The following is a 71,215-nucleotide window of genomic DNA, read 5'->3' on the forward strand; positions in this document are numbered from 1 at the left end:
TCGCAGTCGCGGTCATTGTTATAGCCAGAGGGGTTCAATGGGGTCGGCGTGGTCTTCAGATTTGAATTCCATGCCTTAGGTTAGAATTTTACCTGAAAGTCGGCGACGGTATGTTGAATATGGAGGATGTGGACGGTTCACTTGTCCATGAAGAGGTTTTTCCCCCACCCTCCTGACGTATCTGGTTGCCCTTCTATCCATGGGATCCCGGTATACCATCAAGGGTCGAACCACCGGAGTTAACACACCGTCAATGCCCCAGGAGGAGCTTAAACCCGAGAGTTTTAGATTATCAGATGTAATAAGATAACGTTTTTTTCACTTCAATTACCATTTGGCAAGTTCATGATCCTATGGAAATGAAAAGCAATTTAACTGAATTTTTGTTCGTTGATTCTCACGAGCTATTCCCATAGTACATCTCCCACCAGTGCTTGTTCAACAAAATCGTCATTGTCTCTTGATTAATGAATCGGAAAAATGGACAAGTTTGGTAGCCTCACCGTCTTCACTGAAGATAAAGGAGTTAGTTAATAGATATATTTCTTATTTTCATATATTGTTCAGATTTCTGGAATATTTCTGTCCCCACCTATCTTAATTCTATTGAGGCGTAAGAGAGAGAATTCGGTCATATTTAGCTGAAATGTTTAGATAAATTTTCACTATCCTTAGTTTTCTAGATCCACTGATTTTCAAACACCAGCAGAGGATATCTTCCTCTGGTACCTTTACCAGTAACCAGTACCTTTAAAGGTACTGGTTATCTTTTTGGTATAACCTTTTGGCAGAAAAAGCACGAATTGCTGTGAAGCGTTTTAATGCCTTCAGATCGTGAAGGTTCCACAAGAAAGACGAGCGTTGAATATCAGTAATTTTTCCTTTTTTCCCATTTACCCCTAGAAATAATGATTGGTGTACCCGTGTTCTCGATATCATCAGCATTTCCAAGTAAAATAAACGTATAGATATATATTTCTCATTTAATATACATAAATTATTTTTTTAACAAGTTCTCATACTTTAGTTAATATAGTTAGTAGTTCTGATGAAGTTATCTGTTTCACTCTCCCATCATCCTGGGATGAAAATGCGGTGATGCATAGGTAGGTGGTGGTAATCATGAAAAAATAAGATTCTTCCATTTTTTGACGTGAATCCACCCGGAATGACGGGTATTTTCTAGAAATAAGTTTTGAAATCGAAGGACCGGTGACCGAGTCGAATTTCCCACGTTGGTCCTTAGGTCCTTATCTGATGGGACCGGTTCGGTCGTGGCGCCGTGATATGTTATTGTTCTGTCACCGCTGCATATCGTGTCTCCCCTGCAGGACGCATGTACTTGACCCACTGGTGGGACGAGAGCGGTGAATCCGCGGGAGAGTGGGTGGGGCAGGGGGGACGCGCTACCTACCTCCCTGCACGTTCCCGCCAAGCTCAATTGGATGCTAAATATAGACAGAGCGCCATCCGAACGGCGAGGGATAGTGCGTGTGTGGCCATTGCTAAAGTCAACCCGTCCACCCACTCTCCCCCCCCCCTCAACTCCTTTGGGGTCATCAGTTAGCCGTCGGCTATTCGGTTCGTATGGAATGAAGGGTACTGTATTTTCCCATTGCTGGAGATGTGTTGAATTTTCATGCAGTAGTGCAAGCAAGACAAATGTTCTTCACTTAGTTTCATTTCGGTTTAGGAAATGTTAAAAAAAAGTCTGATCCTATGACATCTTAGGGCACCTACTCCCATTTACTTGTTTCCTACGTACTGCCCGTGCTTGGGCTCATATTTATTTCGCCCCTGTCACATTCATACATTGTTTCATATGCGGTCCTCTGTTCCTGTGACTCATTGAAGTCCCACTCTTTTGAGTTTCTACCTCCACATTCTTTTAAGACTTTTTTCTTTCACCTCCCTGTTAACATCTGTTCGGTAATTTGACTCTAATTCTTTACATCTGCTTTATGTTATCGTTATTCGCACGCCTATTAATCTATCCTACTGTTTTAATGGATATGGCATAGGTAAAATTAGAAATAGGAGTTGGAGTCGATCTGGAATACGCAAAATCATGTTTGCCGATGATCGAGCTTTAGTTAGCCAGTCAGCCAACGGGTTACAAGCATTGTCGAGCGCATTAAAAAATCATTGTGATAGGAATGGGATGAGAATAATTGTTAACGAGGCAAGAGTTATGAAGTTTTCGAGAAAAAGGAAAGCGAAGCTTAAACTAGGGGGTAAAAATCTAGGGCCGGTGAAATACTTAAGCTATCTCGGAAGCGTTTTGGAACAAGATGGATAAAGTAGTGGTAGCAAAAGAGGGATAATTGCATCAAACAAAAAGCATTCCCAAGGAGGAGGGAATTGATTATGGCAGAGCCTGTTGAGTGATGATGTTAAGAAAAGGCTCGTGAAAACTGGGTGTTGAATGTGGTTCGTGCAGCGTTGAAACATGGTCATTGATGATAGGCGTAGATTCAAGAGATGTGACTGTTGAGAAGGATGGAAAAGGTGAAATGGGCCGAAAGTAAAACGAATGAGGAAGTGCTGATCATGGTGTGGGAGGATAGTGGATTATTGGGTGAAATCCAAAGGAGGCAGGAAAGGTGGTTTTGGAGCACTTTGACTGACAACGTGATGTTGAAGTCGGTGACGGAGGAAGAACGTCAGGCAACCAATGAAGGGAGGGGGTTGATAAGGATAGGCATATGGGACGGTATGAAGGGAGGTAGAATGTGTGCGGAATCGGAGAGAAGGGTTTGTTGTAGTGTGGGTGTCAGGTTGTGTTTTGCTAAGAAAGGTAAGAAACTTTAATGTTCTTTAGCTCGTGTCTGTAAAAAACCTACCTAAAACGATAGGCTAGGTAATAATAATATCATCAATCGTTCTGCTTAAGTATTACAAATCAGTAATTTCGGTATATGTGCTAATGTGTTTCAGTAATTGTCTGATTCCTTCATATGAACAGTATTTCACTCAGGATTAGGAAATATCTCTCTACATGTTCCACATTGACACTTAATGTAAATTATTTTCGAAAGATTCGTCAAGTTTTATGCAATTGAGCGAGTTAGATATTTTTTAGTTCATCTTATTGCCAAACCTAATTATTAAACCGGAAAACATGAGTCTATCCGTTTTAAAATGTCGAGTTTGGTGAAAACGGCATTTTTAATTGCACTTTTTACTGTTCTTTGGGAAGTGGCAATTACCCGTGGAAGTATTTGTAAAATTTGTTGTAAAATATTTTTTTATCATTGCCACCACGTGGGGATAAGTTATGGACGATCTGTTAAAAAACGTTCGCATTTGTTGAATTTTGAACTTTGGAAGTGATCTCATCCGTCATTTACAAATTTTTCCTTCCCAAACGTTCTCATTTTTTCCATGCTATCTGGCGGTTCTTCTCTCGTCCTTTCTAGTCGAAAAGCTACAAGTGTGGTTGACAGAGCTTCACCGTGTTAAAAGGCTTGACCAAACTTGCATTTAGTTAGGAGGAAAAGAGGCAAATTTAACAAGAATTGAGTGTGTGGAAAGAAAAATGATTCTTCTTTTTGGAAGTTTTGACCTTAGTGTGATGATATAGAACCGCCGCCTCGCCGACGCGTGATTCATTTTGGTACATGACGTAATGTTTGCTACTAAATATAGCATTTATTTTTGGGCATTAAACGATCCATCCATCAATCCATCTCCAAAAGGCATAGGATGCAATTCTAACGGAGCTGTTATTTGTTCTTATTAAATGTTTTTGTCGCCCTGTCGTGAGCTCCCACGGTTGCCGAGTGCTTGCCCTTATCCTCCCTATTGTTTGAGCCAACCGCCGCGCCGCGTCGAGTCTTTATTGGAAACAATAAGCAGTCGATTTAATGATTGTATTGCTGCGTCAACTTCTGACTGAAAAGAAAATTAATACACATGCATGTTGTTTATACCGTGCTCGTCTCTTTAGGTTTCTCATAAACTCAAGTAAGTGTCTAAGATATCACCTTATCCTGTAGTTATGTCCACGCTGCATTGGGGGTTAGAAATCATTAAGAGAGAACGTTTGAGATGAAATGATAGAGTGAAACAAGGTCTTAAGATTAACTAATTCCAAAGGCTTCCTTCATTCGGGTCACTAAAGCAAAATTAAAAGGTAAATCTCTTGTTTACCATCCTAGTTATTCATTATAACGCCCGCCTCACTTCGCCGTAGCTCCGTGAATTATGTACGTATTATTTTAAATTATTCGAGAGCCTTCGATGAGCAAACCATAGGCATTTATTAGATGATGCCTAACTACCTACCTAACTCAAGATTTCCAATCGAAAGTTCGGCTAAAACAGTGACGTATTTCCGTTCCCTGATCAACACAAGACCGACTGTTTAATTGAAGTCGCGAAAGACCGATTATTTCGCCCGGGTATTGGAATATGGAAGTGAAAAACAAGATAGCGTGTAATGAAGGCAGAGGAAGTCGGGGATGTGTGCACTGCTAGTTGTTTCGACACACAAGCGGGAACATTTTCCACGTAACACGTTCAGGCGACAGTGTCGGGACCATTGGAATCAGTTCATTGTGCGAGGAAATGAAAAATCATGGGCATTTTTGTGTATTTCTCGGTTGTGGGTCGAATTTCATAGAGTTTTACGTAACAGAAGATAATGCGTTTTTATCAGTTTACTTGACATTCTACGAAGGATACCGTATAATATGGATTATTGCTTTTGAATGAAAAATTGTCACGGGTGCGAAACTTCTCTCGAGTTTACGACCTTTTTCCTGCGAGGGCACACATTTGAATCGTGCGTAAATGGAAGGAATAAAATTCGTACGATTATTTTTTATGTTCGATTTCTGGCACTGCCCGATTCTCGAGCAACCTTTGGCTTTATTTTGATCGCATTGTCGTGGTTCCATAGCCGCGAGCATCGTGCGTCGGAAATGGCACAATTATTTGTGCGTGGCATATCGACAGCGGAAACTGGGTTTATAACCGCCTGTGTTCAGGGATCTATTTTTTCGACCAAATGATGGCGTGGGCCATTACTTTATTGACTGCGAGTCGGTGCGAAAACAGTGTGGTCCGCGTGAACAAAACAACAATCGAAGATTAACGTAACAGTAATGCTCCATGTTTTGAACGTTTGTACACGTATCGATTGTTGAAGAGCATTTTCAGTCCTGACACGATGTGAACTTATTTCCGCGTTTTAAGCGTAGAATATTTTTTTTAACGTTGTTACTTGGGCCCAGGACGTATATTTCCTCGCAAGAACGCGCATTCCGACTGATTCCCAACCATCTCTCGGGGCGTTCAATTGGTTTTAATCGAGGCTGTGTATTAATTTCGAAGTGCTCTGATTCGAGTGGAACATTCGTTGACCATCAGTGGTCCACCTCTTCGCGCAGCGGTACTTACTCTGCACCGCGAAGCTGTCTCGCTCTCTTTGCCAATCATCTCCGAGAGTTCCCCAGTGCGTCGTGAATTAATAATAGAGCCGGTATTGCGGTGAGGAGGCAGCGTTGCCAACTCTTCGCCGGAATGCACCCAATTGAGCTCAGCCGATGGCCGAGCAGCGATCGAGTCCCGCAACGTTGTTTTTAGAGCGGCTTGCCGTTCGTTCCCATTCACATTTTTCTGCTTCGCTTTTGTTACTGTTCACCCGCTAGTTCTTTCTTCCTCCGGTGCGGGGGGAGGTTGGGAGTACGGGATGTAGAGTGAGGGGGGGGGGGGGTGGAGGAGGGGTGCTATCGCGTATTTTAATTGACCGCCAAGCTGGCAATTGCCAATTATAATGAGTTGCGAAACGCAGGGTGAGTCGTGATCGGGGATTGGCGATTCGTTCCCTCTCGCATTATCCGCTTAAAAAAATTCCTCGTCTTGCCTAAATCAATTAAAAAGATAACATGACTTTCTTGTAAAGCTAATTGCGAGGCAATATTTTCGGCACTTTTGTGGTGTTGGCAATATCAAATAGTGATCTGAAATTTATCTCAATGCCATTTCTTTTACTTTCTACTGTGAAACATTTTTGTAGCATAAAAGAAAGCTGCAGAATCTGGTAACCTGTTTGGTATTGAAGAGATCTATATGTACACACGTATATTATTGTTTTTATTTAAAAATACAATAATGTTAACTTGATAAAATGGAAGCCAATCAGCTTCGAGATTGCTAATTTGTTTGCTTGGAATGATAGCTGCTCAACAAAGTCGAAATCAGAAGGAAAATAACCATTTTTGAAAAATGTGTATTTGGGTTTGTCAACTCCCAAAAATAATTACTAGGTGTGAATGATATCAATGAATTTACCCTCACTAAGTTGTATTAATGGCATGGAAAGGTAGAAAAACACAAGGAACCCGGTGAAACAATTCTTTCTCCTCAGACCTGTGCTTTTGTGAACTGTCATTCTAAATGTGATTTGTCAATTGTCTGCAGCACCCAATCTCCCCATGACTTGTAATTCATGTGAAATTCCTCCCTTTGTTGATGTAACCAGCACATTGCTTGGCCCAGTGGCTAATATTAACTTGTTGATTGACAGCAATTAGTCATGTAATGGTAAATTGGAGTGTTTCCTGTTATACATATTTTATAGCATTCTCTGTTAAGTTTGTATAATCATTGATGTAATTCTTTGGAATCAGTGTCTTTAGTCCACCCAATGGATGTGTTGGCAAAAGTAAAAATGTTTACACTTCCAATAGGATAGGTAGTGATTATAGGCTTTTGAGGCATGTGTAGGTACTGCAAAAAGTCTTTTATGAATTAGGTGTATTTAGCCCACTAATACACATCGGCATGCAGTAATGCAATTGCTTGTCCATTGCACCAATATCTGTAACGTTTTGCTTTCATAGTAGCGTGTGTGTGTGTGTATGTGAACTAGGATGTACCTATGGGATGTTTGTTCCTCATGAAAATTTTCATTATTCAGGTGCTGTCAATGAGCGAAGAGCTTCGCCGAGCTCTGTATGCTGCCAGCAGTGCGGCTAGCCTTGAATCATCGGCTTCATCAGAAGTTTTTCTACCGGAGTTGGCTGGTACAACCGAGATATTATCAGAGGAGCACAGGAGGAAGCTGTGTTGCCGTCTGCCTGCCCGTGCCGAAGGTTATGCTTGGTCATTGGCCTTCTCAACATCTCAGCATGGCTTTTCACTCAATTCCATGTACAGGAAGATGGCGCGAGTCGAAAGTCCTATCCTTTTGGTTGTACAGGACACTGAAAATAATGTAAGTATAGTCGTTTGAAAGTCGAGATATGATTGATAATAATTGATGCTCTTTTTTGCTCATAATATGGATTGACTTCTGTTTTATTAAAGTTATTATTGAAGCAGATTCAGTCAGACATCACATGTGAATCAGACAATTAAACAACTTTAAGTTTCTTTTGTAATGAGTGAACTTCTTCATTGAAATATATCTCACAGAAAAGTTTATTTAACTGTGATAACAATTGCAATTTGTAGATTCAGTTATTTTAGAAAGCTCTCTGTGAGTACAATAATGTTCATCATTGACCTGGTAATTGCATAGTGATTCCTTGCAAGTTTTGACACTGTTTTTGTTCATTGCTATTGTGCATGCTGTAAAAATTTGTTTATTGATAGCATTACATCCATGTTCTAGTTAGGAGTATAGTCTACTAAAAAGTCTAGTTCATTGAGGGTTCAAATAGTAACTGAAAATTTTTTATTATAATTCCAATTGGCTAAGATGTCAAAACTTGCCTCTGATAAGTACTGAACCTCTCTCTCGTAAAATATCTGTATCATCATGCAAACATTGAAGGAGGATACAAGCTAGACTTGGCATTTATGAAAACTCAATCTGAAATTTTCAGCATTATCCTCGAAACAGCTGTTAAAATAAAGGAAAGATTAATAGAAATTATAGTTAGAACTGACAAAATTGAAGAAATTTTCCTTTCTCCAGATGGAGTGCTGAAGGAGGAAAATTTAAATATGTATACCTGAGAATGATACTGGCCCGCAAACCTATAGGACGGTTAAATTTCCCATGTTTGATTATTTTTTCTTATTCTATTCACATTCACTTTTTTTTATTCTGTTATTCGCTTCACACTTCTCCCTAATATTATTCATCCAGTTACTTAGCATGTGTGCTTGAGATTCTATTACTGTGACCTCTCGGGTGAATGTTCAATTTATTCCCTATTTCAAACCTCATAGATATTGGCAGGTTTTACTGCTCTATGATAAAGTTCTACCTCAAAAATAATTTAATTGACATGAGGGAAATGCAATGGAAAAGATCATTGATTGGAATTGAAAACTTCTAGCATGTGCGTATTTTTTAGTGAAAATTGTTTTTGGTGGGTCGCATTAGTCCAATGGTAGAGCATTGGAATACTGGCCAGATTCGATTCCCGGTAAGATCTCTCTGGGCACCCTCAGCTCCACCCAAGCTATTTGATTTTTTGGGTTCCAGATCCTCCTGGAAAACCATAAACAGCTCTGGGAATGGCACTAGCCCCCCTACCCTTATAGGTAAATTTTTACATGCAGTTTGGCTTAGTACTGGGTGAACTCTGCCATCACCTACCAAACCGAACCTTTGGGTTGATAACTGTGTTTATGGTCATAATTGTTTTTGCAAGTGAAAATGATTCCCATGAGCATAATGTAATATTCATATTTTATTTTCCTAGGTCTTTGGAGCACTCACATCCTGTGCTCTGAAAGTGAGTGACCACTTCTATGGAACAGGGGAGTCGTTCTTGTTCAAGTTCGACACAGACTCCCAAAGCACAACATGCACAGTCTACAATTGGACTGGAGAAAATATATATTTCATCAAAGGGAACAATGAGAGTCTTGCCATAGGAGCTGGAGAGTGAGTGTCATTTTACTCCTTAACTAATGTCATTGCAAATGTATTTGTATCACTGGTAGTCTACCAGTTAAGGTTTGTTTTGGATGGACACAGGCAATGGAGATAATGACACAATGACAATTCACTTGAGTCTCCTAGCAAAACAACAGGATATTTAACCCTAAAATAAGCCCCTCGTCCATGTACTTCCTTCCATCTAAATGTCTAAGCTATTCCTTCCCATTTCTCGTTTGTCTAACATTCTCCTCTCTATAACAGATTTCAACATCCCATTCCCAATAAACATTCTTCGCATCTATCTTTCCTGCCTCCTTTGAATTTCTCCCAACAATCCCCTCTCCTCTCCAATCAAGCCTAACACTTCCTAATTGTTTTCCCTTCTGTCCATATCACCTTTTCCATTCTTCTCCACACCCAAATCTCAAAATCTTCCAATTTATGCTTGTTATCTTGCTTCAATGACCATGTTTCTTGGTCATCTCTCGTATATGAATAGCCAATCAGAATTGATCTAGCAGTTTTTAAGCTAGTCTGACAGAACATTTGCATGATGTAATAATCACCATTGGTTGAAATATAAGGTATTGTCTCCGCAATAATGATTTGAATATATCCAGTTGATGGTTGCTTTGAATATGTAAATATTGTGTTACAATTAGCTATTATAATATCATTAAGATGTACAAGTCAGTAACTATTCAAGATATAATATTATTGAAGTGAGTACTGTTCTACAAATTCATTATAAATGTTCACAAAATGTCCAAAGTTTAGTAAAGCTCCACCTATCAGGTCCTCTTTTAAAAAAGTCAATTTCACTATTTTGTCTTCGGTTCAATCACTCACCACAATTTCAAATCCAGAATAATACATAACATGTGCCAGCTAGGTGGAAATATGTAATATTGCTTTATGGTTTAAAGAATTACTTCATTTAAATATCACTTTTGATGCCATTGATGGCATGAGGAAAGCTTACAATAAGATGAGTAAATTTTTGTTAATGATTCATGAAAAAGCCAGCAAGGTTTTTTATGCACACTTTTCAAAATGTACATTGCATGATGAAAGTAATTTTAAATAATGCATAAAATTGGAATTCGGAAATGTTGCAATTATTTTTATATTTAAATTGTATTGACCATATGAACAATAACTTTTTCGACGAAACATTTAGCAGTTTTGTTATCTTTGTGGATTTTTTATTATTTAACTCTTTACAATAGACCCCAGAGTTAGACATTAATTGTCTTCAGTTGTTCTGTTGTCAATTCGATTGTCCATGCTAATTACCTAAATGTGCTGAAAATGTGGTCCTGGTATAAATGGATTCAATTCGTATGAATCGTAATAATTTTTAAAAACAAGTGACAGCAATTAGGAAACAAATGAACTCTCTCCTCTTTGATTCCTTGTGATTAATTAGGGGTTTATGGCAATGTTGATTACAATTTGTTTCTGTTAATCAGTCATTGCCAAATGGGAGGAATTATAGTTTTTCAAGAACACAGAAGGATCATCCAGTGAATAGTAAAATGTATTGTGAGCATGCTAAACCAATGATTTAATTAGGAAAAAAACAAATGATTGGCAAAGTACGAATTTAAAAAAAAAGGATTGCTGTTATGGGTTCATATTCACCATATGATAACAATTTAAATAATGCTGTGTAAATTATCAATGACTTGCATATTGCATAGTAATAATATATATTTTCTCACCTCAAAGGAGAATATGTAGCTCCCAGGGCTATTTAATGCAAGGAGAAACGATAATGGTAAAGATTGCATAGTACAAAAATGTTTAATTAAAAACATGGACAACTTTTGATTTTGTGATACAAATTGAAAACTTTTAAAGAAGGCGAGGTATTTCAAACTTGTATTTTTTGAGAAGTATTCCAAAGTTTCAAAGCATTTTTATTGTCTTTAAGATAGTAATTTTATCAAAATTTTGAGTTGCTGGGAAGAGAGACTAGCATGGATAATATGCAATGTGAATAATTTGCATGAAGTTAATTGAGTGTTTACTGTTTTTTTAAATTGAAATGTAATGAACGTGCATTGATATGGTGTTCCGTCTTTCAATATTCTTCCAGTGGCAAATTTGGACTTTGGCTGGACGGTGATCTGTATCAGGGGAGGACACAGCCTTGCGAAACGTACGGGAATGAGGCTCTAGTGCCCTCTGGAGACTTTGTGATCAAAACACTCGAGTGCTGGGCCTTTGTTTGAGCACGTCACCATGGCATCACGTCTTTGTAGCAAGAGAAGTGCAGAAATGCTGGGTCATCCGTTATCGTCCGATAAGGGGGGAGCACCCCAGGCAGAGTATGCATGACGACAACAATGATTGATGACCAGTGTTGTTTATGGTCCTTGATTGGTGTGGCCTCTGACATGCTCAGGAGTGCGTGCACCCACCACCCTCCCTCCCCTGAGAAATCCGAGAGTGTGGTTGCATTTTAGAACTGGCACCGCACCCATGTTTCAACGGTTTAGATTTCGGTTTGGGTGGGACTCTTTTGAAGCACCACGACCAAGTCAAGCAAAGTGAAGATTCATCAGTGAAGAGAATCGTTATGTTGATTAATTAACTGATTAATTACTTTACTCTCGGTGAAAACTGGAGAAATGAGAGGTGTTCATTTTTGGGTTTGGATCTCTCTCTCTCTCTCCTACTCTTTATAAAGAAGAGCATTTAATATAGCTCACGAGTAAGTAAATTGGTGAGCTAGTGAGAAATTATTTCTCTCTATTTATTTATTTTGTGTTCTTTTGTGATTGTTTACATTGTATGACGAAAAAAAAAATCATCCATAGCTCACTTAGCCATTCACTATGTAGGGAGCGAGTGTGAATGGATGGCAACTTGATGAGAGAGTTGCTCTGCTCACGAAAAAAAAAAGGCTTTGATAATATGTATTTTGATTGCTCTACATTCTGCCTTAAACAAGAAAGAAAATGGTTAAACCCTCACCCCTCTGGATCGAGTCAATATTGTCCACCGAGTTTTAAGTTGCATGATGCAACGAAATCCCAAAGGGTAATAAATAGTAATAAAGTTGTAAGCCATGGAATATGATTCTGTGCAATGGGGAGCAATGCTTTCATTAATCTGTACTGGCTTGGAGACTGCTGGCCAAATGGTTTTGCGAAAAGATATGAAGCGGAGGCAACTCCTGTTCGAGTTCTTTTCAATGGTTTTTTAAAAATAAGATTTCTTTTTTTTTAATCACAAAAAAAAGACTTTGACATCATTGTGGTAAAACATTTGCAGTTGTTTAATATGCATTTTTAATACCTCCAGGCATTGATTACCAAAAATGTCTTTGTTCCATCAAGGCCAGATTGGTTGGTCCAGCATGATCTTGAGAAATACAAGGAGCACGTCTTATAAGGGCACCTAAATATTTGGGCTTTGAGTAAATAGAGTGTTTCAATTGCTGTGGGAAGTTTAGAAAAGTTGCACATGCATTATACTTGAAAGCCAATGATGCTTTTTGTGCCCTTTTTTTGGTGTTTAGGTGAGTCGTAAGAAGTAATTTGATATCTTGTTTGCTCTTAGTGGATTCCTTATTCTGTAAAGAGAAATTCAATTCTGCTTGTTCCACTCTGCGCGTATGATGAGAATGGTTTGAGTTACTCATGCTACAGTTAGAGGTAATTGTAACTACAGCTAATGGCAGTATTTTTGTGCTAAATACATCGGCTCCAAGTTTGCAAGAATGTCATGTTGGTGTAATTTAGTGATCTAATAGGTATTGAGGAATGCTTAAACAAGAGTCTTTTATATATTGAAAAAGCAAAACTTGTCATTTCTATGTCTCATTAATAAAAATTTGATTGTTGAGGTTACATTGCACTACCTGGGGTGTCTATGATAACGTATTCTTTAAAAAAATTTTATGCCGCATTTTAGTTTGTATCTTGAACTTATTGAGTGCGAAGGAAGCACTCGAAGAGAATTCCCTCAACATCATTCATAGGTGCGGTAAATGCTTCTCTAATAGATGAGCTAAGGAAGAATATTGAATTTAAACAAAAAAAAGAAATATTTATTTTGGTAGGACAGTTGTTGCAATGGTTGTGTAGAAAAGCGAATCCTTAGAGTACTTGCAAAACCTCTTGGTCATGTGAGTTTAGGATTTGTGTCTGCCAAATTGCTGGTATTTATGTAGATGCACTTGAAACAGAACTATATGTTAGTTCCATCGATTGGTTAGTTGGGATTTGGCCTACCTGTTATCATGAGCATGTAATACCTCAAATAGCTTTAATGGATTGTCTTTGGTGTTGAAGTTTGATGATGATGATTGTGCAAAATATGGGGGCCAAAGGCTCAAATGTTAGTTCCTCTGCACTTCCCATGGACCAATGTGCTTCTCGTTCAACTGTGTTGTGTAATCAAATGTTTCTCAATCACCCTGTTTCTCACTCCCTTTCTCCTGCCCCCCCCCCTCCACATAAGACCTTGTTGAAATGGATAAAAAAAGAAGTTCAGACTATTTTGAAAATGTTCTGTAAGAATGGATTTTTAAAAGAGTTTTGGAAATTTCTTGCATTACAAACTTTATGGACTCAAGTCAACATTTTTCTTGCTAAACTCAAAAACAAAATGCCTCAAGTGAATAGTTACTTTTTTTATGTTTCCCATTTTTTTTTTCTTCTGGATTGAGTAGAATTTTTGAGATTTATGATTTCATTTGGTGGATTCAAAAGTCTGGAAAAAAAAGTCTAATAGTTTGAAACTAAATTTTGGTAGGGTGACGATCATGAGTATTCCCATTCTTGATTCACCTGAGGTTCCATTCCATAATATTTTCGTCTTTTTTTTTTAATTGGAGAAGGGTCCTTGATTTGGATGAAGGTAATGACAAAAAAAGAAAAAAAAGGTCTTCAAACAGAACATCGATACTCTCTGTCAATTAGATTCACGACTGACCGATTTATTTCACTGCGTGTATGTTAATCTGTGAGCATGTGCATAGCGTGGAAGTGCCTGTAGAGAAAACATGTATGAAATGGTTAATTCACCCGGGACGTAAAAAGTCTCCAGTTGAAATACCATTATGTTAACACATTGTCAATGGCTGTAAGCTTTTCATGGTGTCAAAGCACTGCAAATCCTCTTTTTTGCTGGTGGTAATTATTTTAAATGCAGAGCCTGTTAATGAATTTTAGAGAAGTGAGATTAATTTTTGCTGTGAATGAATTGCGTGCAAGCTTGTGAAATAAAGCAGTGAATGAAATGTACAAAGTGTATATAAAAATAGATATCTATATTATTTACCAGTTGCAAGTATATGAAACAATTTCTGTTGGTGGGAAATAAAGACTTTGTGGTGTTATCATTGCATTGTCATTTAAAACTTGAGGAAGTAATTCCTTTCTGTAGTCCATAGAAATTTTATTTAATTATTTTTTTTTGAGGAGTTTCTTATGAGAGTTGTATTGGTTAATTTATCACTGGTTTGACATAAAATGTGGCAACTGAAATGATATTTGTATGAATTTTTCTCAGTTAAAACTGACTACTCAATCTTATCAGTGACAATTATCTTGGGCTAAAACTAAAGCCAGCTACAAGTATAAGTTTATTGTGTGCAGAATAAATGCGCCTTTATTTAAAACTAACTTTGTATCATTTCAAACCTCTCAAACATCCCACGAGATGAAAAATTAGAGAAAGAAACAAAAATGTAGAATAAATATCTAATATTTATATTAAGACATGTTAGTATATTCATTTAACAGTTGTTTCCTACTTGGACAAGTGTGTGTGTGGCTGTCAGAAATTTTGCATTGTTATAATCTTTTACATTCTGTTACTACCTCTTATTCAATGTTGCTATCATCCTAGAATCTTTAAGATCTACTTGCCGTATAACTCTTCAAGTGGAAAGACAAAAAATGCTATGCAGCAGTTTAGATTACCTTGTTGTTCTTAATAGTGCCAATTTTCTAATTAGCATCTTTATTACCTCTTGCTGATATGGTTACTGGCCGAGTCAAAATTTCCAGAAAAAGGTAACACCCTTGACTTCACATCGATTAATATGATTAGGCATATTTGAATTGTGGACTGCTTCTTTTTCCTCCTCAAATGAAATTATATTTACCATTGAATTTTCTGTTACCTAAAAGAGTATCTTTCATTTTGCTCGTGCAAAGGAATAAAATTAGTCGGGCAAAGCAGTCTTTAAAGTTTCGTATAGGTTGATGACATCATATACATACATATACAGATATATTGATTGAATGTTTCCTGAAATAGGAGAATATGATTTTTGGGGAATTGGAAAAACTTCGTATAGGAAATCAGTTCAACTGGATGGACAATTTTTATCATTTGTGGATGTATGGCGACGTATAGACTCATTTACCCAATTGTTAATAGTTTCAAATACAGAAGCAGGTGTGCCATGAACTCGCGCCTTTGATCTATTTCAGTTTTAAACTTTTTCAATAGAATATAATTAAGCTTTTTAAATAATAGGAAATTTAATGAAACTCATTTTTCTAAATTAACAAAATTTAGATACTTCAATCAACGATGAAAATGAAACCATACGATGGATAAAGGCCAAACTTCGACCACAGTGAAGTGAGAAATGAGGCTTACTAAAAGCAAGCTAACATAAGAACCTAAGATGAGAAATGGAAAAGTATAAATGAAACAAAGAGTTTTGGGCTTGTAGGACTTGTCCTTAAAGTTAGGGAAAGGAATGTAATATCTCTTGACACTTCCCTACATTATTAAAGGAATCTTTCTGGCAAATTTGTTCCTGAGAACCGGGGCCAAGGCTCAGGTAGGTAGGTACCAGGCATTGATTAGACCGAGTCATGGCTTTCAGTTCATACATATGCAATTCATAGATATGTGCATATGCAGAAAATGGACATTTTCTCTAATTGAGAATGATTAAACAAAGAAATTAATATCCAATTACTGTGATTTAACTTTTATCTCTTATCATTAGATTAATTTGGGAAGGAGAAAAGTAATGATTGCTGCGAAACTTAAAATCAAAAAAATGATATGTCCCTTATGTGGTGAATTGGTGATACTCTTTTGCTTAAATATTAAATGAATTCAATTTTCAAAATCAATATTATGCTTTCATTTCTTATGCATTGCTGAAGTGGTAAGGAAGTATTAGTAGTAAGTAGTATATCAGTAGTATTAGTAAGTAGAATTCAGTAATGATAGAATATTAGGTTTGTTATATGAATCTATAATGTCTTACGTTTGTGAAAAATAGTTCTAGCCAATTCCTTGCAAATTTTTGCCATGTTTTTTCAGGTTAGAATTTACAAAAAATACTTGGAACAGACAGAAAAGATCAAGCTATTTTGAAGTTAGCACTTGACACGAAGAAAATTGATTGGTTACATTAAAAAATACAGCAGCTACACATGTACCATTATTTATTCATCTTAGAATCCAATTAATTCATCATCACTGGGCAAAAATGCCTTTCAGCTGCCTTTTTTTATTGTTCTGAAGCTTATGCTTATTCGTTTAAATGAATATACTTTGTAACTTCCACACAATTTTTATTCGTACTACTAAAAAAAAAATTGTGTGGAAGTTACAAAGTATATTCATGTAAACGAACATGAACCTCCACAAAGTTGAGCCCGAGACCATAGAATTCTTATGCTTATCTTCCTGACTTAAGAAAGGAGCCACAGGTTGTCAGATTGCGATCCTGGACAATGTGCTCCCAAGCTGTGGAAGTGTCCCCACTCTTCCTGGAAGACCCAAGGTGCACCCCTTACTAGATGTTGTGGCTCATCGAGTGAGGCTTTGCAATGGACATTGCATTGCTGCCAGGGATGGCCGGTCAAGTCAGTGAGCCTGCTGCTAAAGCACTGGGAGTCGGGGGTCATACTTCCAAGGGCTTGGACCCGGTATGCTCATAGCATGTAGTAGCTCATGAGCATAGGTATGCTCAAGGCTATGTGGTAGCCCAGAGGAAGAGTGTCCAGACTACTGACTGTAGAGCCCGAGTTTGATACCCGGGCACTCTCTCTCTGGGTACCCTCAGCTGTTTTTGTACTATTGCAGATGTGGTGTGAATGGACAGACCATTTCTCTTCATGAATCCCTTGGACCATGTTGTTGTCCCAAAAAAATCGGTTATGGACCTACTTATTGCTGATTTTCTTACTTCAATTAAAATCAATTTTGTTGAAACAGTAATCCCGTGTTTCCTTTGTTTATTATCGAGTTCCAACATGTTCCCCAAGCTTTGGTTATTTAGGACTTACAAGTAAGTACTTATAAATTTGGACATAAATACATAAACATACATTTGTTTGCTCATATTTGCATTTACTAAATCCACCTTCTGCTCCCTCTTATACTCAAATCATTTTCTCAGTCGCAGGTGGGCCAAAATGCCTTTCAACTCCTATGTTTTCATGTGCTGAAGAGTAATTAACGACTTCAAGTTTTTATGCTGTACTAAGTGGCAATGTTCACTCTTAAAATAAATGGGGTAATTATCATGTTAATGTTTTGGGTAATGTTCAGTTTCTGCTATTATTTTGATATTATAGATATTGTTAAAATCAACCATATTCTATGTCTTTCCGACAATTTGTTACTACCTAAGGTTGGATGCCTTTAAACTCTGTGGCTAACAGGAGAGGTACAATAGATGACCTTATTTATATCTTTTATTTGTATTGTGGTCTTTTGTATCTAAACTTGCGGTGAAGTGCAGAGTGAGAATGGAAAAACAAAAATAATTCCAATAATATGAAAATAATGGGTTATTATTGCTAAATTTTAATGTTCCATTACACTTTATTGCCAACGATCAATGCTAATTTTATCTATTAATCAATTTTTTTTTAAATTTAGTACTGGGGATCCTAAGGTGAATAATAATGATGCATCTGCCCGATTAAAAAATAAATAGGTTTCATTGAGAATATAAATTAAGCATCTGATACATCTGGTCTGATTCAAATTTGAATTCTCATTGAAATAGCTGTAAAAGATTGACTCTTACCCACTGACTTTTGAAGGATCAAATGAAATTCATTGACACCTAAAAGAGGAAATTTTAACACCTCACTTCATGCCCTTTTCCTTCTCGCTTATATTCCATGAAATATCCTCGAAAATGTGAGCAAGAAATAGTTGGTGACAGAAGTATATCAGCAAAATTAATTAAACTGATGGAATTAGAAAATGAATGAGCTGTATTAAGGAAGAAACTCAATGTGTCATTGAATATTATACACTAAATTTGATGTTGCTGTTCTGTCCAAGGTTAATGTTTAATTTATCATGCACAGGAAGTAAGCAAAGAAAATAAATTACACTAAACTCTTCAAAATTACCAAAACTATGCTTAAAAAAAACTTGAGGGAACTATAGATCAATTAACTCAACTCATTGAGTTTCATTCTGAAGGTAAATGTAACAAATACATTAAAGCCCTTTTGTGAACAATTTTATTTGTAGCAGCAATTCTTTAGTTTAAAGGCACTATTGCATGTCAGAGGAAATGTCCTGGTTCCGGCTAATCAAATTACTTTTTTACACTTGGTTCTATGACTTCTTCAGAATGAGACTCAATGAGTTGAGTTAATCAATCTTTCATTCCCTCAAGTTTTTTTTGAAGCATAGTTTTGGTAATGTTGAAGAGTTCGGTGTAATTTATTGTCTGTGTATACTTCCTGTGCATGATAAATTAAACATTAAACTTTGACAGAACAACAGCATCCAATTTAGTGTATAATATTCAATGACATACGAGGGTCATCCGGAAAGTAGTACCCGTTCGTGCCGCATGAAGTGCTGACGACGCGAGTAGCCGCTGGACGAGGTCAGATAGCTTCAGTGGCTTGTCTGCCTTCTCTGAGCCAAGTTGCGTGACGCTAGCATTGCCTGTGTTGTTTCTGTGATTGTTTACAATGTTTAAAAAAATTGAGAACGCCGCCAGTTGTGAAGTGAGGGCAGTGATTAAATTCCTCAATGCAAGAAACGTTCGCCCATGTGATATTCATCGCCAATTAAAGGAGGTGTATGGAGACAATGTAATGGACGAGTCGTCTGTTCGGCGGTGGTGTCGCAACTTCAACATGGGGAGGGGGAACACACACGACGATGAGCATTCGGGGAGACCGTCTGTCATTACAGACCAACTGGTGAGCTCAGTTGACGAATTCGTGAGGAACGATCGGCGGGTCACAATTGATGACATCTGTGAGCATTTTCCCAATGTTTCTCGAACAATTGTTCATGAAATTGTTAAACACCATCTGCATTATGCAAAAATTTGTGCAAGATGGGTCCCTCGCGTATCTCAATGAGCTGGCGGCGAAGGACTATGCAGCAGGAATACAGAAACTTGTCACACGTTATGACAAATGCCTTAATTTGCTTGGAGATTATGTTGAGAAGTAGTTTAAAGTATCCTCTTTCAAATAAAATTTTTTATGTTTGTTAATATTTACTTTTGTGTCTTTATTTCACGAACGGGTACCTCTTTCCGGATGACCCTCGTACCTTGAGTTTTTACCTTAATACAGCTCATTCATTTTCTAATTCCATCAGCATAATTAATTTTGCTGATATGGTTATGTTACCAGCTATTTCTTGTTCACATTTTCGAGGATATTTCATGGAATATGAGCGAGTAGCATAAGTGCATGTAGTGAAACATGTTGAAATCTCCTCTGTTAGATGTCAATGACCTACGTTTGATCCTTAAAAAGTGGATGGATGTTAGCCAATATTCTACAGCTATTTCAATGCGAAATTAAATTGGATGATGAGCTGACATATCAGATGCTTGATTTATATTTTCAATGAGACCTTTTTTTATTTTTGAATAGGAAAAATATATCACTGTTATCCACCTTAGAGTCCCCAGTACTACATTTAAATACATGAAATAACAGATAAAACTACTAGTAAGCACAAACAATAAAATTTAGTGACTTATTATTATTTAGAAATTATAATAATACCCATTAATTTTGTATTTGACATATATTAGGCACTCCCACCAAATGCCCCTGCTTCAGGGTATTATTTAGATAAGATGTAGCAAAGTTTATTGAAACAAGAAATAACTGTAACAAAACGTACCGAAGTATTTCTCTAATAATTATTTCTAGAATAGGTATAGTCTCACTCATAGACTCAACGCTTTTCTTATAGATTTCATATATGTTTTTCAACTGGTTGACTCGAGATTTTTGTTCCATCTCTTGACTGATTATTCTTGTTAGTATATCGGATTTGAGATTGGAAATATGGGGATTAAGCATCCAAGACCCATCCAGCAAATATAACTCCATTATTTCATCAGAGATGTGAGGCACTGTAAACAAAGACAGTAAATAACCGCCAAGTTAGATTGCTAGCTCAGCTCCTATTAAGCCCTATGGCAAGTGACATCCATGCATTAGGATATCAGCGTAAAGTTTCTCTTTTATGAGGTTTTCCTGGCCAATCTGAAACCTGAAAAATCAGTTTGGTCAAGTAATCCTATTTGGGTAAATCGGAGAAAGTGCAAAGCCACCCCGGAGCTGAACCCAGGGCCACTGTGGCCGAGTGGTAGAAGATAAAGAGTGATTGGGGGATTATGCTGGTGTAATGGTGCTAATATTGGATCATGGAAATCAAAAAAAAAGATAATATTGTTTAAAATGAAAGAAGGTCAACTGTACATCTATTAATGCATATTAATATCCTAGGAATGAGTGTCAAATTTGATGATAATAATAATACTTTATTCATTTTGAAAAATGGTACAACCATGTTAAATGTCATCAATATAAATATGACCTAATATATAAACATAATTTCTTAAATGTGATGAAGATTTTCTCAAAAGAATTCATCAAATGGGTAAAGTGGGTGAGCAAGTAACCAGGTATATACCCAGTTCTTGAAACTCTGGATATAATCCAATTTCAACTGAGTTATATATATATATATATATATATATATATATATATATATATATATATATATATATATATATAAAACTCAGTTGAAATTGGACTATATCCAGAGTTTCAAGAATATATATATTTATATTTATATATATATATATATATATATATATATATATATATATATATATATATATAGGGAATTATGTGGTATACATGTAAATTTATATATAAAAATAAGTGACTCTTAGCCTGTAGCCTCCTGGACAACCATTCATACTTGCAATTAATGCCGGGGTTGTATGCATCTCCTCATTAAAGATTTGAAACACCATGTTGCATACATGCAAGGATTCAAGGGTTCTTGGATATCCTTGGACTCTGAAATGGGAGAACGTAACCCAATGGCTAAGGGATACATGTGAACATGCAAAAAATGCAAGCATAAAGAATATGATATGATAAAAACTCAAGTGAAAACTATATTCTGGCTGAATAAATGTATTAAGTTAGGTTAGCACCCTTGCAAGCACATATTTTGTAGTTAATTACAAAATGAAAGTTTCACATACCTCTCTCGCTCTCTGTGTATCAAATACCAGATGATATGTCCTAGATGAGATATAAGTGGATAGATAGTCCTCTTTATTTTAGGGCAAGATGAGACTATGGAGTCTCTTCTACCACCTATGAATCAATCATGGTATAAATTAATCATGGTATGAATTAATCATGGTATGAATCAATAATGAATAAGACAAGGTTTTTCAGATGTTAGTCTACAAAATATTATTTTTCAGGTATATTAACTTCATATCTTGGGGAGTTGGTGTAGGCAAATTTTGTTTTTTTCAATGTTTGGTTTTTAGGGGTCCTTTTCATTAAAAAAATTTGGTTATTTTTTCATGAGTTATTTTTAAATAAACATTTACAAGGTTTTCACGTGCCACAAAATATTTTTCGTGAAATAAGATTGATAGATAGTCGTCTTTATTTTTAAGGCAAGATTGTGACGATGGAGTCTCTTATACAACCTAACCCCTCATCAAACATTTACAATAATGAACTTACAGATATATTTCACAAATTATGCATAAATAGCAATTAAATAAATACGTATAATATTTTAGGACCAACATACAGTGATACAATACATTAGTTGTCTAGTTTATTAATTACTATGACATAAAATATAAAACATACTCAAATACAATACATACAATTATTTATACATTCCAATACATGCAAACAATACTTGTAAAGCAATATTTCTGGTTATATTTACAAATGCTAATACAAAGTATGATGATCCTGTGAAAGAAAATGGATCTCAAAGTTTGTTTACAGATGTATTTTTACTGGTTGGCTTTCTGGGAAAATAGTGATTTTTAAATTGGTAAATGTCCCTTGTAGTTTTACCTACAGTTTCGTTTGAAAGGTCTTGATATCCTATGTCACCATAATCAAAGTGAGAAATAAGAGGAAAGAAACTATCTGCTTTTTAATGTGATAGGCATAACATACTGATATTTCCTAAGGGAGTAGAGGGATTATACTATATATACATTTAATTTTGATATTTTGTCAACATTAATTAATCTTAATAGGTATGTTTGCGTACCTATATATCATCTGAAAAACTCTTTCATGCATTGCTAATCAAAATTCTTCTTTAATTCTAAACTAAATTTTTATTCTAAATAACAAGTGTGTAACTTTATGTAATCTGTACCCCTATGTAAATGTTTTTTATAACCACGGAACAAATATATGTTTTTGCTTATCTTATTGTAAAAGAGTTATTCCCATAAATAAATAAAATGTTTGACTTTAAAAAGGCCTTTCATAGGATGAAATGAGTAGAATTAATTAGTGTATTATGGAACATAGGAGTAAATTTGTAGGATATGAAACTCATGCATATGCATGTCACAGACTGCAGGTGTGAGTGATGGATAGTGTCAGAATGGGTAGTGCTGGGAAAAGGGGTAAGGCAGGGTTGTCCATTATCACCTGTGCTGTTCAATGTACTAGTTGTGACAGAAATGGTTTGAGGTATGAGATGAACTGGTGATTGAAATGAAAGCCAGAGCACAATTCATATAATCTGTAAGGTTTGCTGATGATCAAGCTTTAGTTTGTCAGTCAGCAAAGGGATTGTAAGCATTGCTGAGTACATTGGAAAGTCAGTGAGATAGGTATGAAATGGGAATAATGTAGATGAAACAGAGGTAATATGGTTTAAAAGAAACAAAGGTTAGGTTAAAAATTAAAATAGGAGTTCATAAACTAGAGCAGGTGGTACAGTTTACCTATCATGGAAGTATGTGGAGTAAAATATGACAGGGATGTTGAGTTAGGGTAATATGAAAAGATTTGTTTGAACCGTTATATTGAGGATGTTTTTTTATAATGTAGAAACATGGTGATTGAAGCAAAATAATAGGATTGTCAAGTGGAAGAGTGCTACGATCAGTTATTCATTATGTTCGATTTCCACCGTATCACCCCTGCAGCTACTCAATTTGAAAATAATACAAGTAAATTGGAGGTTTTTGTAATTTGTAGGTACTAAAACTCTTTTAAATTAGATATTGTTTTGTCCATCTTCTATCTTTAATTTATGAGGCATCAAATTGACTTTTTATTTTACAGTTTAGAATTCTCATTTTATTTTCTATTTGCTCTTATATTGAGAAGGTTTCTAGAGTTAAATTAGTCAGTATTCATGTTAGTTATGGTATTGTTTAATTGAAAAGGCACTTTGTCATGATTTTTTTACATTAAAATTGGAAATACATAATTTTTCCTAACGACTGTTTGTTTTTAATGTCTTTTTTGGATTTAAATACCGTAATATGATGACTTTATGTCATTCTCTTCATATGTGCGTGCATTATGAACATACTTATCTCATTCTGAAGACTGATCATGATAATAAAATTGGTCAATATTTAAAGAAATCGAACAATGCTAACTCTGGGTTAAAAGTGAAATAGCCTGTCTGTAGTCAAAAATTACAAACAATATTTGTTTGGGAAGATCTCTGAAGACTCTGCAATGCAGATATCACAAATTTATGCTTATTGAATTATCTCTTATTATCTTTTCACCTTAAACTGTTTATTAATATTACATGTCCTGGCGTATCATATTTATTGTACGTTTTCCCCGTAATTGGTCTCCAGGGGAAATAAAAAATGTTATTATATTATCATTAATGATTTCAGTAGTAATAACTTCATACCAACACCATTTATGATATAATAACGTATGTAATTGCAGCATAGTCATAATTTATTATCATCAAGCATGAAAGGAAAGACTAAACTTCAAATGTTATTTCAGGAGACATAGGCATTCCTATTTTTCATAATGTCATGAGTTTAAAGTGAATTGTCACAATTCTAACATTTGTCCCGTTATTGGAGGTTCATTGCCTAGCAAATACTAGAGTAGTTTGGAATAATGTACTACTAGTGAAATGCCTCTTATCAAATATTATGGTGAAAACAATATTGCATTAATGTTCCAGAATTTGAAATAGTTTAGCTGTTATTGTAATAAAATGTTTCCGCAATTAGATTCTATACATATGTCACCGATAATGTAAATATTATTTTATATCTAATAAAATGAGATATTCACTACCTTTAACGCTTTATTGGAAAGTTAACTCACAAAACTTTAGAATTAAAAAATGAAACCATAACACGACATTCAAACTTCGCAGTGGACATCCGACGTCAACAACATCTAGCAATCAGGGTCGTTTCATTTTAAAACAACGCCATCTCTGAGCGAGTCATTAAAGTTAATTCAAACACAAAGTCGGGAGTCAATGTAGTGGAATATCTGTGATTTCAAACGTTGCGGAATATATGTGTTTACTACGAAAGATCCTTGAAACAACTCGTGATTGGCATTAAGCTCTACGACGCGTTGGCAATAGTTCATTGAATGTGTGTACCTCTTACGTTGAAAAAGCGAAAGAAGAGGATAAACATTGTAGCCTTGCCCTGCTTGTCATATTTAGCGAGATGAATGTTCCAGGGCGATACGAAATTGAAAATAGTGATGGTGTTTGGTCGAAGTGTGTGAAATTTCCATTCAATTTATTTACAGAATTTGCCTTAAAGAGGGAATCAAGACAATTGAGGCATTTTCATATTTCACCAATTTCTTAACAGTGTTAATAAATTCGCAGATGTAAATGTTGATTTTATAATAATGGGTGTAATTACCAGTGACCTTAGGTTCTTGATTTCATCATCTGAATCAAAGAAGGAGTCAAGTTGTACAACAGTTTCAAATGCAGCGATGTGCGATTAGGGTAGAGGAAAGTGATAATGTTATGAGTGTGAAAGTAACTGTATTTTCAAAAGGGCAAGTGAATCGTCTGTGTTAATACTTGTTCGCCGTATACGGTTTTAAAAAGCACTGAAATGAAGGACAAAACAACAGGGTATGTATTGTCAAATATTTATTTCAATATTTGTGAAGTACCACGTCACCTCAACATATCAGTAATTCCGATGTACCTGTTGACTATCAATTCTTGAACAGCAATGTCAAATGAATGGGATAAAAGAATATTACTATTATATTGTTTCGAAAAAGGTTTTATTGCGTACAGATTCGTGAGAGAGTACTGTCATTCATATCGATTGTATTCATAGAACTTCTTAACGCTAATCCACTGTAATCAGTACTGATATTAACGTATTATCTCGATGATCAAGCACTTTTATATTTTGATATCCTCTTCGGTAAGTAAGACTATTTAATATTGTGAGATTGTTACGAGCAGTACATTTTAGTATTAAGGTGGAATTAGGGTGAAATGCTCAAATTTTGATTGCCTTCCCGCATTCATTTGGTATTCATAGCCTTGCCAGTATTGTTCTTGTATTGCGTTAACGTGACAACGTGCCATTTAATTGTAACGTTTAATGTATGCATATTTGTTAGTATTTTTGAGGAAAGCCATTTCCAATTGTTTTATTGTAGTCTCGTCGTTAAATCGATTATTGTGGTCTGTAGTTGAAGTCTTGTGCCTCTCGAAAGGCAATGTATAGGTCCGGAGAGCGTGAGGTCAGCAGCAGGGTTATCGTTGGCCCTCCGCAAAATTGACAATGAAAATCCATAGACGGTATATCTTTTTCAGCGGATGCCCGTCACATGCCCTTGCCTATTCTTCCTTCAGCATATTTTCCCCTCACTCTCCTAGTGTCCCATGACAGCATTCAAGAGGCCACAGTTGTCTAGCCACAGCAGATATCAGGAAAATGTACGAGGTAGTGTCGTGGACTGTGTTAGGCTGCATAACACTGTGGATACCTCCTTAGGCTACTTTTTTACAGATCATGAGAATAGGCAAAAAATTCTGTCTGAAGTCAACAGTTGGCTGTTGAGCTTTCATAGAATTTTCAACCATTGATGCTGTACATTTTTGAAAATGAAATAAAAAACTTCAGCTCAAATGCATAAGAATGAGCTTTTTACCATAATGTCTAGGTATGATAAAAACAAATAAAATGTCCAGAATATGTTGTCAATTTTTGCATCGCTTGCACTTGCTTACTCAGTGACAACAATGCTTTCCAGTTTGAAAACATAACATTGCTGACTGTGATGGAGGGTAGAGTGTTAGGCAAGTTAGATAAGTTGAGGAAATAGCGAGGTCATATGTAGTAGAATGAGGATAGGAACATTTGAATGTGGTATTGAAGGTTTAAAGGTGTGGCCTGTCAGGTTGTCTTTATATGCAAGGCAAATGAAAGGTGTTTAATAATAATATTTATTAGTCGGTGAGTTCACAAAATACAATGGAACTCACAATAAACACCATGCAAACACAGGTGTATAATAGGTAAAGAGCATAAGCAGAAACATTACGAGAGAAGTATTCATATCCTGAATATATAGCCAGGAGTACATCACTGATCTGAATTGGCAAAGCTGACTATTGTTGCAGTTGCCGGTGGATAAATAATTTAATTCTTATGTTTGAACAGCATTTTTCAGATTAATTTAACCTGCATTGATTTTACAAAAAAAGATTTTTATCTTGTGTTGTGATCATGAGTTTCACACCTTGTAGGAGATTCATGAAAGTTATCTTTTACATGCACCAGAATTTTGAAAATATACATTCTATAAACTGTCCAAATTTTACATCTGATGAAAAGTGGTCTGCAGACTACCAAAGGCTATGCTTATTGATAGCCCTTTTGTGTCAGATGAAAATTGATTTTGTACCTGGGGCTTGCCTCCAGATTTACAGACCATAGCCAAGGTGATTGGAAAAAAGCAAAATATGCAGATTTCAGATGGAATAAATACACTTAGCTTTTTAAGGATATAGAGAGCCTTAGATAATTTTTTGATGGCCATGCTAGTAGCGTGGAAGCCTCGGGTCAGTTTTAATTCAAGATAGAATCCAATAATTTAGCAGGTTTAATGTCCTCTTATGGGAACTTTAGGCTACAAGTAATTTGATGAGTTTATATCTGTCCATAATCTCCCTTTAATGATAGATTATTACAATTTGTTGTCTCAGGCGTAACTTTGTGGAATTTGCATAACATATTGAAATGTAATGAAATAATTGACTTTGTAATTCCACACACTTTTGTGGAATTCCACACACAAAAGTGTGTGGAATTACAAAGTCAATTATTTCATTACATTTCAATAGATTATTACGTTATGTGTTATTTGATAAAATGCTTTTATACAATTCACCGGCAAATGTACTAAATCAGGTAAAATGCATAATTCCAACTGCAGTGTCATATACACAATGCACGTTGCACAGCACCCTGCATATTGAGAATCAATCGCTATCTGGCCGTCCTGAAATTTTATGAACAGTATTTAGACATGTTGGATATGCAATGCTTCTCTGTTTTTACTCTAATTTGAGTGAAATCATAACACCTAAATCATGTGGTCACATTCGTGAGTTCTTTAATGTATTGTGAATACCCATTATCTCAAGATTCCCAGTCAATATATTGAAATCCTATTAGATATTGAAGTTTTGCTAAATGTTACGATTTATGATGTAGCTAGACATTTCTAAATATACTTTGTAGGATTTGTGTAAGAAATGGAGTGGTAATACAATGGCAATACATATTCAGAAATTAAATTGTGTACAATTGTTAATTGATCTCAATGTCAATATGTTTTTCATTAAAAAATGCTTAAAGTGGACTGCGAAAATAGTTATGAAAAATATTAATGTTGGTGTATATCTTGCCAATGTTTTTAAATTTAAATGAGCATATACTTACTTTATAATTCTTCTCTTTAGGTTTTTGGAAGAAAACCAAAACAAACATTTGAATCCAGAGTCACCTCTTATTCAAGAATCAAATTCTCCTCGTGATATGAATTTAAATGAACAACTTCTTGCTCAAAATAATTTTGATGAATTATATATGTATCAAAGACCTCACAGAATTGGTAAGAATGTTAATTCAGGCAAGGCAAGGCTTCTGAAGAAATTTCCAATGTTGACTATTATTATTTTTTTTACAGATCGATGGGATAAATTTAAAGAATTCGGGAAACAGATCTCATGTAAAAATAATGTACTGTGCCTTTTCCCAATTTTGAAATGGATGAGGAATTATTCATGGAAAGAATATCTACTGCATGATGTGATATCTGGCTTCACGGTAGCAATTATGCACATTCCTCAAGGTATGCAGCCATTCCAATGACATTTCTACTGCGGCTAAGTGCTAATCATGATTCAGCAAAAGGTCGACAGTCTTTTGAGTTACTCTGTGGGCACATTTTTTCTATCCTGTCAAGCTGTTAGCTAAGTTGAAAGTTTTTTGAATCTAGAATGCTGCGATATAGGATCCAGAATGGGTGCCAACAGCTTGATGTCTATTAATGTACAAGGATTTCCTTTTCTTCAAAAAATTATCTTTTTAGGTAAAAATGGCTGGGCTAGCAAAATAAATCACACTGAAAACAAAGAAGGGAACCATGGAGCTCCTTTAATCCCATGCTGGCACTCTTGGAATCCAGACCTCTTTATCATTACCCATGACCTGACATGACCTGCCATCATGGTGGTTATGGGCTTACATATTCTTTTGCCCAGCAACATGTTACATAACAAATGAAGTAGCTTCAGGCATGATGTGGTGGAAGTTGAACACAATGAATAACTGATCGTAGCACTTTTCCACTCGATAAAATTTTTATTGTACGACCAGGTTTCAATATATTACATCATCATCACCTGATAGCGATGTAATACATCGAAACCTGGCCATAAAATAAAAATGTTATCAAGTGGAAAAGTGTTACGATCAGTTATTAAACTATTTACGTATTTTAAATACAAAAGAGGACAAGTAAATAATCTCTACGGATAGATAGATATGTATTATATTGCAGTATATTTATTAATTTCATAGTATATTATTTCAATTCACAATTTGTTAAATAAATTACCTACATTTAAAATATTTTTATTTATGTGTCACCAAAGTGTATGTTTAATAGAAGATACTGCAGCTGTAAATGGGGAAAGACTTTGACAAGAGGGGCAATCACTTTTAGTCCACAAGATAATGGTTAGATGTAAATATTTTATAGTTTTGATTTCCAAAGAAACTGCGGGAGATACCGCAGCAGTGATTTTTAACGGAGTCGTGTACTAATATGCATTTCAAGGCAACAATAGTTTTGAATGCTTTGAGTAGTAATAATTTCAAACGTCTCATTTCATTGAAGAACATATTTACTTTTATAATTATGTGTTCATGTGTCTGAGGAGTGATATCTTAAGGAAATTAAAAAAGCTAAAAATGAGCAGTTGAAAAATATTTATATATTTAAGGCACATCATGTTCATGATGATTTGATTCTGTGACACAATGGCATTGAAATGGACCGAGAAGAAAACAAATGAGGAAGTACTTGGTATGGTGTGCGAAGAGAGGGGTTTGTTGGGAGAAATCCTATAGAGGCAGGAAAAGTGGATGACGGGGGTATTGGCTGGCAGTAGGATGTTGAAGACCGTAATTGAGGGGAGAATGTTAGGCAAATGAGGAAAGGGAAGGAACAGGATAGGGATGTTGGGCGGGATGAAGGGAGGAAGAAAGTACTCGGAGATGAAGAGGGACCTGATATAGAATAGGATGCTGGATTTTGTCATTTGTTAGGAGTCACAAAATGTTTTATTTATTAGCTGTGTCCATCCAAAAACCTACCTTAACCAGTAGATTACCTTATAATAATGGCATTTCATCACTTGAATCACTCACCATTGTTCTGATGGAAAATTTGGGAACATTTTTTGTCTCTTAGTGACCTCGCTCTAAAGATATCCTTTGTCCATAGTTTTATCCTTTATAGATTTCAATATGCTCTCTATGTATTGTAAAGAAATTCTGCCCCATGTTGTATTTTACATTACAAATTTTCTGTATTCTTCCTTATAGCAATTTTTAATAGTATATTCTTTTATGCTAAATATTATGACAACTGTTCATAAAAATTTTATTCTAGTGTTTAGGCAATTGTATTTAGCAATTTATAATTAGGTATCTGTTTGATATTCCTTTGCATGCATAAAAACATCAAATGATTTACTTTGGATTTTCTCTATTTAGTTAGTTTTTAATACAGGTGAGGTGACGTACAGCTAAGGTTGTTTGTGATAATAATTAGTAAATGAAGTTCCTACTCACCTAGTTACCATTTTTGGCTGATAAAATCGACCGGCATTTTATTCTTGTACATGCTTAGCTGTGACATCATGTTCAAATTTGCTCACCGTCACTGGAGCCTGTTGAAACCCCCCACTTGGATAAGCCCCGTGTCATACGTACATATACATCACACCATGTCGTAAGACTGTTGAGAATGGAACGGCTATATCATCCGTTGTTGAAATCAAGTTCTTTTTTTAGGTATGGCATATTCTATGTTAGGAGGTGTTCCACCCATAGTTGGAATTTACATGGCATTTTTTCCTGTTCTCATCTACATTCTAATGGGTACATCGAGGCACATTTCAATGGGTGAGTCAAATTGCTGATAAATGCTGATGTCTCATTGTGCCAGGATGCCCATGGTTTGTGAGTGAAAAAGATATATTTCTAATTAGGAACCTTTGCTGTGGTATGTATGATGACTGGGAAAATTGTGTCAGAATATTCGACTCAACCGACAACAGGAATTGACCAAGCAACGCTTAATGGCACCGTTACTGAGAGCCCATTGCAAGTGACAACCCAGGGGGGATACACACCTATAGAAGTGGCAACTTGTGTTTGCTTTGTTGTTGGCCTGTGGCAGGTATGTGGGTTGTATGTGTGCGTGATCACCTCCTGATGCATTTAACATGCACAATATTGCAACTTCATAAGCGGCTGCACTAGGCTCCGGTGCTGTTTTGACTTTATGATCGTGCCACCTCACTAAATGCTGTGTGTGACTTTGAAATTCTTCAATTGCCCTTCACCATGTCATTATTTCATCAGAGTATAAATTAATATTAATTATTAGGATTAATAAATTATATTGACTTCTAATTACCGTTTTCCCATTGATAATTCGCACCCAGAACTTTGTAGTTATCATGAATTTGTCTATATCTCTGTATCATGTATCATCTGTATATACATATATAAAAAAAAATATATATATATATGCCTGTAAAAATTATATATGGTGTGAGTAAAAATACATCTATATCGGATGTGTGTGTAAAAATATGTCTATGTTTAGATTTTTTCAATTTTCATTGCATAACGCACATCGTCATTTTTTCGATCATCTGAACATTTTTATATGGATAACATGAGTGTTATCGATGGGAAAATATGGTACATTCTGTGTCTAGAAAATCAGTCCCATAAGTTTTTTTCCACTTTTGCAATGTACCTTAGTGCTGGCAGGTGGCAGTATCATATGTTTGGTTTTATTCACACCACCATAAGATATCAACCTTGGATGCAGTGAGATGGCTTAGATGAAATTTATATGAGTATACAAACTTTGAACCTAAGGAGTACTTTGGGGATAAAAATTGACCAGAAAACCCAGGGAAGAGCTGATCCTACCATTTATTGTGCTTGTATCTCATTAAATGTATTGAAAATCATGAAAATATGCTTGACTTAATGGTCTGTGTGCTGTTGCAGCACCTATATATTTCAAATGCAAAGCTATATTTTGCCCTAAGAACTTGAACTGATACTAACAAAAAAAGCACTTCAAATTTTAAAAGAGGTGACCTATCCTGATTCTTACTGCATACACTGCTGCATAACCTTCTTAAGGGCTGCTGCAAAAAATCAGAGCTAACTACTGAAAATTGAAGACAACTAATCATTATCATTTGCCACGAGCAGAGCAGGATGCGAGGAATGAAGCTTGAAATCATAGTTCATGGCTGGTTATTAGCATTTCAGGGGCTGATTTACAAAATAATGAAATGGTTCCAGGACAGGCTTCCAAATATTAGAGCTGACACACCAAAACGTAAGACTGACTGCTATAAACCAGGGCAAAATTCACAGCTGAATGTCATGATTATGGGTGGTATGTCAAAATTAAAATTTAAACAGCACCATTCTGGTTTTATTGTCAATCAAGGAAGAAAGCCATTAATCTTGTTCTGATACGAAAAGTCAGGGCAAATGACTTGCAAAAATATGTAGATGTTTATAATGTAGGCATTTGTTTGCCAAAGCTCCTTGTTACATATTAATAAGTCTGTGCTGTGTGCCATAAATTAGGGCAGATTGCCATGATTCAGTCTTAAATATCAAATGCAGAGTTAGATGGACACTGAATTTTGTGGAACTCTGCAATTATCTCTCTGTGGCTACTATATGTGAAATGTCATTAGTATTTGGAATTTGAAAGCATAGAGGAATCACTAATCATCATGTTTTATTGTGGTGTAGAAATTTATCTTGGTTTGTAACTTTAGAAATGATATCATTTGTTTTTCTTTGTTATTTGTCCAATGTAATCGTTTTGATGCTGTTTTTGGACTAAAATAATGTCAACTCATTGCTTTGAACCTTACCTTTCTTATACCCGATGTTTAATACTTCTCAAATATTCCATTCAGGGTGAAATAAAAAATGGGAAATTTCAAACAGATTCAATGGGAAATTAATTATTTTCAATTAATGTGTGGTAGAGGTATCTTATACTGGGTGCATGGTATAATTGAAAAATTATGCTTTCTAATTAGTTTTTGGCAATAATTTTCTTTATTGTTTTATTTATCAGTTATATCCAATGGGAACCATGAAAGAACAGTTTACAATTAAATATCTGCTATTGTATCATTTTACAGATCCTCTTACAATCCCTGAGTGTTACTTTTCATATTTTCTGCTTGCCTCAAATCTTTACTTTCAAGTTTTCAACTTTTTTGGTGTGTAATCATAAAAACAGAGCTGCCAGGGATATAATGGTTATTTGATATGGTCAAGTGTGCAATGAAACATCCTAGTGTTCATCCTTATTGTTATCCGCTAGTCATTAACTATTAATGCTAGGTCTACTTTATATATTGAAGTCCCATTACGCTAGGTAACGTTTGCCACATTGCTGTGTTAAATAATGGGAAATGGAGGCTTATAGAATACAGCTAAACCTCTTAAGTGTTAAAGTACATGACTGTGACTGATGCTAATCAATTTTCCCAAAAATGCCAGTGTCACTCTTTTCTCGATGGCTATAAATTTAAATAACAATTGAATAATTCTTATTTAAATGCTTTATTCTCTTTTTTACGCCTCATTATATAAGTTGTTATTTTCAGTTAATCATTTTAAATAATTACATTCCTCTGGAAATATTTCAAACATTCTGCATTCATGCCAAATAATTTGACCATTATTTTTGTTTTACAATTGCAAATTTTATGTACCCTGTATGAGAAGCATAATGTGTATTGTGTGATTTCAGTGATATTTTTTATCAAAATGATGAAAATTTAAAAAAATTTTAATCTATTTAATTTATAAATTATTAAATTGTATGTTAAAATCCATAATAAATGCAAATTTTCTTTGGCTACATAAAGTCACCTTGTGTCAGTTGCCATTGTATCTAAACCATGCACACCATACCAGGCAGCTATTTGATGAGCTCAGTTTCCACAAGCACTTGCATCCATTGTTACAAAAATGCAAAACACTGTCCAAAGCAAATTATTTGAAAATTAGGAAGAAAAAATATCTTTATGTAACAGTATATTAATCATTTCATGATGTTTGCAATGTTTTGGAAAACTAATATGTATTTCATATTGATGTGGAAATTAGTGGGCTAATGACTGTTTTATTCAAATTTAAAAAGTATTTTTCTCCCACTTTGTCTCTTATGTTTTGGAGTATTTATGCATCATATTTCCTTTTCAGTTCTTTCTCGGGTTGTTCAAGCTCGGCGGCCTAAGTGTACTTTTGTCTGATACATTAGTGAGTGGTTTCACCACTGGTGCAGCTGTCCATGTTGCTACTAGTCAAGTTAAACATTTGTTTGGAATTAAAGTTGCTCGTTTCACTGGTCCACTGAAAGTGATTTATGTAAGTGTTTATGTGTATTAGCACACATATCTTTATGGCTAGTACATAAATTATGAGACATAGATTATAAGACGTACAGGGTTCGTCCGGAAAATAAGTGTACTGAGCTCAGGAAAAAAAATTTATTACACTTTTACATATCTTAAGCTAATATTCCTCAAAATAGGACCCTTGTGAGTCGATACACTTGTTCCAGCGGCGTTCCCATTCCTGGAACGCTCCCGCGAAGGCATCATCGGGAACCTCTCGAAGACACGTCGTCACGGCCTCTTTGACGGCGTCCAAAGTCCCGTATCGCGTTCCTTTCAAACTCCTCTTTATCTTCGGGAACAGAAAGAAGTCCGGTGGTGTCAAGTCCGGGCTGTAGGGCGGGTGCGGCAGCGTTGCTACGCCGTGCTTGGCCAAGAAGTCCGACACGACAAGCGCGGTGTGAGACGGCGCATTGTCGTGATGCAGCCGCCAGATGTTTTTGATCGCTGGCCGGACGCGGGCGACTCGTTTTCGAAGATTACACTGCTCTGCTATCATCCGAACACTAAGACGACGATCAGAGTTCAGTACATCGCGAACTTTTCGCACATTTTCGTCGGTGAGTGTCGTTGATGGGCGTCCAGGCCGTGGTTCGTCGTCGACCTCTTCTCTGCCCTCCACGAACATCTTGTGCCACCGAAAGATCATGTTTCTGGACATGGCTGACTCCCCGTAAGCCTGGTTAATCATACCGACAGTTTCGGTAGACGATTTCCCAAGCTTTACCGCAAATTTGATGGAATAACGCTGCTTCGGCATCGCGTTCCGTGACGTGGGTCGAGCGTGGAGGTTCGCGTTAACAGAGGTCCTCACTACACCACAGCTCAGAGCCGACTGCCTTTTTCAGCGTCGCTTGCCAGCATACCTCCCTCCAATCGCAGCCCGTCAGAGCGGTGCTGGGCGCGCCTGGAGCGGCGGGAAAAATATCAGTACACTTATTTTCCGGACGAACCCTGTACATTATGGAATAGTTCCCTAAGTATTAAATTAATTCAGTCTTGCTCAAGGTTATGGATGTGACCCTTAAATTTGCTGCAAAGCACACCTAGTAACATATTGAGAGGCTTCATGTATGATATAATGGAATGGATGCATTAATTATATCCAAAACAGTGCAGTTTTCCACTTGGTACCAAGAATTTCATTTGCTCTATTTTAGTTGTTATGTATTAAAATGTTATAATATAACATACATGCTTGGGTAGTACTCTCATCTTTTACCTTGACAGAGAAAAACAGTGTTAAGAGCAGTTAGTGAATTGTTGTGAAGTGAAGGTTTTGATATATATTATGTACCTAAAATAGATACTTGGGAAATGGGATGCTGTAAGAGGTATTTTTTCATGATGTTAGAAACCATACTGATTAATGCTTAAGTGTACATTATATGAACTTGGCACTTATACATATTATAAGAATTATATCAACATTTATATCAGTGAAACTGTTGAGAAAATTTTTAAACATCTTATGAAAATAGTGTAGGCAGATAAGAATGGGCAGAATAAAAATTGTTAACCTTATAACAAATTTTTAAAGTTGGAGAGAAATGATAACTAAAAATTGTAGTTTCCACAATGGTATTTTTATTCATACGAATTGGGTTTCAGCAATTTGTGTCATCTTCTAAAAGGCTGGGAGATTTTTAAAAAAATATGATTTTTAGAACTGGGGTAAGCTTAAGAATACATGAAACGAAAGAATTACATGTGTCGTGACAAAGGTAGTCTTGAAACCATTTAGAAAATTATCTCATTAGCTATTACCTCTAATTCATGAAGAATAGGCTAATTTTTGAGTTTCTGCTGCAGCACAGTTACAAGTTTAGAGTGTAGGTAGAATAACAAAGGGAATTGATAACTCGTGAGGCTCAAATGCTCAATTTTCCATTCTGTGTTTGATGCCAATGATGTCTTTTGGTCGGAATACTGCTGAACTAGGAGTCCTCAAGTAAGCAAGAAGTTGGTTACATATATCAGGTGCCACAATATTGCTTAGGATGGCTTGAGTTGATAAAGCAAAAATTATTTTCTGAATTGATGTTCACTCAAAAGTCTTTGAAGTAGCACCCTTGTATGTCAACAAACTGCTGCCAGTGGGTTTTCCACGTCCCTTACGTCTTCTGGAATGTGGCGCCCTCATCACGATCTGTTATAATGCTTCCACCAAACCGTGGTGACGTCCTTTCACCTTTGATTTGAGGCGGGAGAAGAGGAAGAAGTCTGATGGGGTATTCTCTACAAAATTTTGATCCTCACTCACATGGTCGAGAAGCTCTTGGCAGATACGTGTGTTTCCTCTTTGTTCGTCTGAGAGCACTCACGGCACCAACTTCACACTCACTTTTCTCATGCCCATGTTTTTAGTTACTAGTCGATACACTTTTAAGGATATTAAGTTCATCAGAAACCATGCAAACACTTAATCTGCAATCCCTGTCCAACTAAGCCTTCACTCTTGTAAGATTTTTGTCACTTTTTGAGGTGGAAGGCCTTCCTGAACATTCGGCGTCTTCCTCATCTTCTCCACCCTCCTGAAACAACTCGTGACACTCAAAAACACCCAATCCACTCTTGGGATTATCACCATAAACTGCCGTGAGCATGTCATGAGTCTTTCAAGTTTTGCCCAGTTTCATGCAAAATTTGATAGGAGTGCTGTTCCAATAACCATATCATGATGGAGCATGAAGAGGTCATATTAAAGAGGTATGACAAGCAAACAATCTGCGCCACCCGAAGGCTGGCAGCCAAATGCCACCGACCTCCAGCCTTTCCTGAGACTCCCCTCCCTTGAACCCAGCCAGAGAAACCACCACCCATCTGTCCATCTATCTGGAAAAAAATAAGTTTGCTACTTTTGTGACAGATCTTGCATCACACATATCTGTGTAATTAATAGGTGTTTCTGATATGTGTTATCTAGTGTTCTATATGTCATCCATTAAAATTTATCTTGTTTAATTTTTAAAGGAATTCATACAATAGTGTATGAAGTATTTCAGTTTTGCTATAATTTTCTATTTGTTTTTCAGACGTACGTGGACCTATTTAAAAAAATTAAGACTACAAACTTGATTGCCTTGGTTGTGTGTTTGCCTGTTATATTAATCCTAGTAATTTACAATGAACTAATTAAGGTGAGTAGTCCCAATTGAATATAAATTTATTTTATAGATGGTTTCATAGAAGTTTTTGTGTCAGAAAATTAAGATTTGAACGGAATGGAAAATTAATGAAGAGTTATCCAATTCTAAAATGAAACCAAGGGATGTCTGAAAAGTTTCCAAACTCAGCATGAAGATGGCTGCACTCTTAATCAAGAGTTGGGGAATGTGTGTTGCGCATGCTTTGAAAGGTACTCTCCAAAATATCAGCCATTTTGGACTCTCAGTTATTGTTTGACAATCGTTTGAGTGAGTCATTGTCAGAGTTTTTGCAGAATAAATGAGTTTCATTTAAATAAAAATTATTTGCAGTCTAATTAAAATTGAAAAAATTGAGTATTGAGCTGTCATTAAATATTTTTTTTTATGAAAGGCAATACACCTACCCAAATTAAAGGCATTTTGGATACTGTGTACAGGGACTCTGCAGCAAAATTTACGAGCGTGAAATTTTAGGCAGCTAAATTTAAACATGGCTGTACCATGTTGGCTGGCGATGGGCTTTTGGGACAACCAAAAACAATCACCGATAATAACCAAAAAACTCACCAAATGTTACTGAATGATCGTCGAATTAAGGCTAGAGAGATAGCAAGCTATATGGCTTTGGGTAAATTTAAAGAACACATTTTTCGTAATTAACTGAATAATTTTTTTTTTATTTTTACATTTACTTTTATTTTATATTTACTTTAAATTTATGAGTGTTAGATGAAGGGATTTTTGCATGAGTGTGTTTGCTGCTGTAGGTGTAATTTTCCGTGTTGTTCTTTTGCATGTGGAATTTTTTCTTTTTACGGTTGGTGACCTAACACCCCCCGCCACACGCCCTTGCGGCGGCTTGCGGGGTATTATGTAGATGTAGATGTAGAATAATTGGACGTTCGTAAGCTATCAGTATGTTGTGAGCTGGGTTTTCTCACTTTGGATCAATAACATATTCAAGTGAATGTTTTCAAGGCCGTGTTGGAGTGATTTAAACTAATTTAGTATGATTTTTTGCATCGATTTATGTCTGTTGATGAAACTTAGATCCATCGCTACATCCCTTAGAAAAAGGAACTGTCGAAACAGTGGACTGCAACGGGTGAATCTGCTCCGAAAAAATGTGGAGACGGTTCCACAGCGGGGAAGGTGATGGTGACCATTTTTTGGGAGAGTCAAGTAATTGTGTTCTTCGATTATCTTCATAAGAGTAATAACAAGAGTATTATGCGTCTTTAATTGACAATCTGAAGACAGAAATTGCTAAAAAAAAAGAACCATATTTGAAGAAGAAAAAAGTGTTTTTCCAATAGGACTTTCAATTTCCCTGCTCACGCCTTGGTGGTCAAAATGGATAAAATTCATGAATTGAGCTTTGAATTGATAGACGACTCACTGTATTCACCAAATCTGTCGGCTTCTTCTGTATCTTTAGTTTTGCTTGGAGGACAGAGATTTTCAACAAATGAGGAGGTTTTCACGTACGTAAATGCCTATTTTGCAGAGAAATATGTCAACTACTATTTGGAAGGGTTAAAAAAGTTAAAAAAAGAGCATCACTGGAAAAAGTGTGTAGACTGTAAAGGAGACTATTTTGAAAAATAAAAATAAATTTTCAGAAAAAAATGTCTTGGGTGTATTTTTATAGGTTGGAAACTTTTCGGACTACTCCAGTAAATACGCATTATGTTTGCATGTAATGATACAGAGATTTTAGAGTATAATTTATTTTCAATTGTGTAGGTTTGCAAACTGGCTTATTTCACCAGTTGGAAAAGAATTATTTGAATTGGAACCTTTATATGCTTGTATTATTTACATTCCAGATGTTCTAATTAACATTCATTTGGTCCTGATGCACTAATTTTTTAATGAATCCAGAATAGTTGATGAACATATTAACATTGAAAGGTGTATCTATTGTATTCATTCATGTGTATAGATATTACCTGCAATATTTCCCTTCCTCCAATGCCTCTAATTCAGCTTTCATGAGTTGAATATTGTTTAAGGGAGTTGATTATTTGCCTTTTGATTTTTCTTTAGTGATCATTGAATTAAATCGATTATTATTGAATGCATGCATGAATTAATAAATGAATTTTAAACGTAAAAAATTTTTTACTGAATATTTACTGCCCAACATGAGCTCACCTTATATGCTGTTAAATATAGGAAGTGTAAATAAAGCTTCAATGCACATACACTTAATAATGTTGTGTTACTCTTGTTTATGAGGCTTACATATGTAAATATTTTCTGATCTAATAAAATTAAGAACATGAAGTAACTTTCCACTGTCCTTTTTTAGCGTACAACCGGTTTCAACACTCAAGCGTCATCATCAGGTACAAATTAAACCAGTCGCAGTCCACTTATGTACCAATCTGTCCTGAATCTGTCCTGACACTTAACACCCCTCTTACCCCTCCCCATCAACGCCAATCGCAACTCCATTTTCTTTTGCCTCCTTCTCCCCCCTCTCTCACCCACCCCTCCTCTGCCTCATGATTGGTATATAAGTGAACTGCGACTGGTTTAATTTGTACCTGATGATGACGCTTGAGCGTTGAAACCGGTTGTACGCTAATAAAGGACAGTGGAAAGTTACTTTTTATTCTTAATTTTATTAAAATGAATTTCCACAAGGTTGAGCCGGGAACAATTGAATATTTTCTGATCTATTTGTTTTTAAGATATTTGTGATATTTTTATGTTCCTTCAGTCACTTACTGGATGTTTTTTGCATTACATATTTGTTTTTGCATTACATAGTCATTTTTGCAGTATAGATGATGTCCTTCAGAGCTTATCAAAAACTGAAATTTACAGTATTTTAAAGTACAGAGTTGATTGGTCTTTTGATTTTCTTGCATCATTTTGTGCATGGTTATTTTAATTCCATGTACTTTGCCAGTCACTTATATGTTATCATTTCTGGACATTTATTTTTAGCCTGCCATTGGAAAAAAGTTACCTGTGCCTGTACCAGTAGAACTATTGGCTGTTGTATTTGGAGCATTTGCTTCCTCATATGGCAATCTAAGTGCAAATTACAATGTGACAACAGTTGGAGATATTCCTACTGGGTATGCTACTCTATTTACCCTCATTTATATTCCTATGCTTATTATACATTTTTTCTAATCTTTATCACTTGGGAGGCATACGACCTCCTGCTGACAATTAGGTTGCATGCATTGCTTAAAAAATACATTTACAAAATCTGCCCTTTTTCCATAAAAAATCTCTTGGTCACCAACTCTGATAAAATGTTGTTGTCTGTTGGATAGTTTCAGCCAATGCGGACAGTCCGTGGTTGGGATGATTTGTTAAAATAGTCCATCACAACGAACATTTTTCTTCCAAATATTTTGCAAGTGCATGATTTTTGCTCGATTGTGAGGAAAACATATTTTAATAATGTGTGAAAATATTACTGCCATGAAGATCCAAGCATTGTGCTTGTAGTTTGCATGTGAATCCTGTAGACTCAGTAGTGGGGTATTGCCGCCTATCAATGTCTAAAATGTCCAATGCTTAAACCAATGCTTATACCATGTCTGAAACACTGGTGGATATTGCGGTAGAATCATCACTAGAATTAAGCCATGGTTGTCAGTGACCATGTAGGTAATCTAAAAACATTTTGAAATGGCCTATTAATATTATTGCTTATGAATAGTTGGTGTACTAAACATTGGGGGATTGAGATGGTGCGGGGGCTAACGTACTGGCTTCCCACCCTGAGGGCGCGGGTTCAAATCCCGGCGGTGTTGAATATTTTTCAGAGGTATCTCGATCCCTACTTGAGGTGCTTTGTGGAGGACACTTTGAGTGAGTACGCCGTCCGTCGGATGGGACGTTAAGCTGTGGACCCCTTGGCGCCTTTCGTAAAGAGTAGGCTAATGCCGACGCCGGGTTTCTCTCCACGCTACATCCTTTCCTGTCCATCCCCTATGGCGCAAATGACCTTAGCTGTCGGTCGCCTCCCCTAAAAACTATTACTACTACTAAACATTGAACTGCTTCCTGGGCTATTGGTACCTGAAAGGCAGCCCTTTAGTGCCAGGAAGAAGCTTTGTGCCTTGCATTGTGGTACGGAGGAGAAGGATTTAGTTCGTGATCTCTTCCCAATCTGTATTCCACTCTGTGGCATTCTTGATTCGAGTTCATGGAAGTGGTAAGCTACGAATCGGGATTTGTCTTCCTGTTATTGTAGAAGTAAGTGTTGATAGTAGGCATTCTCGGGAAAGAATACTAGATATAATTAGAAATTTGCGGAACTGCAAAGACTGCATATTCCAACAGGCATACATATGCTGGCTGGAAGGAATTCACGCACTTTGGCAGCCCCATTGTTCCATTGCCATTGTAGCTGGAAAACAAAACCAAGGATTGGAAACCTTATCGAACACTCCATGGACAAGCATCACAAACTAATAGATGCACAAGCTTTTACATCGATCAGTGAATTTTATCTGGAAGCAGTTGATCAGCAGTTAAGATAACTTGATGGCTTCCATAAAGGAAAGTCTGTCAGTCAGTCAGTCAGCAGCTTTCTACCATGAGCATTGTTTTTTTAATTATGCAGTTAAGTAATTGTATGAATCACAAGCATGCAGATCATTATTACTTGGTACTGGACCCCTCCTCTGGAACCAGTGCTTCTTATGCTGGAAATAATGATGTACTCTCCTTTTTCAGTGATGAAAGAATTCCATCAATTGTACGAGGAGTTTGAGGCATGTGCAAATACGCATGGAATTAGTTTTTAAAAATTTTCCTTTATTAAGCATTAATCTGAAAACAACCCTTTTCTTTACGTTGGACTATTAACAATGACAACTATGGACACAATTACAAACACCCGACTTCTTGGTGAAGGAAAACCCTCCAGGGCGGGAATCGAACCCGTGGCCTTAGGGTTGGCAGATGAGGACATTACCCCACTGCCCCCAGGGCTGGCAGTTGTGGTAGCCTTCTCAATAACAGCGGGCCTTCTGCTTTTCTCACCATTCCTCATACAGCTGCATGGTCATGGCTTCCCTGTTGAGTCCTCTGGTCTTTTTAATTCCTGCAAAGATCCCATTGAGTAGCAGCAGATGTTTGTGCAGATGAAATATGCCAATTTTCATTTTTCCTTTTAATTAAATATTTAGCTCAGTTTTTATTTTAAGGCTGGTGATTTATACTTTAAACTAAGTATCACTTTGTAATGGCCTGAGTGCATTATAAAAATGTAATGTAACGATTTCCCATCTATTGATTCATTGAATGATTCTTTGCCAACCATTTTTGGAATGCTGAGCTACATTCTATGTAAAGTATGTGCATCTAATATGCATTCGCCACTAAATATCACCTGTGTTTTATCCTTCCTGAATAACAGCTCTTTGTAGATATTATTGTGCTTTCTTTGAAGTTTTTTTGTTGAAATTGCTAAACTCTATCATCGTTTTGGATAGTTTAAGTGAGTTCCATTAACCCAGGATTCCCTTTTATTTTTCAGATTTCCAAGACCGTCTGCACCGCCATTCAACTTGATGTTGAATGTTGTTGTGGATGCTCTGATTATCGCAATTGTGTCATTCTCTGTTAACATGTCAATGGCATCTCTTTTTGCCAGGAAAGCTAACTACAAGATCAATGGAAATCAAGAGCTTTTGGCATCTGTGGGTTATATTTTTTCTACTGTATTGATTATTATCTATAAGTGGAACATGTTTTAATGTAGTATTTTTGCTCATAATTTTTTAAAGGGATCATCGAATATGTTTGCATCATTTTTTTCGTGTCTACCCTTTGCGGCTTCATTATCTAGGAGTCTGATCCAGAAGAACACAGGAGGGAGAACTCAAATGGCTAGCCTGGTGTCATGTTGCTTCCTCTTACTAGTACTGCTGTGGGTGGGGCCATTCTTTGAGCCATTACCACAGGTTTGTCTAGGTGATATTCACTCAATGCACCATCTGAAATCAAGAAATATTTTTGCTAGCAATATTCAGTTGTTATAAAGCACATGTATTTTAATTTTCATATTTTGCAATGCTCTCAGAATTTACTACAGCTCCCAAGTATTGTATTTTTATATTTTAATTTACTTTACCATCGTTACATTTTTAGATTGTGTGGAAGAAGATTACGCTTGTTTTTAAAATCACCAATAAAATAAACTGCTGCAAGCAAGGTTATTTCTCTGTAGATTAAGGGTTTATTTTTGTAAATATTAAATTTCTTTTTTGTTATTAGTAAGAAAAATATTTTCCATTTATTTATATTTTTAATTGTAGTATTTTATCTGTGTTTTAATTTATATTTCAGTGTATTTTGGCTGCTATAGTCGTTGTTTCATTGAAAGGAATGTTTGTTCAAGTGCTGGACTTGAAGAAAATTTGGCAGCATTCCACTGCAGATGGATTGGTGTGGCTGATAACATTCGTCAGTGTTGTTGTAATTGACATTGACATTGGCCTTGGAATAGGTATTTTTTTGTCAGTGGTGACCATCATTTTACTTGGGCAAAAGCTGAAGATCATTCAAATAGGAAATATTCCTGGAACTGATATGTACCTTGATATTGGCCACTACCAAGCAGTAAGTATAATTTCAAAACTTACCCTGTGTAACAAATGCAATGTCATACATTCATAAACTCCTCTCAATCCCGCTCAGGGCAATTGAAACTGATTTAATATGATTGGTTTTTGTGTATTGTTTTGCAGCAGACACCTTTCCAATTCCAAATTATTTTCACATTTTTTTCACAAATTATTTACATATTTTATCTGTCATAAATAGGTTTTCATATGTGAAGCACATGCATTGTGATATGTTAATGTTTATCATCACCATATGTGGGGTAAACAAAAGTATTCTCCAGCACCTAATTACTTAATCCATGTACATTCCTGTGTAACGTTAACTTTCCCTGCTGTTTACTACTGTCCAAATTTCCAGTGTGTTTGGCATAAACACGTTTCTTTGCTAAGATGGAATTTATTCTTATTTCATTTTACATTTCTTTGGCAACTTTTGAATCCCTCAGATTAGAGGGAATTCTGTGGAAAATTTTATGGATTTTGAGAGCAATATAGGATGTAAAATTAAGACAAAATACCATGTTGAATTTTCAAAATGCATGATCAATTTCCATGTGAAAATTGTTAGTTGTAGCGTGTGGAGCTTATTTTTAACATTTATGGTTTCTTTGGGGGCACTGTTGCTCTAAGTAGTTGTAATACCATGAGACACCAGATTGCATTGCAGGATGATAGTTGTAGATTGGAGGCTTTTGAAATGTGAGAATGTGGAGAAGAATGGAGTAGGTGAAATGGACCGAAAGGAAAACAAATGAGGAGGTGCCAAGTATGGGGGGGGGGAAGAAGAGGGGATTGTTGGTAGAAATTCTAAGGAGACCAAAAAAATGGATGCAAAGCATATTGATTGGCAACGGGATGTTAAAGACTGATAGAGGGGAGAATGTTAGGAAGGGGCAGAAATAGGATAAGGAATGTTGGATGGCATTAAGGGAGGAAGGAAGAATGCAGGATTGAAGAGGGACTTATTTTGTTGTCCTATATCATGTTGTGTTCTGTTATGAGTGGCCAGGAAATATATTGCTGTGCCATTGTCCATCCAAAACCTACCTTAACTGGTATAATATCAATAATAATTATAATAATGTAATTAATGGAGCACTAAATTTGAGGTCATTTATTGTAAGAAATTCAAGTTAGTTGCAAATTTCATCATGATTTTTTTATTGGCACTTTAATGTGTGTCTTCTATGTTTTTAGGCTTTGGAAATTCCAAGAATAGCCATTTTGCAGGTAGCTGGAGGAATGCATTTTGCCAACAGTGAATATGTCAAATCAAAGTTATATTCAATTGTTAATGACAAGATAAAATCTGGTGACAATAAGGTATTTAATTTCTGTTATTATTATTTTTCATATGTAATATATTTAACCAGACTTTCACTTGTGTTTATAGTCCATCAGGCACTTTGGGAAGTAAAAGTCTCAAATATCAGATCATTAGTATCAAAAGTTAATCATTAAGACTCATTTGTGGTTCATTAAAGGACTTAGGTCCTCTTAATAATGTTATTCATTGAGATTCAAATGCATTCTGTAAAAATAATTCCCTAAAAAAGATTAAGTATGTGAATAATTAAAATGAGAATGGCATTCTCTTAGCCCTCCTTCTTGGTGCCACCTTTGTCATCTTTCATTTAATTCAAATAGTTGAATCATTGCTTGTATATTAATTCTAATTTTTGTGGTTTTTAACATTTTGGTCGTTAAAGGATAATATTTCCTTTTCAGATCTCATTTGTTATTTTGGATATGTCATGCATAGCATTTCTTGATCCTGCTGCCGCCAAGACTTTATTGAGTATACACCATGAGCTAAAGGAGAAGAGTATAGATGTGTATCTCACATATTGCTCAGGTAATGAATAAGTCTTTAATGATTTTGCTTGTAAAAGGTGTATGGCATTAGATGTCAATTTAGTTGAAGTGTAAGATTTCCCTTCAGTTTTCAATTGTTGTAGCTAATGTTTTCCTCGTGACTTGCAGTGACTTGGATGAGTAGAAGTACAATGGATGATCTAATTCCTAGTGGTGATGAGGTTTTTGTTATATGTTGTTATTTAATTGTATAAAAAGCCAGAATAGAGTAATTGATATAATTATTAAAATATAAATAGACACTTTTGGTGAAAACTACTTTAATAATTGACAAGTAACTGCCCATACTGATGTACCAGCAGTAGGAGGAGGAGAATATATTGATGAGGGCTGTTTTTTAAGTTAGGTCTGTTTGATCATAAAAAAATCTATTCATTAGAAAAATTCCATGTTTCCAGGCTTAACTTCGTGACAATCCATTACCACTGAAGTAAAAAATACCAATGTATCTTTGTACTAAATTTTTCATTTGGTACAATGAGTTTCGATGCATCAGTGTCATCCTCAGGTACAAAGTTACACGTACAGGTCGGTTATGGTGGAGGAGAGGGGAAAGATGTGGCTGGAATCGGTTGAAGTTGATGGGGGTGGTTGAGGGGGCCAGGGGTGGTGAGTGACGGCAAGTGGGAAGGGACTGGAGGAGGGATATGCAGGTGATTTCACCCCTGAAATTCTATACCTTATAGGAAAAGGGTGTAAAATAGACATATTGGAAGAGCTGGAGATGAGAAGACAAGTGGACAAAGGTCATATCCTCAATGACTTTTTTTTAAAGATATTCCTCACTGATGGCAACCTCTCTCTCATCAAAGGAAATGCCTCGTGCCACCAACCATGAACCTTACTGACCACCTCCATTCTGCTCGGACCTTAACCTCCCCACTTGCTGTTGCCCACTGCCCCTGTCCCCTCTGCCATCCCCACCAACTTTGACCAATTCCAACCACCTCCTTCCCCTCCTCACCTACACCATAATATATATCGCGGTAGTCCAGGGGTAGAGCGTTGGACTACTGACTGGAGGGCACGATGATCCTTTTGTGCATAAAAATCGAATAACAGCAGACATTTTGCAATTGGCGGGAGCAATGATTTTTGAGGACATTGTTATCTGCATTCACCGATAGGCAAACAACTGCTGGGTCAAAAAAATAACTTCACTGACTTCAGAAACAATCAATAGACTGCAATACATGCATTTAACTTTATTCTGATCCGCTAGTATTCTTATGGAGTTCAATCATGAATAAAATTAGCATCAGGAAGGAGATAGTTCTAATGCGTGATAAATAGAAATATATGAAGAGAGGAAAATGAGAATTTAGTTGAATGAAATGCTGAGGAGGTACATATGAATGGTAATAGATATCAGTGTATTGCTTCCAATGATCATATCAGTGTATGCAATCCAATGATCATATTGGATTGCTTTACTGCTCATTTCTCAATGTTTTAGTAATGAACCATATAACTCTGCTTTTGCGTATTCTTTTATTCCCAGATTAACGTAGAAAATATCATGTTCTTTTACTTAATGTTTTTAAGTTCTGATGTGCCACAAAGATGTCATTAGTTTTAATATTTGATGTTTTTTTAATGTAATTATGATGTTAATAAAGATATGTACTCTTTATTTTCAGTTACAATAAGAGAAAAATTGCAGCACGTGGATTTTTTCCAAGAATTTCCTGAGGATCATGTGTTTCCCTTCAACCATAATGCTGTTATGCATCTTAAGCATCACCATGACTTATGATGACAATTGCAGGAATTTTCCTTAGGAGTGCTGAATATATTTTGAGAAACTTTTATAGCTTGCCGTGATATCAAAAGATAGCGTTTTTTATTAAAATTTGAATCTTTTTAAAAAAGAGATTCAATATTGAAAATCTATTTTTGTTTTTCAATCAAAAATATATTTTCTTTTACATGCCTTAGAAAATAGTTTTGCGCTCTCTAAAAATAGCGAGAATTGAGTATTTACTGTTACAATGATATATTTCTATAATCGTGGAAACCAAAAAAAAAGGAAAATAATGTCATTATTATTGTTTGTACAAAACGATGGTATTATTTTTGCATAGATATTGGCATATATTTTTGAGTGCCAATCAAGTTCTGAAAATAAGTACTTAAATAGGTATTTTTGTTGTTGATTTATTATTTATTAAATAGTTGAACTTTTAAGTTAGTTAATATTGTTGAAAAGTTCTTGTATGGTTTTAGTATTTATTCACTAAAATCTTATGCTTCAATATACAATGTTCTCTCTCTTCATTATACCTTTTAATCTGTTTTGTAGAGCTATTAATGTATTGTGTGTCATAAAATGAAACCAATATTATATTGATTTGGATTTATTTTCATTGAAAATAATTGGATGGGAAATTATGTAGGTAATTTTTAATGCATTCTCTAAAATTTGGTTTAATTGCTTGGATATATTTTGCTTCTTGCGACTGATTAAGTGTGCTCTTATGTCTTCAGACTCCTTTGCTTGCCAGTGAACAATGAAGTGCAGAAGGACCAAACAACTCATATCATTGTCATATTACTGTCATCTGATTTCCAAGTTTGTGGTATTTACTGAAAACTGAAGTACTCATTTACTTCTCTTAATTCAGAATAGCAATGATTCTTAGCTGGACATTTGCTGATGGACAAACAAATCTATACATTTATTATCAGTGGATTAAACAGTTTTTTTATTCTGTAGTGAACAAAAGAAATTTGGTGGTGGCATATCTACAAGCATACACATCCACTATGTATTAAAGCTCTTTCATGATGCTCTGAATTTCATTTTCTCATATGGAGTAGATCAACTGAATTTGATTAGAAAATTTAGCATATTAGGACACCCTTGATTTCTCACTTAACTGAGCTTGGCCCACGGATGCTATGGATTTTTCAGTCATACCAACATACACATTTTGCACGAAGTAACTAACTAAATCTCCTAAACCATTGCATTTATGTCACTATGTTAGACAGTATACTCAGTATTACTCCCTGTAATCACTAGCAATTGAAAAACTGATATTAATTACCGAGTATATGATATACGGCCCTAGAAAGACAACTAAACTTAAGTTAGCCCAAGTGGTCAGTCGTCTTTTATAGCGAAAGGAAAACCTTTTGATGCAATATCTCCTCAACTAGAACATTATTTTTCTCAAAATTTTGCGTAAGCCCAAAGCACTTCTTCCTCTATCTGTAGGCCCACGGTTATCCCATGCTTATTGCCTAGTTAAGCATCACATCAACCCCTCGACACCACCCACCCACTTCACATCCGAGTTCAATTCTCTGAAGGAATTTAGAACGTATTCATATCCACGGTCGATGGCATTGTTGACGCCAACATGAGCCACGACCCGCAGCTGTCGTCACCTGGAGAACGCTGCCACTAAGAATGCACCATGTCATCAGGCGCTGGCTCACACCCTCCTGGTCTGCCCTCTCACGCAATGGGACTATCACACGTCTGACGTTACTGCTGTCTATCACTAGAATCCCCCCTTTCCCACTCTAACGGTTGGTTCCTTCTAGGTGATGCTTTCACAAGGGCGGAGGGCTGCAGATACTGCTGGGCTATCCTCCGATAGCACCTGATACCTGTTGGAGACGGGGATGAGGCTTGCCTTCGCATCTCCCCTCCCTCTCCGCAGCGTTAACTTGCCCCCGCTGCTGCGGGAGACAACCTTCCAATGCTCCGGTTTCCGGAATGACACCTCTCCCCCATCAATGGACCGGACTACGGGCGGCCTCTCGATCACTCCGCCGTTATGTTACATTCGGACGAATCCTTGCGGCCCCATTGGCGTGGCGAGTTTTCGCAGCTCCACCCAGAGTCAGGCCCTTCTGCGAAAGAGCAACCTTAGACCGATGTTCAATCACGATACCCTCCAACGCAGCGATACGGGCCCTTAAAGCCGTGCGAGCTATGGACTCACCAGCGCAGGCGTGCATCGCGACAGAAGGCCCAGGGAAAGCCATCCTAATTCTATCGAAAATGCCAAATTTATAAATAAGGAATAGTTTTAAGCAATGAGAGTTATAGATAAATAAATGAAAAATTTCTTTCAAGCTCAGCGAAGGCTACTTTACCGGGCAAATTGATGTCACTGACCTGCTTAACTAGCAAAAAAAAGTTCACTAGCCATTTAAGATAGTTATTCAAGCCGCGCCCCCCTTTCTCAATACAGGTGACGAATGATGGCTTGCCTGTTGCATTAAAGATAGATATATGGACATTGACAACATCTGCAAACATTTGAAATTAGTAATGTGATGCCCTGAGATTTTACTTCCGATCAACAGTAACCCGAGCCTTTAATCATTCTCTTTTAATGTTCAGTTTATGCCATAATGAGTCAAACAGAGAGTAATATAGAGGATTTAAGGTTTAAATTTAGTGATACTGGAGTGACTTCAAATGGTTTTATTTCTCTTTTCTTCCACTATTCTTCCTTTTCAAATACTAGCTTCAGTAGAAGGTGATCACATAAGACTTAATGTGCTCTAGAAAATTCTAAAAATTAAGCCTGCTGATATCCGTTTCCTGTCAATCCAGTTAATGCGTCTCAATTTCATTTCCAAACCCGCCTACCTTGCCTTTTTCTTCTGGAATCGGTCGCTGCGCTTCATAACAACTAAATTGTGATGAGTCCGCATCCACTCTCGGATGTGGAGATGCCAATTAATCACGCTGTTCCAAAATCTTTGTCTAACCACAACACGGTATAATCTAACCGACACCTTTCAGAGCAACCCAGCATTTTTAATGTATACTTACGCCTTTTGTGGTGTCTAAACTACGTCTTGGTGATGAGTAACCCTTTCGTCATACAGAATTCAATTGCTTTCTCCCCGCGGTCATTCCTACAATTTAAAACGTAATCGCCTACCTCATAAACATCTTTTACTTCCCCTACTGTTGCATCCTAATCCCTCACCACAATAAATTGCTCCCATTCAGGAGCATCCGCGAATATCCTCTACCTGATCGCATACCCCATCGACTTCTTCCTCCTTATGATTGCTCGGTGACATGTACGTATTTGGAAACGAATTTCCAAAACCAGGTTGGGAACCAGAGCGATAACCCTCCGAGATCCCCTTCTCTCACTTGCGGGTCTCCAGGCGCGGCCAACACCCATGTGGATCGAGGGCCGGATGGTATGGCCGTACGCAGGCAGTGAATCCATTAGACTGCTTGCAAGTATCCCTTTTTTGCTAGGGGTCAGTTTTCGGGTTGTCTCCCCGCCTTTTTAGTTCGCTCCAGTGCAAAGCCCTGCGAAGATACGCGAAACGCGCACTTTCGGAATTGAAATGGGCTAACAATTCCCTCCGCTTCCTTTTCCAGCGTCCCAATTCGATTTCACTCTCTCTTGTGCGAAGTCTCCCACTCAATATACCCCCCTAGCCTTCCCCGCCTTCCCCCCAAAGTCCCCTCATTACTTGCCGACGGGCATTCGGTCTCGCCAGTTCGCTTAGAGAGCCGGGATGAACCAGTCGATAGCAGCTGATGGACTCGTCGCTCTCCCGGAGCTGGTAGAACTCTCGAGCTACTGTGGAGAAGACTAAGCGGTCGAAATAACTGGCAGCTCTATATCATAGGTGAGTGGCGATTCCATACAAGCCCACGTGCAAACACTCAGTGGTAGATTAGGCTTCTTCATAAACGTGTGCAGTGCATCTAGTTTCTAAATGTCAGGTTTCGATTATCTAGAGCTTAGGGCCGAATTTCAAAATTGACGGTTGCATGTTGGTACGTATGTAGTCAGCCGGCAAAAATCATTATGAAAAGTGCTTTCTCTTGCTGGCATCCTTACACACATGCACTGAGCAAAGGGTTGAAATACGCGGTAAATCAGATCTTCAGCTTGGCTCCATTGTAGTTGGTTATTGTCCTGGGGATATATAAATGATGGTCCCGTAATTGTCATCAATGGGGATCAGGATGGTGCGGTGGGTAACGTACTGGCTTCCCACCCAGAGGGTCGTAGTTTGAATCCTAGAGGCGGCAAGTATTTTACCGTGGTGTCTGGATCCCTACGATGAAGGTCCTTTGTGGAGAGCACTTTGAGTGAGTACACCGTCCGTCGTTTGGGATGTTAAACTGCGGACCCCTTTGCGCCTTTCGTTAAGAGTGGACTGCGGCCGACGTCAGGTTTCCCTTCACCCTTCCTCCTTTCTCATCCATCCGTAATGACCTCGGCTTTCTGCCGCCTCCCCTAAAATTATAAATATTGTCGATCCTCGGCAATACTGATGTTGCAATCACGGCCGCGGTAGCTTCCAATTCTTGTGTGCGCATAAATTGAAATTTCGATTTGCGACGTCCAATTCTTCGTCATTATAGGCGCTCCACATTTTATTATCTGATTACCCTCCGGTCTCCCCATCGCTTGTCATGTGATTCGAAATGGGGAGGGACTGCAGATTCGATCGCGTGTTAATTGGATGAAAATTCAACCCGAATTTTGTAGTTCATTCCTTCGTACGCGACGGTGGCACCCTAATTAGTATCGCGCTCGCCATCCAAGCACAAAGGCTGTGCGCTCCAATCCTAGCGTCGGGTTTGCGAGTGACTGGAATGTATTTCCCAGGAATCCCAGTCCCATTGAAGGAGTTGGATCTCAGTGAAATTAGACACCAATTCGTTGATTTTGTCGGTCTTAAGAAAATACTATTTTGAAATTGCTTTCTCTGCAGATATGCTTCAGATGAGGTCCTTCCAGGCTGAAGCATGTCAACCTTTCCTCGTCATTTCATCTTAGGCCTGTTGCAGGAAAATCACCTGAAAAAAGTCCACCTGCAGCAGAGAGGATAATACATGGGTAATATCTTATAACTTAAGGTTGCTCAGGCTCTACTGAGACAATGGCCAAATATTTCACTCACTTCCCAAGTATTAAAAGTACAATGATGAATTATTTATATTTTGTCTTAGCAAGTAGAAATGGTGTGAATGTTGACACTGTAATAGAGCCAAGAATAAAAGATTACTATGAGATTACTAAAAGTTACATTTGCAATAACCAGTGTCAATGCAAAGTCATAAATCCTTGGGTATCGTAGGATAAAGCCTGTATGTTTAAATTAGGTGTAGCAAATGTTTTGTGGGAAATACATCGCCTTCTCCTTTCATTCAAAAATAAATTTCCATGCAATCAAGCCTGATATTGAGTGTATTAAAGGGGAGAACGTTAGTCAAGACAGGTGATCGTAGGAGTATGCTAGGGATGTTGGGTGGAATGAAGGGAGGTTGAATGAATGTGGAATGGAAGGATTTATTGTAAGAGTAGTGTGTGGCGTCAGGTATTTTTTTGGCAAGGTTGAGAAGTGTAGTGGCTGTATTTTAGTGTCTTTCTAACACCAACTTTAAACTTTTATTTACTGATGAACATCGTTATATAATATAACATTATAATGTGTGTTCTGAACTGCACACTTTGATGTACACTATTTGGTTCCTGCACAAGTGTCTAGAGGTATTAAAACTCGTGTATCATTCTACTTTTTTCTCCAGGGGAATCGTATGGAATCGTGTTCTGGGGATCATCTGTATGCATGTTGTACAAAGTTATCTCCAACCATATATGTAGGCCCTTATTCAAAAAATTTAAATTTTCTTACCATTCCTTCCACGTAATATACATTTTCCATGTGTCTTCATAATAAATAATATCCTATCCATATTTTTCATGCAAAAAGCGATATTCACTCATATTAAACTAGAAATCATAACATCCTCATAAGTTATCATAAATCAGCAATTTCATATAAAACCCCAATGGTAAGTGGGGTAATAGTTTGTAACGCAATACCAAAATCATTGAAAATGAGTAATAAATTGAGGCTTCAAATTGAAACTCGGGAAATTCCTTCTGATGAATTGTTATTTTTCATTTAATAAATTTTTAAATGACAAACAATACTAATTCTTGTCTTTGCATTTCCAGGTTCTCCAGCGGCATTGATTGTCTTTTAGTGATGACAATTTCACTGGCCATCTATCCTGCAGCTTCACGTCGAAGGTATTTTTTATAGCTTTCTTGTCCAGGACCAAGGAATATCAACATGGACGATGGATATCCATTAAACAGAGCGTGGAAAAGGACTATCCAATCATAGCGCAGTACTTGACTACCAGCCCTATAGAAAGGGGACACTTACTTTCAATTTCATCCCAAGTATCAGCTTTTTCCCTTCATTCTGCATTTTAATCTAAAATGCCATTAAATTTACATATAAGCATTATTTTCTTAAATTAATTGACAGTGGTGTGAAATGACCTTAGCTGTCAATGCAGGCTTAAAACATAAAACTAACTTATTTCCTATTACTTCTCAACCCAGCATTCTCATTTCTATCACCCTCATTGAATTTCCAGTCAATATGCCCTGCAATAATTCCTACTTTCTTCAAATTATTCACAAAAAATGTCTCTTCCCTCCCCAACCATGCTGCAAAGTTTTTTTAATTTCATTTACATTTGATATTTTTCCCATCTCCGTACCATTTCATGACCATCTGATATATGCTTGTCCACTGGCATTAGCAACTGTTTTAAGAGATGATATAGCAACACAATTAGTTGAAGTAAGTGCTACTTTCTCCTGCTAAAGGGTATTGAGCAAGGCAGATGTTATGAGTGATAACTGGTGAGACATTTCCTTGTTTCCTCTCACTGTTTTCCCACGTCTCCTGCCTTGGACTCGCCCAACACAGTCTCCTCTGCTTTCATTCTGTCCTTATTCTCACATCCCAATTTTCTTCATTCCTTGGTTCATTTTTGGTCACCTTTTTGGGATATATAGCTCACATGGGCAGGTTAGAAGGGTGGAAGAGGAGGCTAAGCAGTGAGAGCAAGCTCCTTTAGAAATCTGTCAATAAATCTGTAAAAACATGTGAACTACATTATTAGCCCAGGTATTTTCCATTATGTATATTTGATACAGTAAAATATATGTTGTTCCATTGTATTAAATCTCCCTTTTTTTGAAAGGTAAGAGACTTCATTGTTATTTTAACTATATCTTATGATTTCCACTTTCATATGACAATATTTAAATATATTTTTAAATCTTTGAAATATGAATTCTTTTTAAAAATTCATTTGATCAACATGCGCAATCATACAAATGCATTTTAGATTCAAATTTCTTACATGGTATTTATGGGTGATGATCTGAAGTTATTCTTTTCAGCAAGCAATCCTTAACCATTGGTTATCACATATTTATTCATTTATAGGTGTGCTACGTATTATTTTTAAACAAATGAATAAAATGTTGAAATCGATTGAATTAGCAGCAGTTGTTAATCAATTAATTTCCAATAAATAGTCCCCGATGAATTGAATCTGTTTTGCTAAAATACCATTTGCCTGCATTTCCATTCCATTTTAATTATAGCTTAATATCTCTAATATTTCAATACGGTTATATGTATGGATTTCAATGGAAAGTCTCCATTTTCTATTAATTTTTAAAGGGGACCAATCTTTCAATCTTAATCCAGTAAATATTTCTTAGGTCCTTTTGAACACGCAAGTATATTTATATTTTAGCTTAAAACATCCTAAAAATAGTTTTAAAAAACCGCATTAACTTGAAATTCATAATCATATGTAAATTGTTTTCCCTCAGGTCTTCCTTTGGGTGCATATGCTAGGTGAGAAGCGGAGCATCCATGGGAATCATCATCCATGGTTCATCGGCAAGCTTTCTCACTGAAGGGAATGAGAAAGGAAGGTGTAAATTTCCTTGATGGTGCAGGGTTGGACCGTGCCGTCAGCATCTACAGAAGTGTACTTCATGTGGGTGTCGGCCTTAAATGTGGCCTCAGAATAGACTGCTACTCCTTCACCGCTAACTCTGTGGATAGTGGCTATTTCAGTAAAATGTTTTGGTTAAAAAAGGATATTGGCAATACTGATGCAATTTCTGACACACATTTCTCACCAATTGTATTAATGAGTAATAAAGATGAAAGAAACAATGAAAGTGTTCTAATTTTTAAATTTTTCCCATGGTATAACTTTTTAAAGACTAATTTTGCCTTCATTTGCTGCTTAGGAATTAAAAAGAACTACAAGAATTCATCTAGAAAATAAAGATCTTTTTCTGAGTACGTTGATCTGAATTGTTACCTCAAGTACAGATAACTGTAAATGAATATATTCTAAGGCAGTCTTGATTATATATACGTCCTCTGCCATACTCGCATTCGGCAATGTGGGTTATTCAATTCATGATGAATTAAAACGGAAACATAACTAGAACTAGAATGGAATGTCTGTATTTCCTGCGAATATCTATTGGAAACAAATTATCTAATATATTATTCAAAAGCCAAAAAAGCGTGAAAGGCATTATTTCAATTAATTATCGGCAATAAATAGTTCAGTAGCAACTTTACTATATATATATATATATATATATAAAAAAAGCATTATGTGTAGCATTTGCAAAATATGAAAAGATTCCTTCATTCGTACGTCGGTGGCCTCTAATGTTGTCAAATTATTTTAAAGTAATTCTATCCTATCCTGCCTAGCAACAATAGCTACATTTGTTCGCACCGGATCAAAAATTACGTCATGCACCGAACTAAACGAAGTCCAATAATTAGAGTTAATTGGTCTATCGCATGCAAAAAAGCATGGTATCGAATGTTTTCAAAGAACCGGCTCACGCTTCAAAAAAGAGTAGCTCCATGGACGGCCAACCGCTCACGAGCCGTCTAAGAGTACGATGAGGCCCAAGGCTAGGTGCTAAGCCTTCCCGAGAAAATATACGTGTATTGAAGTCCCGAGTCCATTCAGCGAAAAATATTCTAAGTCCAGAGCCCCTCGCCAGGCGAGAGAGGCATCGAGGCAGGCAGATGCCTAGGATGCGTTAGGTGGGAGAGGCTTGCCGGGTTCACGAGTTGATTTTGAGAAAAATCGGCAAAGTCCGTAGTTTTGCGGAACAAGTAATAGTTCCGAACCAAATATTTCCAAGAAACCCAGTAGCCTGGGGGATAAGAGGCGGATCTAGGGGGAGAAACCATAGAGCATGTTACATCGATTCTTTTTTTCGGCCGGAATTTTTTTTTTTGCAAAATATTTTCGGTTCGCCTATATGCACAAAATTGTCGCCAGAGATTTTGGCGGTAGGTTCAGGATGCCGCGGGAGATCAGGAAAACAATTAAATATTGAATATTTTTGTGAAAAGGGCTGCCATTTTTTCCAGCCGGGCGGCGGGGCGCCGGAAAAAATGGCAGCCCTTTTCACAAAAATATTCAATATTTAATTGTTTTCCTGATCTCCCGCGGCATCCTGAACCTACCGCCAAAATCTTTGGCGACAAGTCCCTGAAAATTAATTAACAAAAAATTAATTAACGGACTGGTTGGGGATCCAGCCAACAGATGGCGTATGCCTTCACTAGTTGAAAACTCCTCAAATACCAGCACTTCCTAATACATCCTTTTCCCACTAGGGACAACAAGAGGTAATTTCGAAATTCAATTTTTAGATGGGCATACTAATCTTTTGTGTATTTCGTATTTTGCTTTCCTTGGAGCACGGTTAGTATAAAATATGACGCAACCTTCCGATTACATCCAGCACTTTCTTATAGAATGCCCTGAAACTTCATAATGTTTTTAATTGTTAGAGAGGTAATAATTAAACATTAGCGACTTAAATATTAGATAATGCAGCATTAAAAATGGGGCGGCAAACGTAATTGGTTGCATTAACTCCCGGTTCATATTTCGTAATTTATATAATTGTGTATTCCAATGAAATCGGCCAGTTGTCTAGTATGGAAGAGTAATGTTTGATCCAAAACGCTCAAATATTAGTTTATAACAGCCTTTTCCAAGTATTCCTCAGGAACTTGAACCCAACACGGTTTCAATGGTGCAGTTGGCGTATGCAATTCTATCCACTGCACTGATTTCAACTTTCACATGCTGTTTATTATTCCGGCGATAGTAGTTAACGATTTAATTAAACAAGGATCAAATGCAAGAATATATTCCAAAACCTTTATTAATTTCAAAATTATAGAATACATAAGTGTCAATCAAGTCTAATTTCTGCTTAAACAATTCAGCAAATAATTGTTCCAGAAGACTCCCGAGGTTTGACTAAATCCAGGTCCCTGATATTTGGGGGATGATATTACTGCATCTCCAATTAAGTTTCTTTCGCTTTCACCCACATTCAAATCAAGTACATTCGAAAGTGTTCACAGAATATTATTTCTATACGACAAGTTGAAGGAATATTTGACTCTTACACAATTGCATGGAAAAACTATTGCGTATGGTTTCAAATGTACCAGAAAATTACTTTTACTAACTACTATCCATAAGTCACTTAGTACGTCAAGTTCTTAATCTGTTTATCTATCATTGGGATTCCTATTGAAAACCTAATGAGAATTAATTTGCTAAGTTGCATAGGCATAAGGAATTTAGATTTTCAACCTGCATATTATCAGCCCACTAATTAGGAAGCCCTATGAATCATGGGAGATGAGAGCGGATTGCTGGGAATAATCAAGCAGGGAAGGTGTGTGTGGACCTTTTTGATTAGCAATGGCGTACTGAAAATTGTAATAGAGGGGAGAATGTCAGGCTAGGAAAGGGGTAGTAATAGCAGAGCCATATTAGAATTGAATAAGGAGGTATGCATACATTGAAGTAGGGTCTAAATTAGTGTTGAATGTTGGGCTGTTTAGTTGGGTGAGGCAAGGAAGTTCTCTCTGTACTGCTTGGTAGCTGGTTTTCATCGTAAACCTACCTATGCAAGTAGATTAATATAATTATTATAATTAGACCCATGTTAAACAACAGGAAAATGTAGCAATCAAATGAAAATATGATGCCAAGGAATTTAAAATAAAAAGATTATAATCAAGTAGTAGGTTTCATTTGTATGGAATCTGGCATCAAAACAAGGATTATGAATTGGGTAACTTGATGAAAATGGTTTATGAAGAGTAATTTATTGGACCAGATTTACCTGCCCATTACAGAACCAAATATCTTATACCAATGGAAGGATTTTAATCTTAATTTAATTGGATCTTCTTGCCAAAACAAAAATGTGACTAAGTAGGAGTAGATAATGCTAGATTAATTGAAAATGTAATCAATGCTCTTCATATTTCATTGTAAATCGCCATTCAGATTCAATCATTCAGTTTGAAGTTCAAGAATTTAGACCATTTCAGAAGTGGAAAAAAAAGGAGAGAAAAAGCCTCTTGAAGGATTGGAGAAGATCAACCTTCACACCTGGAAACTTAATTGGAAGAAAAATTTGAAATAAAGATCAAATGAGAGTAAGCCATGTACATAAGAGTCAGTGCTTAAGGCTCTTTGGTTTTCATGGGTCTTAAAGGTCCATTTCGAATAGCCACTCAATAACAGATTCTTCACTATAGTTACTTTACTGCGACTAACTCATTGGTGTTTGCGTACTGTGTTTCCAGCTTGAATAATTTTACACATTAAGGTGCACTTCAATTGAATCAGCTGAAATACATATTTTCAACCACCCGCACAACCCACCTTTCCTGTTTATTTGGTTTATCGGCTGCAGCTGATGTCTGGCAATTAAATAATGAATGGCTGCCTGTTAAAAATCTTTTAAAACATTTCATTACTCCACAAATAGATAGGAAAAGTCTTTATTCACATGTTTCATGTTAAAGATTGGATTACATCAAAAAGGGATAAATTTATTAATTATAAAAACAAAAGAATACTCAAGTTAGGTCATGAAAAACCTCTCCCCAGGAATGGTCACATCCTGCTACTCCTTGTGATCCTTTCAGGTGAATTGAGTGTTAACCCCGGCCCCTCCGGCTCTTTCTGGAGCATGTATTACCATAATGTCCAGAGTATAAATAACAATTTCATCGTGCAACTCCCACGACCATGAGCTATCCAAATTTGATATTATAGCTCTCTCCAAGAAATGGCCAACTCCATCTTTTAGTGACAGTTAGTTGTTCTTCCCGCGCTCTCGCCCAATTAATAGAAGAGATCGCCTCTCTAGAGGACGCTGAATTACTCGCAATTACATCATTGGTTCTTTCGAAATGATGAAAAGACCTAGAGACTAACTCTTTAATTGTGTGGAGCAAATTATCATTACCCCATGTGAAAGCCTCAAAGGCCAACAAACTATTCGTAGGCTGATTTTATCACCCTCCCACAAGTGACTTGAGTGTCCTGGAAAGTTGTCTCGACTCAAGTGTTTTGGGTCATAGATCTGGGACCTGTGATCCTTGTGGGTGATTTTAATTTATCCATTCGCAGGGAATCTCCCATGAATGGCCACCCACTCAATGCCAATGACAAATTTTTTAATGAACATTTTGTAAATGCACTGCACTCCAACTCCCACAACACTGTCTCAAGAGCACCTGTGATACAGCAACCCTGGACTACCTGCTCTCTACTGCTATGCCCGAGGCAATCAACCCAGGCAGAAACATTTTCAACTGTGACCACCAGTCCATTGATGCCCATTTCTTCTTCCGTGGCTCCTGGAAATCCCTTGGGGCTCCTCCCACTCCATCTAAGCCCTTTCTTGCCTGGTCGAAGGTTTGCTGGGAGGACTGTCAACAGAGTCCCTTGACTTTATTCCCTGGAGCGTCCTTTCCTCATTATCCCCTGAAGAAAGAGTTGACTTCTTTCAAGCTGTCCTCGAGGCCGTTATAAGAGTCTTTGTTCCTCTAGTTAAGCCCAAGACAAAAAAATCCTCTCATGGTTTAAACAGGATACTATATATGTTCTGGGTAACAAAACATGCTTGATACCTCCATAAGGCCGTCCCAAATTTGGAAACTGCCTGATCATTCGTTGATCTCTGCCGATATTTTTAATTCCTCATTCGCCATGACTATGAAAACTACACGCAGACACTCTCCTCTAATATATCCTCTGGCCCCAAGAAATTCTGCCCCTTTATCAATCTGCACCGAACGTTGGGAAAATTGTATCTTTCTAAAAGGGCATTATGTTGAAAAAAAAAGTTTTTGAAAAAATGGTTTCTTCATTTCTAACACGGGTACTTATTGAACCTATCCTCGTATATGACAATCTTGGTTAATTTCATGCTCCACTCAGCCCCTGAATTTTTACTCAAAATGTCCACTTTTCACACAATTCTTGTGCAAGTAGTGTTTTGTATGAATTGAATGTTAAAGAGTTCATTCCAGTTAAAAAATTTAAATTACAAATGATGAACTTTCATGAAATGCATGTTCTCAACAGGGATGTAAAGAAATTTCATTCAGCACTTAACAGTGGATATCAAAGTTATAAACAATCATATTTGTATTTATCAAATCAATCGTGAGACCCTCTTCCTTCAAAAACTCACCACCATTGCCACGAATACTGTCCATATTTAACCGCTACAATTGCTTGGTTTTACCACTCCTTTATTGCAACAAACAGGATTCAGTTGCAGCTGCAGGACAAGACATCACCATGACACCACTATTTAAAGTACAACGTCAATGAAGTTCTAAATCAGACCTAATTGAAGTTTAACTCTGATCACAAATAATTTTTCTAATTACTACAAATAGCCTCTTGCCGACATAGGTCAACCCTTTATTTTTTTCATTACATTTTCATGCAATGGCCTGCCTAGTGTAAATTTACAAGTATTCAGGGGAGAAAGGCTGTCCAGAGAAGTTATCTTCATGATTCCAAACAAGGATATTAGAAATCTTAAGTCAAAACTTTTCTCTGTCAAAGAGTCATCATGAAAATATATCACGATCATATTCCTTGCTGTAATTCAATTGATGTGGAACCAAATAGTACCAATCCACTGTATCACCAATGTTCCCTCCATGAATTGTGGTAATGGAGGGCTTAGAGGGTACAGGAAATGCAATAGAAGGGAGAAATGGAAGGAATGGAGAAAAATAACCGTGTATGGAGAAGGTGCCCTGCCAACTGCATCCCATTTGGTCCTTTCAAAGTCCCATGACAAGTCTTCCACCTTCCCTTCTGCCTTCTCCATTCAGCCTTATACCAAAAAAAACTTGGGTCATGCCCCTCAGTCCCTGAGCTATTCAAATAACACAACACTTCAGTGCTGGAACATTTAAGTACACTTTTGGAGGATATATGCAAGGCGAGTAGTGTTGGGAGTAAAAAAGGACTATCTTCCCACTTAGGAGTGACAAAAAATTTGCAATTGGCATTGTCTTAATGGGTTTTATCGAATATTTTAAATTATGATATTATTCAAACAATTCTGGTTGAAACCCAAAACTCTCAAAAACCATTATCATTTTTAGTGTATTTCATCTGGCAGTCCCACATGTAACCCTTCAAAGCCCGATTTGAGGTTATCATCCTATGACATCCATGAGAGCCTGAGTATTAAGGTCCATGGACATAACTGATTTGTAACTCAATGATCACTTTGGGTAAGTAAGATAGAATAATTCTCAACTCAGATAAAGTAATAATTTTGACTCCTGGCAGTTCTGCATCAGTTGGAGTTGGGTTTGTTAATAAAAGTGAAATTTCAAAAGAAGTAAATTATAATTAATCATTGCATTCAATGCAGATGTGCCAGTTCCAGGAAACATGACTTAAAGGACAAAGCATCTTGTTCATTATTAGTGAGATTTTACAGCAGGGGAACTTACTTTCTTTGACAATATGACCCAGCAAAACAAGGTAATGAAAAATGGGAAAGTACAGAGAAATAAGCAAAGATTTGAAACAAAGATGTGGAGAGAGGCGGCTGGGGCTGAGAGAGAGGTAATGAAATAGGTAACATAAGGGTTTAAGGTGTTAATTGTAGTAACAGAGGGTAAGGCAATGACTGGGAAATGATGAATTAGTCCTCCTGGGTTTTCCACTGCTTTGGTCTATCTGGTCTGAAAGCAGTTCCAGGAAGCATGGAAGTAAAAATTCAAATGGCCAAAACTAAGGAAAACCAGAGACACCATCTTCACATTATCACTTTGGGTCTATGGGGACCATAGATTTTAATTCTATATCCTGATTATTTTAACCTTTTCCTAAAAATAACTCCCCCTAAAATGCTCCTTTATTCCTTAGAACAAGTGCCCCAAACATCCTTGAATTCATTTGCAAGAAAACATTCTAACCACAATGCTTCAATCAACATGGGGTTTGTTCTGCTTTTTGAAATTAATTGAAAGACTAAGACAGTACCACATCTGTCATCTAGCTTAAATTAATGCCAAGATTCAAAGGGAAAACTTCATTTCACTGAGGACAGTGGACGACTCGAATCCAATCAGTGAAAGGGAAATAAGAGATTGATTTGGATAAGTTTTTCTTTGATTGAAAGATTCATTTGAGAATGAAAAAAAGAAAAATCAAAGTTTGAATGATAAAATGAAATGCTTTCATTGAAGAAAAAATAGACATCTTTGGCTAGAGACATGCCACTAACTATACAAAGTGCTCACTACTTCTTGCAGAAGCACTGCAAAGATCTTGAAGTCAAACATCTCCAAATTTTCACAGAAGGGATAAAATATATTTAGATTCAAAATAGCTTACGTCATTGCTTGCAGCCAATCTTGCTCCCGTCCCTGTCCCCTATTCTGGCGCAGCAGGCCTCATGTAGTTGAGCACACATCAGACGTTTGCTTCTTTCAGTTGAGAGCGCACAAACAAATGGTGACAGCAAAGTAGTGCTGATGATGAATATGAGATGATGTAGTACAATGAAGAACTACACTTCTCCCAGTTACATTTTGTGCATGAATATATATTTGTATTCATGTAGTCATAGTAGGAGGCACATTTGTTCACATGTGCTCACATGTACCTGAAGATAGCATAATAATGTGAGAATACTTTGCACATAGCAATAAAAGGATGGTGGAATGGCACAAACCATGTCACAAGCTATCACTCAGTACTTACATTTGGGCTGACAGTTCTGGTGAATGAGAAACTGCACAAATTGCACAGATAGGCTCACTGGATGTGATACATCTCAGAATAGATAGAAATATCTGAAATATTTCATTTTTAGCCTCCTTGATCATTTGAAGAAAAGAAAACATAAGGATCAATGAGTAGGTTCATCTCCATGACCAATAGTTCTAGTAGAAGTTCATGAATCTTCTCATTTATGCTTGAATAAATACCCTAGGATATCAATCTGGGAATGGGGGGGGGGGGGCAGCACCATTGCCAGCTTAGGTCTACTGTAAGGGAAAGATGCCAAGGTGTCACACCATTTTAATGCTCCAATTGATGACTGGACTACTCTATTCTAGCATATGACACACATGTAGGGTTTCAGGATATCTTACAAAGTCATGCCACCACCGTGCTTCGAACCCAGGTCTTCAGCATGGGAAGGCAACACTCTAGCTGCTGCACCAACCTGACCTTCCTCCAAGTCCTATTATATACCTAGGAACTAAGAATGCAAAACCATTTTAAAAATTTGATATTATGATAAGTTTGTCATAAGTTAGAAATTTTTCACCAGGTCATAATTATGTGGCATCAGTTTTAAATATCATTTATAACTTTACTATGAGTAATTATCTTCACATACCAATTTTAATGAATTTTAACTCAAGTACATGAAAAGAGATCAAATTGAGCAACTTATCTGCCTGGATCTTTCTTGCCAATTAACTGCTCCAAGGTCCACTTGATATACATAATATATTAATATTCCTAATGGAATAATGTGAACGTGGTAGTCCAGAAAACCGAAGTTTTACGTACTGTTAAGTGGTCCCCGGAATGAAATCCTGGTCGATACATTGGGAGGAATCTGAAATTAAAATAGGAATATTATGCGGTATTAATAAATTAAGGAAAACGATGTTATAGGACTGAGAAATGTAATCTCTACAATCATGATCTGGTACTTTCCCGGCGAATAATGTTTTCCAAGATTATTCGGGTCTCCCACCGGGTCCACGTTCGTAGGTTTGCCGACGTTTCGATGGCCGAGTCGTCCATCGTCTTCAGGGCATGCCTCCTTGTGGACCCGGTGGGAGACCCGAATAATCTTGGAAAAAATCTACAATCATCCTCATCTTTCAAAAAATCCCTCCGGGTCCATTACTATGATATAGATCGACGGCGAGAGTTGGTGAAACTCATTCAAGTCCACCTGGTATACGCGGGGCGGCGTCCAGTAATTCCATCGACCCACCGAAGCGGTTCAATCGCCCTCACTCCGACATTCACTCCTCGTCCTCCCTCCACAGCCACAAACATAATACTTCCAGAGAGCTCCACTCACGTGCCGCTCGAGAGGACGAAGACTGCCAGGAACGGAAGAAAGCAATGCAGGCGAAAAGGCGAGATGGAGGAATGCGGGGAACGAAGACCTGGAAGATGCATGTACGGGAAGTAGTGGAGAGCGATCAAGTGTAATGGGAGACTTTGATGCCCGCCCGGGACAGGGATGGGATGTGTGGGAGGAGGGATAGGACGAGGGAAGGGAAAAACGCGTCCACTCTAGATGACCTGGCCGATGAGTGCTTTGGAATGGTGAAATGAGTGAAGGTGGAGGGGTGGGTATTCCTTTCACGTTGGCCTATCCGATGGCTTCGCGCGTGGGAGGGGAAGTAAGTGGAGGGACGGGAGTGATTTCAATGAGCGCGGGTGCATTCGACCATGGCAAACGCAGCGCCTGCGTGTGATTCAAGCCGATTCCCAAGTTAGTAGCCTGTCCTTCCAAACAGAGTGAGTTGGGGCTTCGAACTTAAATTTGGCACAAGGCTTTTGGGGGACGGTGGTGTGGGCCAGTTCATTAATTCTCCTTATCGTGGACAAGGGTGTTATGGCCCTTGCCGAGAGTATTTCCTACGAAGCGAGCCTTTAAAGACAGTTGAGAATATAGGACGGATTCCTATTTCCTTTTGGAAGGTAGTAGTCACGAAGAAGGCACATGTTCCCTTTGTTTTGGTCGCTCAAACAAAGGAAGTTCCGAATTCGAACGAGCCTTTTTTCCACTCTCTGTAGGAAGTACATGCAAGCGTCACGGCAAATGCGTGCGAAGACTACAACTAGGCTACTCTAGGTACGGGCCTAAAATATTACCATACATTTATTACTGCATCGTTTCAAAGTTTTTTATGAAGAAAATCTGTATGAGCTTTTATCACAAAAGAATGACGGCGGCCAAAATTTCACGTATGAAAACATTGCTCAGAATTATCCAAGAACTTGTAAACCTTTCAAAAGAGGTTCGTAACCTTTGTTTCGTTTAATTAAATAAATATCATTCTAGGTTGCGTACTTGTGTTACTAGCCCCATCGTCTCACGGTAGTAGAGATCATGTCAATTAAATTGAAGAGATTAAGTGCAAAAGAAATAGATGTAAAATGTAATTTTTCACACCAACGATAAGGGATCAGAATTAAATGTTTGTTGGAGGGAAAGGTGTTATGGGTCAAGGGTAGTCTGGTGTGTAATCTCACCCATCGCTTAACAACGTTAGGCCTGTCTACCTTAGTGATGGCTCTCAAGGTACTAAATAAAACTAAAAGTAAAATTTAATTTCAGGAAAAAAATTAATTGAAATAAAATGTAGATGATAGCAGTTAAAAGCGCTTCCGTCTAACTTAGATATGCTTTTTTGTTTTTCTTTGCAGAAAGGTACAAATTCGATACAATGATGATTGCGCCGGGAAAAAGAGAGCCGAATACATACTCGTATATAACCTCAAGTAATTTACATACTATATTGGTCGTTGGAACGCACAAGCCCTTCCACCACGTGAAGTTTAAAGTCCGTGGAAGGGGGGTCTTTAATAGGGCCTATTAACTGTCAAATTTTAGTATATTATTCCAAGAAACTGTGGGAGTCATCGTATCGGGGGTCTGGGTTGCTATCTTGAATTCGTCTGTTAAATTTTACCTTGTTGAAAAAGTATACTTTACACATTTCCTTCTTTACTTTCGCGAATAAAATTATTATCTCTACAGGAATAGCTTAATGGTCGCTGACGCCGTCCATTATTTCAAATTTTGTGGTTATCTCGGAAAGAGACGTCGCAAAGATATCAAGTATGCTCAGATCCCTTGTTGCTGATAGAACTTCTTGTTCTGAAGGGTGCTTTGCGAATACATAGGAAATTCTTGAATCTCGTTTCTTTTGCAGTGTTCCTAGGCAGTACGAGTCCCAATTAATTGACGGAAGGCTAATATCACCAGCGATTATAACTATACTGTTGCAATGTTTGTTGCCGGGTGTGGATATGTGGGCATTTGTTGGTCGAGCTTAAGTAAAACATCTACATATATTGGAATCTGGGGGTCTGTTAAATGAGCACACGAATGAGATTAATATTGTTCTACGATGTCCATTAGGCCTGTCCTTCCCGAAGAACGTGAAACCGTTTGTAAAAGCCTTACAATGTCTGTTATTTTCTTTCGTGGGTCAGCTCTCTGTCCCAACGACTAGGTTTGCCTTTGTACTTGCAAAAACGAGTGGGGCTCGAGTGACCCCCTCGTCCTCAACTTCCTTTCTCTACGGAAAATCTCGGACTCCACAAACGGGTCATAATCTTCGGGTTCACTCCCCTGGGAGTGTATGCGAGGGGCAGGGGTTGGGGTACTGTTCCACTGGCTCGCAGAAAAGGGAATGGGGTTGGGGCGTCGTGGTTTTTTGTTCGTCGCCTTGCTGGATTTAGCAACAGTGGTATATTCTAGTGGACATCGAAAAATGATATGAAATTGATTCACAGCATTGACAATTACTATTCCCTTCGACACTTTAGGACTCAAAAATAACCCTAGATTCTACATAAATACCCCGCGAACCACCAAGGCAGGGGTTGTAAGCATTTGGTGTAAATGGGGAAGGGAAGAAGGAATCACTCTTGCGCGTCACGCTGAAAGTTATCGGAAACATCGTTACTGAAAAATAAAGTGCCATAAAGACGTTTGTTGCAGTACCCTTTTTTCTCATGATGGTCGCCGAAAGGATGAATTTGGATAACTGAGAAAAATTCCTCCGGAATAGCGGCTGCTTTGCGTTGCTTCGTTTTCCTTATAAGGATTCGTGGGAAATACATTCCAGTCACTCGCAAACCCGACGCTACATTTGAGCGCACAGCCTCTGTGCTTGGATGGCTAGTGCGATACTACAGGTAATTAGGGTACCGCCGTCGCGTACGAAGGAATGAACTACAAATTTCAGATTGAATTTTTATCCAATTAACACGCGATCGAATCTGCAGTCCCTCCCCATTTCGAATCACATGCCAAGCGAGGGGTAGACTAGGAGGTAATTATTATTTATTATTAGGTAATCTACCGGTTAAGGTAGGTTTTTGGATGGACGTAATTACTAATTAAATAATTTGTGGCCCCTAGAAAAACACAACATCCTATTCTACATCAGGTCCCGCTTCAGCTCTGAGTACTTTCTTCCTCCCTTCATCCCGCCCAACATCCCTATCCTGTTCCTTCCCTTTCCTCGTTTGCCTAACATTCTCCCCTCTATTACAGTCTTCAACATCCCACTGCCGGTCAATACCCCCTTCATCCACTTTTCCTGCCTCCATTGTATTGCTCCCAACAAACCCCTCTCTTCGCCCACCATACCAAGTACTTCTTCGGTTGTTTTCCTCTCGGTCCATTTCACCTTCTCCATTCTTCTCCACACCTACATTTCAAAAGCCTCCAATCTACGTCTGTCCTCCTGCTTCAATGACCACGTTTCCGCGCCGTGCATAGCTACGCTCCATATCAAAGTTTTTACGAGTCTTTTCTTAATATCCTTACTCAACGTCCCCGTCATCAACTTCGTCCTCCTTGTGAAAGCCTCTTTACCTAGCGCAATTCTTCTCCTTACGTCCCTACTACTTTGACCGTGTTGGTCCAAAACACTACCGAGATACGTAAACTGTTCTACCTGCTCTAGTTTTTGCCCTCTTATTTCAATGTTAAGCTTAGCCTTTTTCTTTCTAGAGAATCGCATAACCTTTGTTTTTTTTTAATATTGATTTTCATCCCATACCTGTCGCACTGAATTTCCAATTCACTAAGCAATGCTTGCAGCACCTTGGCTGACTGACAAACTAATGCTTGGTCATCAGCAAACCTAACTGATTTTACGAATTCCCCGCCCACCTTCATTTCTACCTCCAATTCTTCCCATGCCTCTTTAATCATTTCCTCTGCATACAGGTTGAACAGCAACGGTGATAATGGGCAACCCTGCCTTACACCTCTTCCTAACACTGCCCATCCGGACTCCCCGTTCCCCACCCTCACCTGAGCAGTCTGAGACATGCACAGGTTGCGGATTAGCCTCCTTTCCCTCCAATCTATTCCCATTTTCTGCAATATACTCATTAGTTTTTCCCAATTCACTCTATCAGACGCTTTTTCGAAATCTACCAAACAGGCAAATACCTCCTGGTTGTGTTCTATATTCCTCTCGATTAATAATCTCATTACTGCAATGGCATCTCGCGTACCTCTTCTCTTCCTAAACCCAAACTGATCCTCCCCTAAGTAATCATTTGCCCTACTCTCTATCCTTTTGTTTATGATCCTGAAAACAACTTTAGCTGAGTGTGATATCAAACTTATCGTCCTGTAGTCCTCACATGATGTAGCCTTTACCTTTTTCGGGATAGGAACTAAAACTGATCTCACAAAGTCTTCCGGCCTAATTCCTTCCTCATAAATACTACGGATCAGCCCATATAGCCTCTTCCTCCCACATTTTCCTAAGCATTTTAAAATTTCCACGGGAATGTTATCCACCCCCACGGCCTTATTTAGTTTCATCTCCCTTAATGCCCTTTCTATCTCATTGTCTAGTATGCCTGGACCTAAGCTGTCTTCCTCTACGTCATTTTCTTTTTCAATGTCTAACTTTGTTGGTCTGAGTTCTTTACTATACACTTCTTCTATATACTCCTTCCATCTCTCTTGGATCTTTCCTGCGTCAACTATTACGTTACCCGCCTTATCTCTAACTGTTAGCATAGCTCTTCCTTTCTTACTTCCCGATAACGATTTAACTTTGCTGTACAGCGCACCGATTTCACCCTTCCTCTGAAGACTTTCCATATCCTCGCACTGCGTCTTCCACCATGCGTCTTTTGCCTTATTTGTTGCCCGCCTCAATTTATTGTTCAATTCTTTGTACTTCATTTTGCCTAATTCTGTACTTATATTCTTCCATTTTCGCCGCTCATCCATCTTTGTAATCATCTCATCCGTGATCCATGGTTTCCTAGTCCTTATAGCGTTAACGGTTCCAATAGTGTCTTTTGCGGCTTTAGACAACCCTTTCTTCAAACTTTCCCATTTTTCTTCGATAGTACTTTGCTCTTTATCATCCTCCATGATTTCCTCTACCGCCTGTTTATATTCCTTCCTTTTCAAACCATTTAATGCTTCGACATTCCATGTTCTAACCCGCTGCCCCTGCCTTATCTTTTTGAAACGGACGCTACATTTCATAACAACTAAATTGTGGTCAGAGTCCGCATCCGCTCCCGGGAAGCTGTGGGAATTTATCACACTTCCTAAACCTGTGTCTAACCAGGATATAATCTAGCTGATACCTTTCTGAGTCACCTTGCATTTTCCATGTATACCTGCGTCTTTTGTGGTGTCTAAACCAAGTGTTGGTGATGACTAAGCCCTGTCTCCTGCAGAACTCAACTGCTTTCTCCCGACGGTCATTCCTTGTGCCTAAACCGTAGTCCCCGACCTCGTCACCATCTCTTCCTTCGCCTACTGTCACATTCCAATTCCCCATCACTATCAAATGTTTCCCTGCAGGAACACACGCGATTATGTCCTCTAACTGATCGTATACCCTATCGACCTCTTCTTCCTTATGTTTGCTCGGCGGCATGTATACCTGAATAATAACAAAGTTCGTTGGTTCGGCTTTTATTTCTATTAGTAATAATCTATCCGTTACCTGCTCTATGTTGACTACGCTTCTTCCTACCTCTTCATTTAATACTATGGCGACCCCTCGTTGGCTCTCGTCCCCACCGCTGTATATTATTCTATGATTATCACTCCAGTAATCCCCGCTATCCTTCCATCTCACCTCGCATAGACCTAAAATATCTATTTTTCCCCTTTCCATCTCTCGCTTAACATTCTCCAATTTCCCTGTCCTCATCATTGTCCTAACATTCCACGTTCCTATTC

The 71,215-nt window shown here is 37.2% G+C and overlaps 2 protein-coding genes across 9 annotated transcripts in view; both read left to right on the forward strand.

The window, feature by feature from the left end:
* The window catches only part of mtd (TLD domain-containing protein mustard), a 902,673-nt gene extending 888,985 nt beyond the window's left edge, over positions 1-13,688 (forward strand). For all 8 annotated transcript variants that reach the window (XM_071599404.1, XM_071599399.1, XM_071599400.1 and 5 more), the window contains 3 exons: positions 6,926-7,222; positions 8,664-8,848; positions 10,947-13,688. In XM_071599404.1, coding sequence (XP_071455505.1) covers positions 6,926-7,222; positions 8,664-8,848; positions 10,947-11,082 — 618 coding nt within the window. In that variant the 3' untranslated portion in view covers positions 11,083-13,688. The remainder of the gene's footprint in view (positions 1-6,925; positions 7,223-8,663; positions 8,849-10,946) is intronic.
* Positions 13,689-24,617: 10,929 nt separating this feature from the next.
* Positions 24,618-48,363, forward strand: LOC139700799 (prestin-like). The gene is made up of 14 exons (XM_071599221.1): positions 24,618-25,240; positions 28,097-28,248; positions 28,324-28,488; positions 30,720-30,830; positions 30,917-31,107; positions 34,197-34,361; positions 37,426-37,530; positions 40,498-40,631; positions 43,055-43,217; positions 43,305-43,481; positions 43,867-44,139; positions 45,342-45,467; positions 45,873-45,999; positions 47,660-48,363. The coding sequence occupies exons 1-14, from the start codon at positions 25,221-25,223 to the stop codon at positions 47,773-47,775; spliced, it is 2,025 nt and encodes a 674-aa protein (XP_071455322.1). The 5' UTR covers positions 24,618-25,220; the 3' UTR covers positions 47,776-48,363.
* Positions 48,364-71,215: the final 22,852 nt, after the last annotated feature.

The sequence above is a fragment of the Hetaerina americana genome, unplaced genomic scaffold (genome assembly GCF_022747635.1).
Source record: "Hetaerina americana unplaced genomic scaffold, ioHetAmer1.1.p SCAF_11, whole genome shotgun sequence".
NCBI lineage: Eukaryota > Metazoa > Arthropoda > Insecta > Odonata > Calopterygidae > Hetaerina > Hetaerina americana.

Bases quoted from the DNA above. Each gene is read 5' to 3' on its own strand.
- LOC139700799 (XM_071599221.1), top strand. From the start codon at position 25,221: ATGAAGGACAAAACAACAGG. The intron at 28,249-28,323 runs GTAAGAATGTTA...TTTTTTTTACAG, and splicing joins TCAAAGACCTCACAGAATTG to ATCGATGGGATAAATTTAAA. The intron at 28,489-30,719 runs GTATGCAGCCAT...TTCTTTTTTTAG, and splicing joins AATTATGCACATTCCTCAAG to GTATGGCATATTCTATGTTA.